The sequence below is a fragment of the Tinamus guttatus genome, unplaced genomic scaffold, assembly GCF_059628265.1.
Source record: "Tinamus guttatus ecotype Peru unplaced genomic scaffold, ASM5962826v1 Tinamus_guttatus_pri_ptg000815l, whole genome shotgun sequence".
NCBI classification, from domain to species: domain Eukaryota; kingdom Metazoa; phylum Chordata; class Aves; order Tinamiformes; family Tinamidae; genus Tinamus; species Tinamus guttatus.
Window position 1 is genome coordinate 264892 of NW_028289349.1, and position 70109 is coordinate 335000.

General features: G+C 42.6%; 1 protein-coding gene and 2 pseudogenes across 1 annotated transcript; 2 read left to right on the top strand and 1 right to left on the bottom strand.

Annotated features, from left to right (window-relative positions):
- Nucleotides 1-1622: 1622 nt before the first annotated feature.
- LOC148591445 (uncharacterized) lies at nucleotides 1623-7314 on the bottom strand (annotated as a pseudogene).
- Nucleotides 7315-28404: 21090 nt separating this feature from the next.
- LOC104578187 (heterogeneous nuclear ribonucleoprotein K) lies at nucleotides 28405-41321 on the top strand. Its single transcript, XM_088537574.1, is given in 16 exon segments — nucleotides 28405-28457; nucleotides 28568-28647; nucleotides 29495-29592; nucleotides 30980-31036; nucleotides 32491-32534; nucleotides 33465-33537; nucleotides 34090-34203; nucleotides 35255-35344; nucleotides 35346-35384; nucleotides 35881-36188; nucleotides 36702-36756; nucleotides 39389-39439; nucleotides 39786-39807; nucleotides 39888-39970; nucleotides 40336-40505; nucleotides 41270-41321. Coding segments are annotated over 15 exon segments (1287 nt in total). The 5' UTR covers nucleotides 28405-28457; nucleotides 28568-28598; the 3' UTR covers nucleotides 41304-41321.
- Nucleotides 41322-43085: 1764 nt separating this feature from the next.
- On the top strand, nucleotides 43086-45243 carry LOC148591446 (queuosine 5'-phosphate N-glycosylase/hydrolase-like; annotated as a pseudogene).
- The last annotated feature ends 24866 nt before the right edge of the window (nucleotides 45244-70109 follow it).

The window sequence follows — 70109 nt, forward strand, 5'->3', positions numbered from 1 at the left end:
ATGCCCACATGGGTGTTTTAATGTTACCCGTTCCATTGGTTGTCGTTTTGAGATGTCCATTGCCAGGTGTATTTCAGGGGTCCCGGTTGAGCCAAAACCCTGTTTCCCTCTGATTTTTGATTTAGATTTGGGAATGCATGCAAAAAACGGCACTAACTGTGCGATCTTCTCCCCAGCCGGAACATGAATCGGCGGACTGGGGGTCCAGACCATCACATGAATGGTACCTGTAAAGTCCGCATCGATCACGCCAGGCAATACAAAAAGGCCTTTGCGTGTAACCGATGAGCGACCTAACAGTAGTGCACTTGATTCTTTTCCCAGGGGGCGCAAAGTAGTGGATGGGACGCATTGTACACTGGAGTCGGTGAGCATTGCGTCTACTGCAAGGGCACTGTCCACTCTAGCACTCCCTGTTGTGGCGGTGGTGATGCTATCCAAGCTCCCCGGGATCTTACTTTCATCGGCTCGCGAGATCCCAGCGCGCTCGCCTTCCCGTTTCCCAACCTGGTTCCGTTTGCGTGTGCCTGGGAGCGGCACTCCTTCTCCCGGTGACCAAACCTCCCACATCTATTGCAACCTCCATTAAACGCATATCCGTCACCCCTTTTATCGAACTGGCACTGGGCTTTGAGATGACCGGGGCGTCCGCACTTAAAGCAGCACGGGTTGTTTTTGTTAACTAAAGGTCGTACGGCTGCTGCAAATGCACATGCCATGTAATTTGCCTTTTGCTCATCTGAGCCAATACGCTCACAAGCCTCCATCATTTGCGCGATCGAGGCATCCCATGGTAGTGCACTAAGCGCTCGCTTACACTCCACAGCAGCGTTCTCAACCGCTAAAGACATCAGCATGGCTTCTCTCGCTTCTGGAGTCAGAGGCACATTCTAGGGCCTCTCGCAAGTGCTCTAAGAAAGACATATACGACTCCCCGCTTGCTTGTTTTACCTTTGTGTAAGGTGGAATCGGTTTCCCATCCTCAGGTATAGATCACGAAGCTTCCCTGGCTAAGTCTGCCGACATGCGTAGCACCTCAGGAGGAAGTCGTGCTTGATCTGCAGGGTTAGCAAAATTTCCAGATCCCGTTAAGGCAGCAGGCCCTCCTAGGCGCAACGGATCCCTGTCATGCCATTCCATGTTATTGAGGCCTGCAATGTCACAGTCCTCTGTCCAGCGGGAGCGCCCCAGGACTTCTTGCATAGGGGTCAAAATTACCTGCATGAGCTGGCACAGGTCAAAAGGTGTCAGCAAGTGATTTGATAGAATTGAATTAACAATAGCCTGGGTGAAGGGACCATGTAAGCTGTATTGCTGCACCGATTTATGTGCCTCTTTCACTAAATCAAATGATTAAGGTGTCCACTGATTTGGCTGACTCTGAGGACCCGCTATTACAGGAAATGCTGACAACGCTCCTTGCCTCACTAATAACAGTCTCATCTTGTTAAGTCCGGTTCCCAATCCGCGAGCGAGAAAAGAGCAGAGAGGCCTGTATATGCAAGATCCAGCTTTATTACCAGCTAGCTGGGTTCCCCAGCTCACCCTCAAAGGGGGAATCTTGCACAAGGACCCCCCTGGTGCCGCGTGCAGGGTTTATATACCAGCAAGGGGTTGGGCAGTTACACAAAAACTAGGTATTTCCTTTTAAGGTCCGACCGCTCCAGATTCTCTTCGGATTGGTCGTAAGGAGTGTCTCTCCTCGAAATCTTCCCGCGCCACGGCGGCAGCTCCGCCTCCAGCAGCCACTCGGCCCTGCCCGGCAGCCAATGGCAGCGCCCCAGGCTCGGGGCAGCCTCGCACCGGATCCCACTGAGGCGCCCTCGGCCGCCATGAGCCCTGTGGGCCACTGTTTGCCGCAGGGCACCATGGGTGTGAGAGTTTTGCAGAAACATAATGTTCCGTTCTCACATTCCCCCCTTCTCCTTGTTCATTTTTGAGAATTCCTTCTCATCCTGGTCATCCACATCTAAATATTGTTGTCACATCACCATTAATTGTACAGTACCCACCCGATCCTTTACAAATTCTATTACACGATTTAGGATACAAGGTCCTAACGTCAGGGTCAGGAGTAGGATTATTATCGGCATTGATTGTACCAAGTTTCAAACCATCCTTGTTGGCTCTCTCGCTCTTTTTTTGCGCTTTTCAAGTCCCTCCCTAACCTTGACTGGTGAATCTCGGACCACCCCCGTGTGGTCTGCATAAAAATAACATTCCTCGCCCAAAGCTGCGCATAACCCTCCTTGCTGTAGGAACAAAAGGTCCAACCCTCGTCTGTTTTGCAAGACAACCTCTGACAGGGAGGTCAGTGACTTCTCTAAGTATGATATTGATTTTTCAATTTTCCTCATCTACAGCAGCTCGTAATGAGGCTAATTTTTGAGGTTGTAAAGTTAGGGACGCTGTTCCTGTTCCAGCCCCCGCTATTCCCAACCCTACTAAGGTTGCTATGGTAAGCGTGGTTATTGGTTCCCTTTTCATTATTCTTAACTTCCCCTGCCCCCAGTGAATGTACATACTCTCTTCCTGATGATACAATATGCGGGGAACTACTGAAACCTGTATACAATACTCCTTGCTCTCATTGAACACTGTTAAGGAGAGACAGGGTGTTAATCCTGTTTCAGAACATATCCACCATCCTTCTTCTTGAGGTATTACCCATTTCTCTCCTCCTATCCTGTTGATCACTTCCACTTCCACCCCGCAAAGCATCTTTCTATTGCGGGATACCTTTACCTTCCTGTCTTCCCATTCACACTGAGGAGGACTATCCAGAGTGCTGAGGTTGTAGGTAGTCCTAATCAATTTCCAGAGAGGGTCGTCACCGGTCCCCTCTTTCCCAAACCCAGGGACTTGGGTAGTGTCATCCCTTCGAGGGGAGGATACATAGCCCTCTGGGCTATGGGTAGTCAACCCCCCCTTTCCCTCTGGTTTCGTCTTTTTGTCCCTTAGACTCCTTCAATACCTTGTTCGGGCCTATAGGTCATTCTGACCTGACTTCTTCTTTCTGAATAAGGATTAAGCCTCCCCTATCTGTCCCTAGTTCCCAATATCTGACCCGCCATGTTTTCCCCAACCTCCACCCTGGATCCTCAGGGCTTGTAGCATTGAGGATTAGATATTTACAATTGCTATAGGGATACTTGATTCTCCCATGGGGACCATATCCTTGAGGCTTACAGCCCCTTGGTCCCCGTTCCACCCTTAAGTATTTATCAATCTGTGAAGGGTAGTCCCATGCTGAAATGGTCACACATTCCCAATATGACTGTTTGGGGCTATTACAATACTCCTTCCCCGGATTCGAACTAGGGCAGAAATAACACGCCTTTTGGTTCAGACACGGGCTAATAGGAGCTAGAGCACATAGATCAGCAGTGAAACTAGGGGAGCCTGCCGTTACCCTTGTCTGTATCACCTGTCCATCCTCCCACCTTGCCAGAGTCCATTTATAAGGTTGATGAGGGCTTCCCCGTTACCAGTCAAGTCGTCACCAGAACTAGGACCAGGAGATGCCGCACTCTGTCGTTTGACGCGGATCTTTAGGGGGTTCTCAGGATTCTGCTCAACTTCCCACTTCTCAGCTTCCTCTCGTTCTGGAGGGGATGCCCTTTGCACATGCAAGTGATGTACCCACAGGCCGATTCCGTCAACCTTTAGAGCAGTGGGGGTTACAAGAACCACAACATAAGGCCCTTTCCACTTTCCTTCTAATCACTTTCGGTGATGCCTTTTTACCCATACCCAGTCTCCCAGTTCAAGATCATGCATGGGTTCCATAGGCCCTTTCCCTTGATTATAGATCCTTATGTACTTGATACACAGCCTGGATTGCCTGAAGCATTATCTTTTGGTCCCGGTTCAATTCTCCTTTCCCCTTCTCTTAGTGGGTACACCAGAGGTGGAGTCCCATACATGATTTCGAAGGGGGTAAGATTCAGAACATAGGGCGTGTTTCGTACCTGGAAAATAGCAAAGGGAAGGAGTGTCACCCAGTCCCCGCCAGTCTCTGTTACCAACTTTGTTAAGGTCTCTTTTAAAGTTCAGTTACTCACAATGCAATTTCCACATAGTCCCCAAAATTTGGACTAAGTTCTGAATGGTACTTGCCACAAAAGCAGGTCCATTGTCCGATCCTATAACCTCCGGGACCCCATAGCGTGGGATTATTTCCTCTAACAACACCTTGGCTACCACCTGGGCAGTTTCACACTTAGTGGGAAAAGCTTCTACCCAACCCGAAAAGGTGCCTATCATAACCAACAAGTACCTATATCCGTATTTTCCTGGTTTGACTTCGGTGAAATCTACCTCCCATGGCCTTCCAGGTCTCCAACCCCTTTCCCTGACCCCCAGGTGTTGTCCTGCCCTTTTTCCAGGTTTCATCACCTGACACGCTATGCACTCCTCTATTATTCTACAACCTACCACCCCCTGGTTGTGGAACTGAAGTTTAGCCGTTTCCAAGAGTTTAGCTGCTTTTCTTTCTCCCAGATGGGTTGACTTGTGCAGCTGAGTTAATAATTGTTCTCCCAAAGTCTGTGGTAATAACAAGGTGGAATACAAACCTCGGTACCACCCATCTTCTCCTTTCTTTAAATTCTCATTGTGCCTTATCCACTGCAGATCTTCTTCAGAGTATACTGGAGTTGGCAGCAACTGGCCCATTCCCGGCAGAGGGAGGTTTAGCGTCATCGCATTACTTCTTTTCCAATGGGTTCATGCGCGGCCAGTTTTGCAGCCTCATCTGCCGCTTGATTCCCTCTGCTGATTTGGTCCCTCACTTTTTGATGCCCTGGGACATGGATCACGGCTATCGTTCTAGGTTTATGTATGGCTTCCAATAAGTGAAGTATCTCTTGCTTGTTCCGAATCTCTTTTCCCGACGATGTTACAAATCCCCTTTCCTTGTAAATGGCCCCATGTACATGCACAGTCCCATACGCATAGCGACTGTCCGTGTATACAGTCAATCTTTTCCCTTCTGCCATTTCTAGGGCTCGTTAGAGCAATGAATTCTGCTTTGCACTGGCTCTATATCCTAGCTGAGCCAGTTCCCTAACCGAATCTTCAGTGCCCCTTGCACGTTCCTCTTTGGTTGTTCCTGCCAGAAGTATGTCATCTACATACTGCAGCAGCATTAGTTCCTGGTGCCCATTCAAAAGCAAAAATGTATGAGGGGTTATATCCATCCTCGCTTCTTTTGTCATAGGATATTGCTGGACTCGGACCGGTTCCGCTCCTGGTTTCAGTTCCACAACTATCGGGGCTCTGTGACTAGCCACTCCTACTCCCACTGTTTCTGCCCATGCTTCTGGAATCTCCCGCACCCACCTTTCCATTTCTTTCGGTATTTTCCCCGTCCCCCTTTGCTGATATATCCGGTACTCGTCCTCTAATCGCATAGTCAGTACATGTAGTGGGTTTCCTTCCCCATCGCTAACCTTCACCCCTCCTTCCTCAAAGTATATTCTAGCCGGCAGCTTGGTCAATAGGTCCCTTCCCAACAGGGGTGCTGGGCATTCCGGTATATAGATGAAAGAGTGAGTAACCTGCTTAGTACCTAGATCCACCCGGCGGTTTGTGGTCTATTGATAAGATTTAACCCCATTCACCCCCTGCACCCAACTGGTTTTCTTTGTTAGCTTCCCCCTATCCTCGTTCAATACCGAGTGTTCCGCTCCCGTATCTACCATATATCCTACTGGTTTCCCTTCCACTTCTAACGTTACCCAAGACTCGGGGAAGGGGGCCGAGTCCCAACACCTTCAGTCACTTTCCCCCTCCCCCGCCAGTAATACCTGGGTTTGGGGTCTATAGTTAAAAGGCCCTGTCTTCCCACCGGCCCCTCCTCTTCTTCTCTTGGGGCACTCATTCTTCCAGTGGCCCCTCCCCTTACATATGGCACACCGGTCTCTTTCCAGCCTCCTTCTCTCTCCTCCCCCACCTTCCCGCACTTCTCTCCCTGCCTTTCCTCGGGCGTCTCTCGATTACTGTAAACCTTTCCTGCTATTTTCAATAGGTCCTGTATAGTCTGTTCCCCTAGTCGATCTACCTTTTGCAGTTTTCTCCTAATATCGGAGGCTGCCTGATTTACAAATGCCAGTATGACGGCTGCTTTGTTTTCCTCTGCCAAGGGGTCCATCAGAGTATATTGTCTAAAAACCTCTAATATTCGCTCCAGGAATGCCGCTGGACTCTCAGTCGGCTCCTGCCTTACCGCATTAACTTTAGCCAAGTTGGTGGGTTTGCGTGCTGCCACCCAGAGGCCGGCCATCAGAGTCTGGCGGTATACTCGGAAACGCTCCCTACCTTCCGCCTGATCAAAATCCCACAGGGGTCACGTTAACAGGAATCCTTCCTCTATCAGGGTCTGTTGGGTGGTAGGTCTCCCATCCACCCCCCGAACAAGATTCCATGCTTCCGAAAGGATCCGCTCCGTTCCTCTGTTGTGAATAGAACCTTTAACAGCTGCTAAAAGATCAATTAATGCTGAAAAAAGAAGGAGGGGTAGTTTGTCTTTGCCCCATTTCAAGCGATATTCGATTGAGGAAAACACAGACACGAAGCACATAAAGTGACAGACAACCATTCCACACACACAACACCCAAAATTTCTGTTACTTTTCCTTTTGCACGCATTCTTTTACCTTCCACCACAGGGTTTACCTTTCACCCCCGTTTGCCCTTTTACCACGGGGTTTACCTTTCACCCCCGTTTTCCTAATAACCACTGGGTAGTGGGGACGTCTCCCACACTACCCGGCTGGCCGCCCTGCGGTGCGTCCACCTAGGCATTCGCCAGCCTCCCCTCAGGCCCACTTATCCTGCTTACCTTAAGCTGTCCTGGGCGTCTCTGAGTCTTTGCCCACCGGCAGGGTGGAATCCCGGACAAGCCCCCAAAACAATAAGTCCGGTTCCCAACCTGTGAGCGAGAAAAGAGCAGAGAGGCCTGTATATGCAGGATCCAGCTTTATTACCAGCTAGCTGGGGTCCCCAGCTCACCCTCAAAGGGGGAATCTTGCACAAGGACCCCCCTGGTGCCGCGCGCAGGGTTTATATACCAGCAAGGGGTTGGGCAGTTACACAAAAACTAGGTATTTCCTTTTAAGGTCCGACCGCTCCAGATTCTCTTCGGATTGGTCGTAAGGAGTGTCTCTCCTCGAAATCTTCCTGCGCCGTGGCGGCGGCTCCGCCTCCAGCAGCCACTCGGCCCTGCCCAGCCGCCAATGGCAGCGCCCCGGGCTCGGGGCAGCCTCGCGCCAGATCCCGCATGAAGTCGCGCGAGGCGCCCTTGGCCGCCATGAGCCCTGTGGGCCGCCGTCCGCCGCGGGGTACCACGGGTGTAAGGGTTTTGCAGAAACATAATGTTCCGTTCTCACAATCTCCCTCCAGTGACTTTGGGGATCACAACCTGCTTTTCCCTGTACCACTGTCTCCTTGGTCTCATTCACTTTCCCTTCCCCGACCCACTTCTGTAAGTTTTCAAGGCGATCCAACAAGTCCTGGACCCAGCCGGGCCGTTCTTCAGGCTCTCCAGGGCGGGGGGGGGGCCGGAAGCGGGGGCACAGATGGCGCAGGTGCGGGCGCAAGCGCAGATGCGGGCGCAAGCGCGGGCGGGGACATGGGCGGGGACAGGGGCGGGAACGTGGGTACGGGCTGGGGGGCAGGCGGGGGCAGGGGCGTGGCCGCGGGCGTGGCCGCGCGCCGGGACGCTTGCAGGGACGCGGGCGCGGGGGTTGGCAATGGATCTCCAAACACCAGCAGTTTTCGGTGGCGTGACGGTCCCGTTCCTGAAATGCTCGCAAAGGCTGCCGTGACTCCGGCGGCCACTTTCTTCTCTGCTTTCATATCGGATAAGGTAGCTAGGACCAGCTGCCATGTAGTAGCAAGGTTCCTGGCCTGCTTATCCCCGTCAGCGATATGATCCCAGAGCTGCCGCCCTATGTTCTCCCACGTTTCCACATCGAATGCTAGGTGGGGCTCAGCTTTGAACCCATTCTCTCTGCACCAGATCAAAAGCTTGCAGAGGGTCTGTTCATCATACTTAATTCCTCTCTTAGAGAGAATATGCAGGAGGAGCTTAACAATTGCACATTCTTCCTTCGTTACTGACTGCCCCATCTCCTGCCCCGGCTGCCCACCTCCACCAGGTGACCGTTGCAACGAATCTTCAAATATTCACGGATTGCAACCCAGTCCGTCACGGACCTCGGTCCCATCAAGCCGTTCCCCAGCCAGGTGCTCCCGTTGGGGTGTCCCACTTCAAATGCGCTGAAATCGGCATCACGTCGGGGTCACCATCTGCAGGAGGCCAGACACAACTCCTGAAGGCTTCAATATGAGTCTAATAGAAATCACTTTATTCGCGTTACAGCACTCTATTTATCTACTACATTTCTGTTAAGTCATCTAGCCACGCATACACTTACATTGCGATTGGTTGCATACTACTGTCCACGCGTCTTCTACTGTACTAGGTTGGCTGTAGATATCGAGGCACACGTTTACATGATTGGCCCGCACACAGTCCTCTATCCTGCACTGATAAGCTTGTTTACATGTTCTTCCTCTCCTACTTCTGTGTTCTTGCAGCTGGTGACTTTCCCACAATCTTTTCGCCTTGGTCTTAGTCCGGCTCATTGTATCCATCTTCTATTGGGAAGCCTCCGTTACTTACATATGCTCCCACAAAGGGAGGCAGTGAGGAGGATGGTGCTGGCCTCTTTTCAGTGGTGGCCACCGACAGAACTAGAGGTAATGGCCACAAACTGAAGCACCAAAAGTTCCACAGGAACTTAAGGAAAAATTTCTTGACAGTGAGGGTGACAGAGCACTGGAACAGGCTGCCCAGAGAGGTTGTGGAATCTCCTTCTCTGGAGATCTTCAAAACCTGCTTGGATGCAGTCCTGTGCCACGTGCTTTAGGTGACCCTGCGTGTGCAGGGGGGTTGGACTAGATGACCTCTAGAGGTCCCTTCCAACCTTAAGCATTCTATGATTCTATGATTCTATATGCTTGACTCTGGCAGTATCGGATTCACGAACAGTCTGTGGACCGTAGGTCCGATCGCCTTCCTAGGAGCAAATCGAGTTCCCAAATAGTGTGATCAACTATAAGCTCGACTCTGGCAGTACTGGATTAACGAACAGTCTGTCAACTGTAGGTCCAATTGCCTTCCAAACAAGTAGTCGAGTTCACAAACAGTATGATTTATTCAAATGCAACATTTACAAAGCAGGTTTCAGATGTCAGTACAGGAAATTATCTACTACAGCGTGGGATTTTTAGCTAGCTCTGATGTACAAATGTGCAATCATCACTCACCCCAGAAGATGGGAGAGGGCTCTCAGTCTCGAGTCTCCTCAGGCGGCGTCCCAATCCGAGGGGAGGAAAGGGGGATCAGCGCGTCGAGTGATCCAGAATTTATGATGGATTCTTCCCTCTCACTTCTTTGTCTCCTCAGGCGGTGTTCCAGTCTGAGGGGAGGAAAGGGATTCAGCCTGTCGACTGACCCAAAAGTTATGATGGAATCTTTCCTCTAACTTCTTTCCTCCTTAGTTCACCTTTTATACTTTTTCTTTACATTCAGGTGGAGCTTGAGTGACTATAGTCATACTTAATATTGTTATTGATTGGTGACAAAGTTTCTCGCTTTCATTTAAAGGTACAGTCAATCGAAAATCTAGAGCGCATGCTCAGTGAGGAGTGGTCGTACCTCGGAGGCGGGTAGCTTTTGGGATGGAGGTGTGTTTTGGCATTACAATGAGCTTATAATGAGCAAAGTTCAAGCAAAGTTCATCCAAAAGGAGTGATTTGCCACCCTTGCTAGCTCAGCACCAGACATCTTATTGTATATCTCCCATTGGGCAGCTACTGTGTGGCTTAGCAGCAGCCCAGCACAGGGAGTGCAACAGAGTTTGGCCGCGGAGTCTTCACTCTGCTCCACCCTCCGTTACTCCTCTTTGCAGCTGCGAGGAGGGCAGATTGTGTTGCCTAGGGAACCGTGGTGCATACCAGCCATCCTGGAAGTGGCAATGGTGTCTCACCCTGTCACAGAACGAGTGGTGGTGGGGGCAAGTGACACTATGCACTTCACTCGTGGGAAAGAAATAGAAATAGGTTTTATTGGTAGTGACAATGGTTTCATGAGATTCTATGGCAATGTCAGTTATTAGTTACTGCATGGAGGTTCAAGATACACACAGAATTATCAAGGACACCCTCCCGTTGGGTCACGAGGTTCAGATTGGATTCCCTTGCTTTCCAAACTCCTTCTGAGAGGAGTCTGGGTGCAGCTGGATCCAGTCCTAGTCCCAGACCTGGTCAACGGTTTATGTTTAAGGGATTTGTGCACAGTTACAAAGTAAAGTTTACAAATTCAAAAAGAGAAAGGCGCACTATAGTCACTTACCACAAATCTGTAGTGGGAAGGATCTCTCAACCTCGAGGAGTATCCTTGAGAGGCATCCCTGCTCAAGGGGAGATCCTGGCAGGCAGCCCGCTGCCATGCAAGGAGAGCTCAATGGGCTCTTGGGCTGTCCCCGTATTTATAGGATAAGATGATTGACTGATAGTCATTCTTTCAATTCAGAAATGACTGTTGGCTGGTGTACTCACAGTTAGCCTCATCTCCCCATCAGGATGGAGACATCAGGACTGTTATTGATGGTTAATGTCTGGGTGGGGGAAGAAATCAGGGAGGCAACTACAAGGATCAGATAATGTGGTAGTTAACACCAGAACAGGGCTATGTGTGAGAAGTCAGGATGAGCTGGGGAAGGAGCATATCCGTCACACACCCCAAGCAAGCTTCTGTAATGCCAAAACTTCTGTTAGACCCTAGTTTTTCTCTAAGTTTCCTCTTTTCAAGCAATTCTTCCACACTGTCTCCTCCCTCTGGAGCTCTAGGCTGAGGCCTCTGAGGTATTTTATCTTCCATAGCTCAAAATATTAAAGTAGGGGGCAGTCAGTTCCAAAACTCAAAATATTTTACAAAAAAAAATAGCTGCTTCTTTGAGAGTCAAATGCATTGAAGGTAAAGTTCATCTGGCCTGCCTCATCATGGTATTATAGACCTTTTCCATTAATGCAGTATCTAATATTTCCAATATTATCTGCCCTCAGGTGTCTTAGGCAAAGTAGCCTTTTCTGGAATGCATCATGCTGTTTCTTTTCACAGTAACTATTCATTCATCATTCAGATGTTACCTGTTGCACACATGCTCCACTATTACAGTTTAAGTACCTAAACCCTGTTGGGGCCTTAGTAAGAATATATAGGAAAGTGGAGTTTGTGGGGAACTGGACCGACGCCTAGCAACCGAACACCTGGAGGAGAACCAATCAGCTGGGAGCCTGTAGCCAATGAGTGCTGCTCCTCAGCGCATGCCCACCTGCACCGGTATAAAGCCCTGCTACAGACAACAGCAGGGTGGAGTTGACTTCACTTCCCATAGAGGTGTTGTTCACTCTGGCTTGTGGAGAAGGCTTTGGCACTTGCCACAAGTTAAACCACCTTCATATTAAAGTCCTGCTCACTCTGATTTGTGGAGTGTGCCTCAACATTTGAGTGACCCTCGACAAACCCACACTGAGAATGACACCATATTGGAGGATTCTCATGACATATTAGGTCTTATTTGTTGTGATGATTTGCACTGATACTCACGTGGTCACATTCCAACCACTGTAGTTTCGTACTCTCATTAGCTAATCTCTAAAGTCTAAAGCCCAGTGCCTCATTCCATACTCCATTCAGTTTGCTGAGGGTTGGTTGATTTCTGGCACAGAGAATTCCTAAATATCTCCCTGTGAGAGGTACTGAACCTAAAATCTAAATTCCTAACAATTTAAAAACCTAAAAATAAACTCTGTAGGTATCTATGGTACCCCCATGTAGGTATTTCATTAGCACTGTACTTAATGCTAGTTACTTGAAGATTCATACTTCCCCTAAAATGAAGCATTTTCACAGCTGTGGAAACTGAGTGATCTCTCATGTCAAAATTATTATTTCATAATAAAACAGCAATAACTTTAAATGAATATTCAGCATTCTTTACCTTTTGCTGTCAACAGCAGTCAGAACTTCAGCATACAAACTAATTGAGATTTTGTTGATTTTTTTTTTTTAAATGCAAATCTTGTACACCTCCTTTCTATGTAATCTCTGTAAAATAATACTGTGGAGGACAGGGACATGGGGGTGTCCTTGACTGGGCTAAGTTGGCGGGAAATGAGAAAGTTACTCGTTATAAAAGACAACTTTGAGGAAGTACAGCTGCCTTGAGATGTCAGTGTGGCCATTGCGGTTAGGTGCTTGGATACGGCTTAGCAATCTATGATATCTTAGCACGTTAATGCTTGTAACCAATTACTGATGATCTACAGAGATGTTGCTATGCAAATTGCTATATATTGTGATACGTAATGCCAAATAAAGGAAGTCAGTTCCAGCTTCTATGAAGTTGATGTCTGGCATTCCTGACCCGCTCCAAGCTGCAACATAACACATTTTAATTTGCTAAGAATGTTTATGAACAACAGGGAATCAAAATGATTTTTAAAAAACTATTTAAAGTATTCCAGGCAGTATCCTTCTCACAAAGTATCAGCAATTGTGAGTAGTCAGAGAAGTTATATTGGGCCCATATTGGTAGAGAAAACCATAACAAGACCTTGAAGGACTAAATATAACCAGCATCTGAATGTTTTATCAAAAAAAAATCAGAAATTTCTGCTGCCTAGTCATCAATGGAAGCATTATTTACCTTCACTTGAGTATAAGAACAGCTCACAAAAATCAAAGCACAGAACTTTTATCAGAAAAGTATATTGACTTATTTATTTGGAGTATTATTTTCCTAAGAGTATATGCACTAATCTGCTGCTTCTCTTTTTCTCTGCAGGTGAGAAACTGGGAAATGTGATCCTTTCTGATCCCTACTTTGTTGGGGACTTGATTTTCCTGAACTCTGAAGTAATAGCATATTGCAGAACTTCACAGAATCATTGAATCATAGAATCATTAAGGTTGGAAAGACCTCTAGAGATCATCTAGTCCAACACCCCTGCACACGCAGGGTCACCTAGAGCATGTGGCCCAGGATTGCATCCAAGCGGGTTTTGAAGATCTCCAGAGAAGGAGATTCCACAACCTCTCTTGGCAACCTGTTCCAGTGCTCCATCACCTTCATTGTTAATTTTTTTTTTCCTTAAGTTCCTGTGGAACTTTTGGTGCTTCAGTTTGTGGCCATTACCTCTAGTTCTGTCAGTGGCCACCAGTGAAAAGAGACCAGCACCATCCTCTGCACTCCCTCCCTTGAGGTACTTATAGACACTGATTAGATCCCCTCTCAGCCTTCTCTTCTCTGGGCTGAACAGGCCCAGCTCCCTCAGCCTCTCCTCATAGGGCAGATGTTCCAGGCCCCTGATCATCCTCGTAGCCCTGCGCTGGACTCTCTCCAGCAGCTCCACATCCCTCTTGTACTGTGGAGCCCAGAACTGGACACAATACTCCAGATGTGGCCTCACCTCCCTCGACCTGCTGGAGACACTCTTCTTAATGCACCCCAGAAACCCATTGGCCTTCTTGGCCACAAGGGCACACTGCTGCCTCATGGTCAACTTGTTGTCCACCATGACACCCAGGTCCTTCTCTGCAGAGCTGCTCTCCAGAAGGTCAGTCCCCAGCCTGTACTGGTGTCTGGGGTTATTCCTCCCCAGGTGCAAGACCTTGCACTTGGCCTTATTGAATTTCATGTTTTTCACTGCCCAGTTGTCCAGTCTGTCCAGGTCCCTCTGGATGGTAGCGCAGCCCTCTGGGGTATCAGCTACTCCTCCCAGTTTTGTATCATCAGCAAACTTGCTGAGGGAGCATTCTGTGCCTTCATCCAGGTCATTGATGAATAAATTGAACAGGACTGGAACAAGGACTGACCCCTGGGGGACACCGCTAACCACAGGCCTCCAACTAGAGTCTGCACTGCTGATCACCACTCTCTGGGCCCTGCCATCCAGCCAGTTCCTAATCCACCTCAGCGTCCACTCATCTATCCCACACTTCTGGAGCTTGCCCAGGAGGATGTTGTGAGGGACGGTGTTAAAAGCCTTGCTGAAGTCCAGGTAGATAACATCCACCGCTCTCCCCTCATCTACCCAGCCGGTCATTCCATCATAGAAGGCTATCAGGTTAGTCAAGCATGATTTCCCCTTGGTGAATCCATGCTGACTACTCCTGAGCATCTTGGCCATAGAAAAGATCTTATATTGGTTTCAAGCATATTATATTGAAATGCATGAAAAAAAAAAAAAAAGATTTTCTTAACTACGTGTTATTAAGCTAAGATTGTGGTTGAGGTCTCTATGAAGGAAAAAATGCCACCCTTCCCAGAGGTTGATAATCACATATTAACGAACAGGTAAATAATTTAGTGCAATAGCTCTCTTCTTTTTCTAGACCAATTTAAGAAATATGTACACATCTGCATTTATATACAGATGTACACACCAATATATCTTCATGTTTTTACATATATAGATCCGCACTTATGTACTGATAAATATGGTGGCAATCAAGCTTACCCTATATCTCTATCTAATGTGAATTTCAAGAGATCTAGTAATATTCTTTAAAGTTCACATTATACTGGCACTAAGTTCTATTTTCACATACTCACCTATCTCCTTGTCTTGAGCTAGCTCATAATAAACAGGTCCAGTATAACATAGACTGCGTTCTTCTACTCTGCTGCCAGTAATCCTAATACTGTTCTATTCCTTATATTCCAAATTATGTGTAAACTCCAGGCAACCCTTTGTCTGCACTCATCAACACTATCCTGTCCCAAATATTTTTGAAAAATCCTTTCTCTCAGTCATAGGCAATATGGTAACCTATTTGGAACTGCATGTGCACTAATCAAAGGACAACAAAACAATATATCTCACCTGATGTTTGTGACCCAAATTTAGAGTTTGTAATACAATCAAATATCCTGAGAACTTTTAAAAACCATCATTAGAATAATCAGCCTACAAAGCTTTTTCCTGGAGTTCTGGAAAATTCTCTGACCACAGCCAGTATTTGGGAATTCTCTAAAGCACTAATGGCAACTTGTACCAGTATGAGATTTGAGATCTCCAGAGATTAGAATCTGTTTGGTTTTTTTTTTGTTTGTTTGTTTTTTTCCCCAAGCCAGGTTTCACTGTCTGTGAAGATAAATTTGGAGGTGTATACAAATTCCTGTTACTGTTCCAGGACACCTTCACCTAAAAAGACTAATTCACCATGAAGTTCTATTCTAATCAGAAATCTGCTCTATAAAAATTTCAGCATAGTTTTTTTTCTTGATTGGGTCTCTCAGACTTCCAGCCTGTAATCCTTATAAATTCAACCTGGAAGCTATGATTTTTTTTTTTAATTTTCTCTGACTTGCATGCTGTTGTCAAAAAACAAACCCTGCAACTGAAATGTGAATTTTGGTTGCCTCTATTGATTTACAAGGCAGAATGGAACCTGTTTGCTTCCTCACTCCTCAGTTCTCCAGCGCCAAGAACACAATAACCTACTGTAGTCATTAAAGTCCACGCATATAATTTGACAAATGTTATACAGAATAATTGTATTAAAGTACTTATTTTGCAATTACAGAGGACAGCTAACTTACCTTAATAGACTTTTAAATTTTAAATATTTTATTGCTTACTAATAGGAATTTTATGACATTATGAAATGATTTATTTGTTGTGTAACTGTTCTCAGCAAAAATTAAAAATGGATATGGAAGCCATAGATGAATTGCCTTAGATTATACCTTTTTATGAGAATGTGTACAGATACATCAGAAACAGAATATTCTTTCTTTTAATCATTGATCAGTAAATCTGGTTGCACCACTTTCAAAATACGTTTTTATGAAAACATCCTGTTTGTCCAAGCTGAAGCATATGAAAGAGACTTACTGAGTTGTACAGAGTTTTTTATTAGAAGGTTTTGTAGCATCCCAGGCCACATAGTTATTCCAAATTAGAAAGAATAAAATTGAAAACCTGATTATTTTATCTAGAAATAGATATTTCAATGTAATTTTACTCGTGAAAATGTTTTAAAGGTTTTGTTTTTACCTCAATGCAGAACAAAAACTTCAAAAGCTTGAATGTTAAAATCAAATTGTCATCTCTAACCAGTTTTAATAATCAATAATATTGCTTTGCATTACAGTTTTGCTTTCCAGAGGATTAGAACATTGGACTCAAATTATCCATTCATATAATAGTACTTTCTAGAGTTTCTTTCGTCCCAAGATCTCAAATATAACTAATTAAGCCTTGCAATATTTCAGTCATGAACATTATGCCTAACATATTACAAAAATGCAGCTATAGGTTAAATACTTTCCTATTGTTGTACTAGTAGACCAGTCCTATCATCTGATCATGATGATTCTGTCAACTTCATACAATCATAGAATCATTGAATGCTTAAGGTTGGAAGGGACCTCTAGAGGTCATCTAGTCCAACCCCCCTGCACACGCAGGGTCACCTAGAGCATGTGGCACAGGACTGCATCCAAGCGGGTTTTGAAGATCTCCAGAGAAGGACACTCCACAACCTCTCTGGGCAGCCTGTTCCAGTGCTCTGGCACCCTCACTGTTAAAAAAAAAAAATCCTTAAGTTCCTGTGGAACTTTTGGTGCTTCAGTTTGTGGCCATTACCTCTAGTTCTGTCGGTGGCCACCACTGAAAAGAGACCAGCACCATCCTCTTCACTCCCTCCCTTGAGGAACTTATAGATACTGATTAGATCCCCTCTCAGCCTTCTCTTCTCCAGGCTGAACAGGCCCAGCTCCCTCAGCCTCTCTTCATAGGGCAGATGTTCCAGGCCCCTGATCATCCTTGTGGCCCTGCACTGGACTCTCTCCAGCAGCTCCACATCTCTCTTGTACTATGGAGCCCGGAACTGGACACAATACTCCAGATGCGGCCTCACCAGGGCTGAGTAGAGGGGCAGGAGTAGAGGGGGAGGAGGCAGGAGTAGAGGGGGAGGAACCTCCCTTGACCTGCTGGAGATGCTCTTCTTAATGCACCCCAGGATCCCATTGACCTTCTTGGCCACAAGAGCACACTGCTGCCTCATGGTCAACTTGTCGTCCACCATGACACCCAGGTCTTTCTCCACAGAGCTGCTCTCCAGAAGGTCAGTCCCCAGCCTGTACTGGTGTCTGGGGTTATTCCTCCCCAGGTGCAGGACCTTGCACTTGGCCTTGTTGAATTGCATGAGGTTTTTCACCGCCCAGTTGTCCAGTCTGTCCAGGTCCCTCTGGATGGCAGTGCAGCCCTCTGGGGGTATCGGCTACTCCTCCCAGTTTGGTATCATCAGCAAACTTGCTGAGGGAGCACTCTGTGCCGTCATCCATGTCATTGATGAATAAATTGAACAGGACTGGACCAAGGACTGACCCCTGGGGGACCCCGCTAGCTACAGGCCTCCAACTAGACTCTGCACCACTGATCACCACCCTCTGAGCTCTGCCGTCCAGCCAGTTCCTAATCCACTTCACTGTGCACTCATCTATCCCACACTTCCGGAGCTTGCACAGGAAATATTTACTATCATTAAGGCACAATCCAAAATATTATTGTCCACAAAAGAAAAAGTCACACTGTAGGTCTCAAAGGAGACAAATGTTAAAGAGGAGTCAAGCTTTTATTAATAAGTGACTTACTATTTGTTGACAAGGAAAGTTCAAAAAAATTTATTTTCTTTTTTTTTTTTTTCAAAAAAGAGCTATTTTAGTATTATGGTCATCAAGTGATGCATCATTCATTTATTAAATGAGAGCACTATTACATATGAAATATGGACTAATTATTGTAAAAGCATTAATCAGTTTGTTAAGAACTCTTCAGTAATAATGTAGTCTCTTTGTTGCTACCACAGTAAGATTTATCTCACATAAGCATAATCTGCTTATTGATACAAATACCATCTCCTTTTAGTTAATTTCAGGAAAACATATTAGAAGTACTCTAGACTGAAAGGGATGATAAATAATTTTCAGAATGAAAGTTGAAGTGGATTGGTTAGGAGCAATTTTTTACATTTTACACAATAAAAAGATGAACTACATGGTTCGCCGAGACAATTTGCAGAGCAAACTCATCTCTGATGCTAGACTATTGTAGAAGCACACTTCTAGGAATCAGAGATCCATTTGCCCAACCATGTCATTTAAGTAGTGAACACAAGTAGTGGATTTTTCCATTACCTTTCATATTAGCCTTGCTACATTCCACCTGTAACCCTCATTTTAATAGGGCAATGCTCTTTCATACAATTTTGTAACTATAACAAAGGTCCACTTCAAAATTTTTCAAAGTAGACTAAGGACATTTAAAAAACAAAAAAAAACCCACCACCAACAACAACATAACTAGGGACATAACTAATTTCACAAATTTCTGGTAATGCATTGTAAAAACAAATTATTTGCTAAGAGGTCTAATAAATCCCCATCTTCAGGAGTAGAAAAGAACATTTCCTCTATTTCCTATAGCAAGAGAATCTGGTGACTGTTCTCTTCTGACTACTCACTCTGTGGTTGCCTCAGCTGCTGCGAAATTTATTTTAGGAAGCTTTTTTTTTTTTGCAACAGGAAATTGACAAGCTGAAATGGACAGATCTTATTTAAATCAAGAAAATGTTTTTAGTACTTTTCACGTGAAAATAGATAACATTATGTAGCAAGGAAAAAAAAAGAAAAAAAGGGTATACTTTTAGCTTCACCAATTATAGCAAGTCAGAGTATATGGATTGAAACAATTACCTATATGTTCTAGACTTCTTCTTTAAGGACTGTTTTTATTAATTGCAGCAGCTGCATTTAAAAGAATGATATGAGGAAAAACTACCCTTGAGCAGAAGTTGGTTCTGTGCAATGCTTCAAAGTTCCTTTATTGAAATAAGAACATTTTTAAAGTTAAATCCATAAATAACTAGGAAGAAATGTAAACATGCTTGAAGAAAGTATTTTTGGTCATTTCAAAACAAAAACAAACAACAATACTCACAGTGCCAGATTATAAAGAGTTTTCTAATAAATTTAATTATTTTTACATGTCTTTTTCTGGCATTCTGATGAAATGTATTAAGTGCAAGTGTTGTGACGCTCAAGATATTTTATGCTGTACCAAAACTAAATTAGAGGCTTGATTCAGAAAGAACTGCTCTACTTCTGCATTGCACACACAAGGACATACAAATCTGAAAAACTGCTTTTGTTGCAGCATAAATAGGATCTGTACAGAGAAAATGTAAGAGCTGGAAATGCTGGCTTAGTTTTTTAATGACAGCAGCATTACTTGTAACACTTTAATACAGCTAACAGCATTCTCATTGATGAAATGCTCTGCTTTAAAACATGGTTAGAGAAACCTGCCTCTTCCTGAAAACTGTATTAACATTATTAACTGCAATAATTCAATGTAAATAGTAAATATCTGCTGCTTGTCTAAATACTGATTTGAATGTATTATTTAGATGCCATAACAGCAAGGCCAACATGGATACATTTACTCTGTAATATTTACTGGATTTCAGCAATTATTTTTATTATAATTATTTATACTATATTTATAGACCTCACACTAACCTGGTTGGGACAGTTGTGTGTGTGTGGGGGTGTTAGGTAACACTTTTTTCTTTCCCTTTTTTTTCCACAAAGACATTATTTTAATAAACATATTATATATACTAATATGGACAGAACGAAACAGTTTTAAAAGGATTAGTATCTTGAAAAAGAGTCATGAGTTATGGTCTGCCTATTGCATGTGCTAGTAATCCCTGTACAAATGCAGGACTCAGTGAAGGTTTAGATAAAATTGAGCTAGGTAATCCAATCTTAGAAAGAATATGACTTCTCCAAACCTAGAACAGCTAGGACACAGCTCTGACCTATTCCAGTGAAATCAGGAAAGGAGTGACAAATAGAGTGTCATATATAGTCCTGTTCAGTCTAACAGCAAATTCAGTAATGCTGTAGCTCCGGAGGAGCACATTGCAGAACCAATGATCTTAGACACTGTAGCTACACATAATAATAATAATAATAAAGTGTTAAAAATCCGAATGGTCTTACAGTTTAAGTAAACAAAACCTGCAAAGTATAGCAGAAAAAAAAGTATTAGCAGTGTACACAAGAAGAAAGTGAGAAACTGGAAGACAAGATTAAGTTCTTGGCAAGGTTGTCTGCATTGAGGTACTGTTTTTAGTAATATAACTATTTCTGTGTTTGGTTTTTTTTTTAATCTAACAAAGATTTTTTATAAAATGGTATTCTCCACCATCATTGAATTTATCAGTTCTCAAAAAGATCTTTCAACGTAATACCATCATTATTTTATTTAGTATTGCTATGAATTCTGTATCTAAACAAGTATTATTCATATTATTATAATTAATATTAGTTATAAGCATTCAGTTAGTGGGTTAAATTAGGTGGTTTTACTGCTTGGACAGATTAGCTTATTTTTGTATGTGCTTTTTTTTCCAAGACTTAAGAAAAAATTTATACATGGGAACATGAATAAATTATGGCATTAACTGCACTTCTATTAATGATTGTGAACATATTATCTCTTTTAAACCAGAGAGCATCCTGAATAAAGTCTATGTTGCATTAGAAAGATAGCTCCTCTACTAGAGTTGCAGCATAAAGTGACAAAATAGATGTTCTGCAAATACAACTTTAGCAATCCCTGAATAAAAGATGGTTTCTAATCATCACATTTTTAGCCAACATTTTATATTGACAAAACCTTCTCATGCAAGTCTAGACCTATTTTTGCTTTTCCTTAATTTATTTTGGGGACTATTGAGTACAAAGGCACTATCTCTAGCATAGGGAGCTTTTGAACCAGAAACTGCTGAAAGAATATATCAGGGAAATAGTATTATATATTCCTATGCTACTCAAGACACCCACTGTAGCCATTTTCAGGGACATAATGCTGAACTATGTGGACTGTTGGTCTTACCCTATACAGGCTTCTTATATTTTTTGTTTATAAAACAAAGATTCATTAAAAAAGTACTTGCCCTAGTAGTGTAAGATCAGTTAATATGTATTTTTTGTATATTAGTTTATTTTGTTTACAAATGTATTCTGAGAACTCATTAGGATGGTTGGTAAAATCTCTTTTTAAGTAGAATAAACAACCCGAAAAATTAATTAGAATTCTTGGCTGCCTTTGATTATGAGGTTATTTGATAATTACTCAGCAGATCCTAGGTATTTATTAATGTAGAAGTGACAGTACATGATACTGCTGAATTATAACTGCACAGCTGGAGAACATACTTAGAAAAATGAAGAACAGATAAATGTACCATTTAAAAAGCATTAGGGGAAAACTCATCATTGAGCAGAATCCTTTTCCCCCCTCTAGTTACTATTCACAGTTGTAAAATTCAGCCTGGTTGTCTATTTTCTATGGCTCAAGGAGCCTGCCTAATAGAACCAGTTGGGTCTTCACATATGCAACTTACAGGAATTAGGATATTAGTAAGTCGAAGGAAAGCATACTCCTAACTAACAGAGAAATAGGGAAACTATTACAATTGGGCCTGTATTCCTTGATTTGAATTTAGCATTTCATATATTTATACTTCACAGCAAGTCACTCTTCTCTCCCTGCAGAGAAAAGAGAATTTTTCACAGAAGTATCGATTCACAATAACACTTTCACACTTGAACACTCTTTAGGAAATCCTTTATCCTTTAATATTTCTAACTAGTATTTTAAGATGACATTATTACAACTAGCTGTTGCTTCCTTAAAATGCTGTCTTCATTCAACAAGAAAGAAGCTGCTGGATTAGAAACACAGGAATAGCTGTGGCCAAATTCGTATCTAGTAGGATTAGATGACTCCTCAAACTGTTCTCAACATCTTTGTTTATTTGGAATCCTTCCACATTCTTTGCTCTAGCCCCTGCCTTGCTCTATATTCTGAGTGTGAATACCCTTAATGGAAGCAGGGCACAGCTAAGTTGCTCACAGAATTTTCTTCCTTCTACTACCTTGCCTTAGTGACAGGAGTTTTAAACGAGATCTTCTGATGAAGATAACTGTCAGAGCAAAAACCAATTTATTGCTTTTGGCTTCTGTAACAGCTGAAAAAGGCAACAAGAACAAACTTTCACCATTTATATAAATAATATCCAAGACTTCATGTCACAACATTGTAGGTTTCATGCTCTAGAAGTGAATTAGGTAGAAATTTCCATTGTGACCAGTAATGAAAAAATGCAATTCTTTTTCCATTAATGTGAAAACGTTCCTGAAGAACACAGCTTCTGATTTTGAAAAGACAGAAATACTACAGATGTGGAAGTCTACTTGACAGGTGAAAAAAAAAATGTGAGCAAAAAAAGTGGATGTGTGAAATAACATGAAGAAGGGAAGAGCAGGAACTGCTTTCTGGTAGGAGGGCTACACGCAACTCGGCTGCCACTGCAATTGGCTTCAGCAGCTTACACAGGAACTGTTGCACTCCCTAGCAGATGCACGGACATATCTTTGTTTTGATCATTTCCAGAATCTGTGAAAGATGCAGCTTGTTCCCTGAATTTGGCCCATAATAAAAACTTATGATTATTTGAAAGACTGAGACATGCCTAGCACATAGAAGCAATAGGCATACACACAGAGCAAAACTGTTAAGACTAGTAATAGAGTTCTTGGTTCTGAGAGCTAATAAAGTGAATTAAGCATGAAATGAGGACTTGAATTTGGTACACACAATCACATATGGCATTTACTGTTTGACATGATGCCCTTAACTGGGCACATGTTCTCAAAATTGCTTCCTTCCTTTCTTTCTTGTCTGAAAATTACAAAACTATGTAATACTACTTGATTCTGTAAGCTTAAATACAAACATGAAATAATTATATGCCAGAAAAATACATTGAAATATTACAGTGCAAAGTCAAGCAGTAAACAGCTAGACAGTATTGAGATTTAGGCTGCTTGTACTTGAAAACATACACAGCAGTAGCCTTCCAGGAAGAAGTGGAATACTAACTTCCTGTTAAAGAGATTACATGAGATGAACCTTGATCAGTCCCTTAAGTTTTTTTTTTTTTTTCCTCTGAAATATTAATCAAAGATCCAGCAACACAGGTTTCACAAAAACAAAAAAAACAGCCTATGTTGTTATTGTTCTAAATGATTATGATCACCAAGAGCCTCTCAGAAAATAAGAGCCCAAAAAAGGGGCTTCTTATCAATGTGTATAAGTTTCTGAAGTGAAGGTATCAAAAGGATGGTGCCAGGCTATTTTCAATAGTGCCCAGTGACAGGACAAAGAGGCAATGGCCACCAACTGAAGCACAGTCATAGAATCATAGAATGCTTAAGGTTGGAAGGAACCTTTAGAGGTCATCTAGTCTAACCCCCCTGCACACGCAGGGTCACCTAGAGCACGTGGCACAGGACTGCATCCAAGCGGGTTTTGAAGATCTCCAGAGAAGGAGACTCCACAACCTCTCTGGGCAGCCTGTTCCAGTGCTCCGTCACCCTCACTGTTAAAAAATTTTTCCTTAAGTTCCTGTGGAACTTTTGATGCTTCAGTTTCCGGCCATTTCCTCTAGTTCTGTCGGTGGCCACCAGTGAAAAGAGACCAGCACCATCCTCCTCACTGCCTCCCTTGAGGTACTTATAGACACTGATCAGATCCCCTCTCAGCCTTCTCTTCTCCAGGCTGAACAGGCCCAGCTCCCTCAGCCTCTCCTCATAGGGCAGATGTTCCAGGCCCCTGATGATCCTTGTGGCCCGGAGCTCAGCACTGCCCGCACGGGGGCGGGGGGGTCGGCGCTGGGGCTGCCTCTCACTGTCTATGCTTTCTTGTTCGTTGGCCGCAGTTGTTTGCCTCTAGACAAGGTGCTCCGGCACTAGCGTCTGCTTCAGAGCTCTTCCCTTCGAGATCTGTCCCATCTGAACATGCAGAAAAACTTTTTTTTCAAAAAAATGAAGGGGGAGGGGGGAGAGAGAGAGGGCAATCAATTTCTGATACTCTATACACATCATAAGATGTATATTTTCCTTTGAAAGTGACTAAAGAGATTCCCTCAAAAAGTTTTCATTTAAATTTTAATTGGCTTTTAAAAACATTCTACAAGCAGAAATTAGAAAAAAAAGGTATACAACATAAGTATACATGCATAACATATATGGAGCACAAGTATACAACTACACTGTGAAGTGATTAGACTAGTAAATACTAGAAAGGTTGGCTGTGGGTTCAAAACTATTAGTAATGATTAACAAGATAAAAATAGATTCTCCATGTTATGATCACTCTTTCTGTTAATAAAGGATTTTAAAATATTTTGATTTTTTTAAGTACATAGATTTTTATCCCATTTAAGTATACACTGTTTTTTTTCCCTCACTTGAATATTTAGAGTAAGATTTCATTTTGAGTTCTTGCACACTAATTATGCATATAAATTTTCACGTTGGCATAGTCAGAAGTAACTTTGCATCTAAACAATAATTCTTTAATTGCTTTCCTCTGAGAAGAGGCTGACAGTCTCCACTAATTACCTTATAAAAATCAGGTTAGTAATAATCCTTTTAAGTATAAGAATGAGCTAATCTTCTCTTTATTAACCATTTCCTAACAAAATCTGCTACTCCAGATCACCAGTCAGGAACACAGAGGATTTTGCAGAAAGAAAGTGATACATGAATTTCTTAGGTCAGACATGTTTGTTTAAATACGATCACCATAAGAAACAAATTCCTAAATTCCTCCTGTCCCTGCCCCCAGAAATATGCTGGTTGGCTAATATCAACTAGATAATCAATCTGTATCGAGTAGAAGACAGACAATTCTCCTTTGGGAGCATCCAAGATCCAAAGAGGTAAAATGGGATATTCCAAATCTCTTAGATCTGTAAGAAATAATTGCTCGAATACCTGTCTTTTAATCTAAGTTTTACTTAAGTTACTACTGCTATTTTCTTCCTGGATCCAATTAATACATGCTTCCAGCTATGTCAAAGGAACTTTAACATGTCATGTGGATGAAAACCAAGTTTCTACTCTCGCTGCAATGTTAGATGCAGACATTTTCTGTTAAAAGGAAAAAAAGTTAAAAGGAAAAAAAAAATCCAAAAAGACATACTTACTCTTCTGACATTTGCTCAAGCTGTGACATGTCTCTCATTAGTGTTATATAGAAATTTGACATCAAATCAGTCATTTTAAGTGTGATGATGTAGAAGCAATTCATAGAACTGGAATGTTAAAAATAAACATGCATTTCAAACATTTAAATAAGTAAACTCTGATCAGCATAAACAGCCTACGTAGCTTTCTCATCATGGAGTATCAAGAAAGTACTTATACTTCTACAAGCAGCCCTTATTGGTAGCTTATCTTTTCTTTTGATTTAATTGGAAGCATTGAAGGAAAATAATTTTGCTGTGTTTGGAAAGAGAGAGGACAAAAAATATTTCTCCTCTTGATTTTTTTTTTTGTTCCTGTAGGTCTGCTAGCAGTAAGTCTACTTTAGAAATTGACTTTATAACTTATTGTCCTATCTCATTAGCACTGCTATGAATAGTGTGAGGTGTTATTTACAATACAAACAAGATGCGAGCATTTATAGCACAGAAGTGATTTTTACACTGTAACTGGATGAAAGCTTTAGGACTGACAAGAGAATGCTAGTCTGAAATATCAGTGTTATCTGGAAACCAAACCCAGACTGACAGCAGTACTACAAAATTTTGACTGCCATTGTCTCAGGAACATCAGTGGTTAATGAACTCTGGCCCATTATTAGCTTTTGAAGTGACTGTGAACACTTAAGTTGTATAACTGTGCTTGAAACCTGTTTACCACCCTTAAGATGAAGGGCCAAAAATAAAATAAAATAAAATAAAAACTTCAGCAAACAATTTCTCCACAGAACTACATCACAAAGAAAACAAAACAAAACTGTAAGTACACAAGACTTGCCTTCTGCCATTAAAACCTGCAGGGGAATTAAAAACAACAACAAGTCTCCTTAAATTTCTCCTTTTCCTAGGTGAAGTAACACATCTTTTTACTCATCCATAGGCCTAAGAGTCTCTTGTCGGGTAGGAGGCTGCGTATTCTGCCTTTCCCGATGCGGTTTCCATCGAGGATGCTAGGGGCGCAAGTAGCCACCCCTCACGTAGCGCAGCCACTGCGTAACGAATCCTCGGGAGTGGCTAGGTCGAACACCATCCTACAGACACTAACAAAGCCACCCACCTCAAACAGAGAGGCTCTCCCCAGGTAAGCCACGCGCTTCCCCCCCTCCAAAAAAAAAAAAAAAAAAAAAAAAAAAAAAAAAAAAAAAAAAAAAAAAGCGTTCCAGGAACCAATCAGAGGTGTAGGACAACGCGCGCCTTTAAGTCTCGCGAGGGCTCTGCCTTGTTGGCGGTAGGTGATGAGTAGAAGGCGGAGTTTTTGGAGGCGCCATTTTCTCATTTTCTCGTCTCACAATTGAGATCGTTCTTGTTTCCATTTTTCGCTGCTGTTCTCCTCACAGTCCCTACTTAACAGGTAAATAAACAAATAAATATCTGAATGGGTCACGGTGGTGTGAGATGTATTATGTAGCGCTGCTCTCTTGCTTGGCTTGTCATTTGTCATGGCTCGCATGGAGGGTGGATTAAAGGGGCATCTGCTCCCTGCTTTGATAGGCATCTTTTTCGACCAACAGGGCCGTGGCGGGCCCGCGCGGAGGGGAGACGGATGGACTAATGGCTGAATGGTGGTTGTGCCTGCGTTGGGGATGAGGAAGGGGGGAATGGTGTGTTTTCCTTTCTCTCATATGTGCTGTGGGGCCAGCAACGGGTATAGGTAAGTAGGGCCTATGTGGCTGTGGGGAGACGCAGCTGGCGGAGGTGAAGAAAGGGGCGTTCTGAAGGGGGCTAAAGGGGGATCTGGGTCATGCCATGCTATGATGGGGCTAGGGGAGCTGATATCGCGCTCTCTTTGGTGTTGCTGGGTGATATGGTGGGTCTGTTCGGCCCTTACTGCTGGGAGCTCCTGCGGGAACAGCCACAGGACCGAACTTTTCTGTGGCCGTGGTAAAATCGGGTAGTGGGCTGGCACCGCTGCGTGGAGTGGATAGAGGTCAGGGTGCTACTTTCTTAGGTACTGTGGAGCGACTTGGGGTAGCCTTAGTGCTGGAGGAACGTTGCCCGTGCTGGGGGAAGGGCGGGCCGCTGGTGTGGGTATGGCAGCATGGGTGGCGTGGTGGAGGCTGACAGCGCTACCGTTTGTACGCGTTAGGCTGGGGAGCGGCCGTCGCCTTCGTGAGTCCACCCTGGTAACTATGTCTGGACGTAGTTGTGGAAAGTTATGGCTGGGGGAGAGTAGGGAGGGCGCTCTGGGCTGCGGTCTCTATGGAGGCGAGTGTGGGAGGCGCCGCGGTGGTGCCCACTTTCTTCGAGGGCGATTGCGACGGCGGAGCCGTTCCGTTCGGCCGGCCCCACTGGGGCTCCCGGGAGAGGGCCACTGATGCCTTCTTTCAGGGCAGAGGGGGGTAAATCTCATTGCCACCGCATGGTGGTGGCGGCTTTTCCGCTCCCGGCTCCGCCCAGCAGCGGGCAGACGCCATTACAGCTGTCGCCATTTCTGCTGATTCCCGCCGCCGGGAAACTGAGGCTCTCCTGCGGGTTATGTAATGCTGTTTTTCCCAGTGCCCGCAGCGGGCTGGGCTGCGGGACTCCGCCGAGCAGTTGCTGCCTGGGGGTTGTGGCGGGAGGCGGCCCGTGGCGTGGCTTCTGGAGGGGGAGGTGGCTCAGACGGGTGAGAAGGGCCGCCGCAGCCCTGAGGGAGTAGAGAGGAACGCGCTGGCATTTACTGGCCTTTTTCTGTTTGTGGACACTGGTGTTGCGTTACTTCTTCCATGTCTGCTTTAGCCTTTCGGGGTTTCTAAAACCATTGTGTTAGCCCCTCAAACTCAATTTACACAGCGGAGTGTAGTAACTAATGGAGAGCACCTTCAATACACATGTCTAAAGGGGATTTGAAGGGGATGTAAGCCTGGTACAGTATATTATGTTTCTTCCTCTGCAGCTTTAAGCATATCAGGATGTTTGTAAACAAAATAACTGTGGTTAGTCATTTGAACCTGTAAGTTTGCAGTCTTGATGGATATTTCTCCTCTTAGTGACATATTTGATTTTGTTACATTTTCTTTTATAAAGGAAAGCTTTGCAGCAGAAGCTCAGGGCAAACTCTTATTTTCTGCTGTAGTGAGAATTAGAGCTGTAAGTGAACAGAGCCACAACTGATGTATGCTGTTTTCATAGGCTCCTGAAGCAATAGATTGGGTTTTGCTCCTGCTCAGAACACTTGAGTTTTGTCCTGCAAGGGTATATAGTACTAGTAAGTTCTAGAAGCAGGCATTTCTTTTTGCTTTTTCCCATTACTACAATGTACAGATTGATTATTTTTTCCCATAAAATAGATGTACTAGCTCTTTTATTTTGCAACAGGTTTTATCTTCCCACCTAAGAGTAAAAGGTAATGGAGACTGAACAACAGGAAGAGACCTTTACCAACACAGAGACAAATGGTAAATTTAAGGGACTCCTTTTTTCTGGAAATTGCCATTCTAGATTTTTAATGCTTTAACTGTATCATATGTTTATATTTGCAATAGTTCTGCATTTTGCATTTAATTTTGTAATTTTTAATTATCCCGTGTGGGTGTGTGTGGTACGGCTTTTTTTTTTTTTGGGTGCGTGTTTTTTTTTTTTTTTTTTTTTTTTTTTTTTTTTTTTGAGGGGGGAATATTTTTAGATGTGTCATAAGTAGCTGAAAGTTACAGCTAAGGATTTGAAATTACTTCCTCACTAATCAGGCCTCAAAAGTTTTGAAATTTAGTATTTAGAGATATTTCACATATGTACTCTTGCAGCAATAACTCCAAAAAAAAGATACCATAATAGATAAGCTTGACAGTATTTTTCCCCCATGACACTGTCCAGACAAGCACCAAGTATTTAGCTACCAAGTAAAGGCATCTGTGTTAAGCTGACTTGTGCCAGTCTTTCAAAACAGTATTTGAGATGATGCTTTACTGTTATTCCATCATTACTTCAGTATTGGGCAGTATTCAGTATATATTCAGTATTCAGTATTGCCTTGACTAAATGTGAAAAATCATCAAACTAGTTCATGTTTTTTGTTGTTTTTAATGAGTTTTTAGTAATTATTTGATTTGTGGGCTGATGAAATAACCTGTTTCTGTGCTATCGAATCTCGGAGTAGATGTCAAAATAACATGCTAATAGAAAAGAATGCTTTATTAGGAACACAGTGCATAAGCTTGATGTGAATTCTATTTTATTATGATTTAAAAAGTTAAATAAATGTTTGTCATTCCCCCCCCCCCCCCCCCCCCATGGACCTGTCTACAGGCAAACGTCCTGCAGAAGATATGGAAGAAGAACAGGCCTTCAAAAGATCTCGAAATACAGATGAGATGGTTGAACTACGCATTCTACTTCAGAGCAAAGTATGCTTTTTTCAGTATCATTCTGCTACTGCTTATGGCCTTCTTTAATATTAAAGACGGGGATGACAAAAGCATGTTTTGAGGATGTATGTTTAGGTTACATTAAGCACATGCTTTTTCTATTAGGATTATTTGTATGTGTGTTATGGTAGAAGTGTCTTGAAGTGGTATTACCTAGTTAAAATCTTTAATGCACTATGGAACTTTTGGATTTAAATCTTGTTTGGGGGGAAAAAATTAAAACAATAGAGACTATAAACTGTTGCTCTTATGTTAGAGTAGAAGGTTGCTGCTTTAAGGGGAAAAATGTGTAGGGTTGTGGCTGTGTGGGTTTTATTTTTTTTTCCCTGGCAAGCAAATATTTTAGAGAATGATCAGCTAATGATTGTAAATTGAATGTGAGAGTTAAGATGAGGACTTTTTCAGGATCTTACTAATTCTTCCTGACCCATTTAGTGAATTGTTGGTAAGTATCAACTGAAAGAGAAGTGGGAGCAATGCTTAAGGGATTGCAATAGCTTCATAGACTAGTTTAAATTATCACAATAAAGTAGCTATTTACGAATCTGCTCTGGTGTTTCTAGTTGTTACTTTTTTTTTTGTGCGCTAAAGTAATTTGGTCTTTTGTGTTGGCATGGGGGAGCATTACCTTAACTGTGTCGTATTTCTGGCCAATAGTCAAGTTACATGGAGTGCTGCAAAATGTTCACGTGCTGTTAGAATCATTTATGAACTGCGTAATAAAAGTCATACCTTAGCATGTCTTTGGAATAACCTGGTAAAAATTTAGTTTTGCAATTAATGTTCTTGAATATCTGCTAGTTTGTTCCTGTTGATTTTGTAAACTTGAGATTACTGTCTGTTTATATTGGCCTTAACTTTTTTCAGACTGTACTGGTGTGTGAGGTCACTTGAGTTGCATAGATATAAACCATAAGCAGTGCTTGAAATTATCAACAAACATTGAGTGGGGAAAGTGAAGTTTGCAATTTTTTTTTTTTGTGTGTGTGATAAATTAGGGAAACTATTGGCCTACATAATGTGTGGAATCCCTTAAGAATATGACTCTAAGTATGAGATTATTTTGACACAGGCAGAATTGCCTAGCAACTTATAAGCAGCAAAATTGAATATATTTAAATTATTTCAACTCAGTTTCTTTCCTATATTTGGTGACAATAGCTGCTTTGGCTTCTTATCTTCATGAACAGACTATGTCAGTTTATAATTTAATGTGAACCTTTCAAAAGCAAAATGTTCTCTCTCCTTTCTGCAATACATTCTGCTGGGGGTAATGCAAAAATAGATGCATCATTCCTAGTCTTCAATTCAGAAACATAGACTGTGCTCTGTTGGCATAATGTAACTTCTGAAAACTATGTTTCAGAATGCTGGAGCAGTGATTGGAAAAGGCGGCAAAAATATTAAGGCACTTCGTACAGACGTAAGTATATATGAGTTTGAACTAATTTAACGCCAATTCTTTCAGAGCACTGTGTTGAAAAATCTTATCATGTGTGTTTCTGGAAATTGAGGAATTCAACTCTAGACATCAATAGTCATAAGCCGTTTGTAGTGATTGTTAGAGTAGATAATTTAGTTTTTCAGCTTGTATTGTGATCAAAACCCATCTTGAGTTACATGGGAGGAGAGGTTTATATTAAACCTCTTTTGCTTTCTAAAAGAATTCCACTAAATTTTAGAAGTATGTTAACAACTTAAATGTTGGCAAAGCTTAATACCCTTAACTGCACCATTTCCCATATGTGTGAATCAATTATAGTACTACTGAAATCTTTGCAGGTGGCTGGCTTAACCCAGAGATAGAGGATTTTTTTTTTTTTTTTTTTTTTTTTTAGGAATCTAAAAAGTCCATTAGTTCTTTAACAGCTTGCACATGAAGCACAGAAACCTCATTGTTAAGATTACATGACTTAAATATGAGCATAGAACAACAAAGAAACATTTAAAAATGCTTCCCAATAAGAGAATAAAATGGTTGTGATTTTTAATTGCTTACTGACGTTTCATAGTGGGATGACTCTTGTGATTAGACACCTGTTTAGTGTTAATGTTATGTATTTAAGCATTACAAAGTTTTATGTATGTTTTGTTTACACTCCAGTACTTAACATCAGCTACAACTTCAATAATTTTACAAGCAAGACTCTTCAACACAATATTTGGTAACATATCATTAAACAATGAGTTCCAACTAAGTTCATAAACTATAGCAACTAGAATTGAGGGATAAGTTGAAAGGGTCAGGAATCATAAATATGCACATCAACTGTTAGCTAGAATTTTCATGTTTAGTAAATAAGTCCAGATATTTTAGACTTGTCTGTAACTGTCCTAATTTGACCAAGGTTTTAGTCATACATTTTGACAAGTTTCCTCTACCTTCATGAGCCAGTCTACTAATAAAGCATCTATGTTAAAAGTTAGTAGTAGTTTGGTTGGATCAATTAACTCGTTTCTAAGGTCCATAAGCCACAGTTGATGTAGCCAACTATTATTGTGTTGGTCTCCAGAACAACTTAAGCTTGTTTCATTAATTGAGAGTAATGAGTATAGCTTGTATTAAAATTTATTGCTTTTTCCCCCTCTTCCCTCTCCTTGTGTGGTTTTTTTTGTTTTTGTTTGTGTTTTTTTTTTTTTGTTTGTTTGTTTGTTTGTTTTGTTTGGCCATATATCTCCGTTGCCCATGTACTGGATCGACTTGCCCTGCGTTGCCCACCATGACGTTGGCCCATCCGCCCCTGAACGCCCATGTGAAAACCCTGGTTGGCTATGCCCAAAAATGTGCTCATTGCCAAACGGGTGCCATACTTGACAACTTCTGATTGAATACCCATGCCCAATGCCAACATCCACGAACGCCAATGACCAATGCAGTACAATGCCAGTGTTTCAGTCCCAGACAGCAGTGGCCCTGAGCGGTATGTCCCAACAGTTTATGCCTCACTGCCTGATTAGAAAGAAAGAAATGTATTGTATTACCTGCCTTTTACATAATTAAGTAGTATCCCCTTATCAACGATGTATTATTTTTTCCCCCAAGTTTTCTGTCTTATTTTCCCCATTAAGTCTTTTTGTCACTGAACTCATGTGAATTGCCCACCCAAACAATCCACTCCTTTTATTTCAATGGAAGGAGCACAGCTTCAAGTGTTGCATATTCACTGCATTGTAGATCAAATGGCTTCAAAGTAGACTCCTACTCTGTGTTTGTGCCCACCTTGCTGCTCTCCTTCCCCCCCCCCCCCATTGCCTATTCATAACTATTTCTGACTTCTCATTTCTGGTGGGTGGGGAGGTGTGTGTGTGTGTAGTGGTGGGGTGTGTGTGTGTGGTTTTTTTTTTTTTGTTTGTTTGTTTTTACTTTTTTTGCATTTGTCTTCTTGTAGAGCTTATCAATAATTTTTAACTGGTCATGTAACCTTACTCAAAATATAATGTTCACCACTTTCATATCTCTGCTTCTTCTATGAGAAGGCTATGGCAATTTTACCAATGTAACAGGATATCCTAAACTAGTGGTGGTCAGGAACATGAATATTCACTACTTCTGTCAGTTCTGCATCAATTTCTTGCTCTTTAATCTGATCCCTTCCAAAAGCATGTATGCTCACTCTCCTGCGCTTCTCATACCTGCCTAAATCTTATCATGCATATATATGTTGGGATAAACAAAAATGCATGTTGTCAATTCAGTTTACAGACTTACTTTGAATGGGGTATATAATTGTATTTTTTTTCTGTGTAGTAAGTCTTGTTAGAATTTTGTGCGTGATTATGAATACAAAACTTATTTCTGCTGCTTCTTTTCCATCTTCTCCATGTTATCTGGCACTTGTGGCCTTTGACAGCATCTTGAGTATAAGTGCAGATATTGAGACAATTGGAGAAATCCTGAAGAAGATTATCCCTACTTTAGAAGAGGTATGTCTCTAGGTTTGTTTCTTCAGAGGTACAAATTTAGCCTTTAAAATGTTTCTAAATAGTTCTGTGCTATTTTGTTGTGTTATATCAGAAAATAAAAACAGTGCACTCAAATTGTGTTTGTATTCTGTTTTTTTTTTTTTTCTTTTGTGGAGGAGGAAGACAGTCTCTGCTTATTAAATTAATGATTACAATGGTCTCCTCCCCTTCAAAACTGTCTCCTGACTTATTCAGTATGATGTAGCTGTACTGTAATTTGTATTCTGCCTTGGCTTTATAAGGAAGTGTGGTGCACTGTTTGATATCCTTTTAAATTTGTATACAAATTTATGTAGTGTAATGAAAGAAATAAGGAAAACTAATTTTTTACATCATATTTAAGTAAGGACCCCTGTGTAGTTGTGATTGTCATGGCTATTCTGTGATAGAATACTATCACAGAATTGCAGTTTAGCAATAAATTACATCATAGCATGTGGTTGGGGGAGTAATACAGAATTATTATTTTAAATATTTTCTGGAATTATATTTTATTCCTTATTAATTTTACAGTATCAACACTACAAATGCAGTGACTTTGACTGTGAATTAAGACTTCTAATTCACCAAAGTTTGGCAGGAGGAATTATTGGTGTCAAGGGTGCTAAAATCAAAGAACTCAGAGAGGTATTGTGTTCTAGTCTTTTTAGTTTTGGCTTTTGTTGTTTAAACAACTTGGTGTTTTGTGTTCATAAGCAGTGAGTATCTGTATCTTCTGTGCAATAATTCCTTCAGAACATACTTCATGCATGCTTTCTGTGTATGGGGATCAACATGTGTGTTGCTTATTGCAACTTTCTTGCAAGCCCTCAGAAATAAAGTGAGTGCTGATAGAGCTTAGGACTTCTTATCAACCTTTTAAGCACATTAGCAGTAGTGCAATCTATATAAAGAAATGGTTTTTTGTTGTTGTTGTTTTTTTTTTTTTTTTAATTCATTTAATTAAAACAACATAACAGCTTTCATTCTCTTTGAAATGAACTACTGGATGGACTTAAGTTTATTGCTGTGGATGACATGCAAAGGAGTTTAGGGTGGACATATTTCTATGAACTCTTAAGATTTACTAGATGTTTGAACTTTTCTATGAAAGTATTGTGGTGTGTGCTTTTTGGGGGAGAGGGAGTCCAGCTATTTTGAAGACTGTTTTCTTTTAGTGGAGGAATAATCTTATGTTCTAAAAAGCCAGTGGTCCTCTGAATCTAGAGAGCTGTTTTTCTGTTTCTTCCCTGGTGTTGTGTGAAAAGCAATTTCAGGACAGGTGAGGTGTATCTGTGGGTTAAGGGAAGTAAGATGACTTGATTTAATCCTAGAAACGTTGCCGTTTTGCATCCGATGCTCTTATAACCTGTAAGCTCACAATGAATATTAACCTTCACATGTCATATGTGGTTCCTCTGCTAATAGTTAATTGAATGGTGATGTAAAATGAGCTGTAATGGGGAAGATCAGAAATTTAATTTTTTTCATTTCACTAGCATCTCATATAAAACAATATCATTGCAGATTTTGAAAAGATAATCTACTACTAAAATTAATATGCTCAATAGTCTAGGCTATTTAAATGTTTATAATGTCTGTTACCCTTTTTGGTTTTAGTAAGTTTATAAAGTTATTTAAAATACTTCTTTTTGGAAGATTTATGGCTCCTGTGTATGTGTGTCTGGTGTTTTAACAGAACACACAGACCACCATTAAGCTCTTCCAAGAGTGTTGTCCTCATTCCACTGACAGAGTGGTGCTTATTGGTGGAAAACCGGATAGAGTTTGTGGAATGTATCAAGATTATCCTGGATCTTATCTCTGAGGTAATGTGTTTTAAATTGATTCTATTCTTTCATTGGCCTTCATAGAAGGTAAGGGATTATTTGGATGGAAAAATCTTTCTATTTTTGAATTCATTACCTCTTCTGTATAACAAAGGTGTTGAACTGTTAGCAGCCTTTGCAATTTTTCCTGTTTTTAGACTTGAGTTGCACATTATGTGAGAAGGAAGCTATTTTTGGTACAAATGCACAATTTTGTGCTTTGCATATCATTAAGATAAGAAATTAAAAGTGGAGAGGAAGGGATGTAAAGTTAAACACCATTGATCAGTAACAGCAATTTCTCTATCCTAGTGAAAATCATAGGAAGGCTGTCCATAATCTGTGGATAAAATGACAGGTTTTAAAAAATAGCACTAAATTAGGATTATAAAATGTTTGGAATGTATAAAATTCATATTTATACACTTAATATATTCAATAAATATGCTAACTATAACAGTGCTAACCCAGAGTTGTTTACTTTTTATTGTTTTAGTCTCCAATTAAAGGACGGGCCCAGCCTTATGATCCCAATTTCTATGATGAAACATATGACTATGGTGGCTTTACAATGATGTTTGATGATAGAAGAGGACGCCCAGTAGGCTTTCCTATGCGTGGAAGAGGAGGTTTTGATCGAATGCCTCCTGGTCGTGGTGGACGACCTATGCCTCCATCAAGAAGAGACTATGATGATATGAGCCCTCGCAGAGGACCTCCACCACCTCCCCCAGGTCGCGGGGGCAGAGGTGGCAGCAGAGCTCGTAATCTTCCTCTTCCTCCACCACCGCCTCCTCGTGGTGGGTGAGTCATTGCATAAATGTATTGTACAAAATTTGAATAGAATTTGTTGAATTGTGTTTCCAGGACTTGTTTCACACTTCCATGTTGGTAGTGGTTATGCAGGATCAAGAGTTTATTGCACCAGCCTATTTTGAGAAGTAGTCAAGCGATATGCTGTACTATAGTGTTCTAGCATTCTACCAGAACTATAATACTATAGTTGATAGTTTTTTAGCTTTTTGTTTGTTTTTGTGTGCCTCTTTTGGGGAGGGAGGTGTGTGGGGGTGGGGGTGTGTTTTTTTTTTTTTTTTTTTTTTTTTTTTTTTTTGGGGGGGGGGATTGGTGGTCTTGTGTTGTGGGGGGTGGGTTTTGTGTGTTTTTTGGAAGGGAGGTTGGGGGTGCTTTTGTAATGTTTTGTAGAACTTGGCTAAAGCAGTCAGAATTTTGGAGCTTTGTGTAAATCATGAATGTGAAAATGATTTTAGTATAAAAACTAGTTTATAACACAATGTGCTGCTGCTTTTCTCATTTTAGAGATCTTATGTCTTATGATCGAAGGGGCAGACCTGGAGACCGTTATGATGGAATGGTAGGAATTTTAAATTCATATTGTTCTCTAAATAAAACACATTTAAAACTTTGAATATCTGAAGAAACTTGTGACCATATATTTAAATTAGGCATGTGTTCTGATTTAATTTTGATTATTATAAAAATGCTTTGCCTGTTGAGGGGGGGAAAAAAAAAAGTCCTTCCTGATGCTGAGGAATGCTTGGGGTGTGGAGAGTCATTTGGGGTGTAAAGAGTATCTGGGTTGTGACCTTCCCCAGTGTCTGCCTCTTCTTCCTGTCATCAGCAATGGTAATGGAAGTTGGACTCTGCTCTACCCTGAAGACTTAATTGCACTGACCTTTTAGAAATGTGAGTGAATTTTTGTGGCTTATGTCAGACATGGGCATTGGGAGGCTTTTTGTATCAAGAAAACGCATCAGGACAGTCTTCTCTTAACTTCTACTATACCAAGACTTTGATTCAGGCAAGCATTCTTAATGTATCTGTTGGAAAACTTGAATAGTGTCTTTGTAGATCCTCAGTTGGTCTAACAGATTATTGCTTGTTTGAAGCAGTTCTTGCCTGTTCCTGCCCATTTCTACATTTACAAAGAGTCTATTGTGATTCCAAATGTTTTGGAGACAGGGCCCCTGATAAGTTGATGAAATTAGATGTGTTCAATTATGTTAATGCTAACTGTTGCTGAGGAAAAGAATTTTGTAATATACGGAAGCTTAAAAAGGCTTAACAGTGCTCTTCCATTGCATATTCTGAAATGCATTTTTTGCATTCAGAATGATTTGCAATTCATTTTTAAAGACTTTTTTTTTTGCACTTTAAGAATTTCATATGTGCCTCTGCTAATCTGGATCTTCAGAAACTGGATGAATCAAAAAATGCACTTCCAGGATTCCTATTTGTAGTCACATGTTCTGCAAGCTTAGTTTGTGTTTTGATGTGTCCAGCTGCTAAAGCTGGTATTAGGACATGTAAACAGAGCGCCTTGACTTTCCATGAGTATCTGGCTGAGCAGACTCTTCAGCTTGGGCTGAAGTGTGTTCTAGCTTTGAATAGAAAATCCTTTTGGACTCTGACTTTTATTGGGTTGATCTTGGCTTTATTGGGTTGATCTTGGCTTTTTTGGCATGAATTTTCACAAGGGGAATCATCATTTCTAATTTTCTATGTTCCAATAAACAATTTACACGTTATAGTGAAGTTGCCCATGGCTTGGGATGTGTTATACCAGAGTTTAATAGCCTGCCTAAACTGAGGACTGCTTACTGATGGTTTGTATTTAATTTTTAATTTTAGTTAAACACAAGCCCAGTATCCCTACTTATATAAGCAGATGAGTAGTTCTTGGGGGGGATTATGAGACTGAAGCAGCAATTGCCATGCTAGTAATACAAAGATGCTGCCATTTATTGCATCTAGAAAATGTTCTCTAGCAAAACACATAATGTATGGGGGAAAGGATGGTTTTAAAGAGCAGGAGCACTATTTTATAATATATCTACATAAAACAAGAAAAGATCAGGCCAAGATCTAGGTCTTAAATGTTGAATGTACAAAAATCCTCATTTTCTACTAGCTCTACTTTCTGCTAGAAGCAGAAAGATTCAGCAGTTCAAGACTGGATGCTGATTCTTGAATTTTCTGGAATTTGACATATGGCAATTATTTGACTTGTAAACTTTAAGCATGTAAGGAATTAGTAATGGGGGGAAAAAAAAGACAACTCTCGTATTGGTTTAAATATGAGGAGAAATTAACAAAATTCCCCTCATTCTTGAGACACTAGTCTAGAAGAATGCAAGTTATAACTAGAACTTCCTTCCATCAGTTAGGATGGTATGCATTAGATATGAAAGTAACTATAATTTGTCTTATCCTATCCAGCTGGTATTTCATTTGGTTTCCACTTCAGTGCCAGTAGGTAGCCACTATAAGTCTGTAGAGGATCAATGAGCTCTTATTTATTAGTGTACTATTCATGTTCTATTCTGTGTTTATTTTTAATCCTGCAAAGGCTTTTGCCTTACTAGTAACTTAAAATAGATTAGACAATTATAAAAATATAATTTGTAGACTCTTTTATTTTTTTCAGCATTTGTTTTAGAGTTGTGAAGGAAGTTTTTTTTATATATTGCTCTTCTAATGTAATTAGATTGTTAATATAATTAGATGTAGATTGTTAACCAGTTCTTGGTTATATGGGGTATATAGCCTCTAATGCTTTGTCAGCTCATTTCTATGTCCTTCCTATTTGACCTGCTGTTGACATAATGACTTTTTAGTCTTTCTGAGTGTTCTTATTTACTTTTAAACACAAAAAATAAAAGGTTTTCATGCCTAAGGGTGTAATACCTTCTGGTAAATGGTACAGCTGTAGTATTGGGGAGGGGACTGTGCTGTTTGCAAGAGGAAAATCTGTCTATCTCCTAGAAAGAGGGAAGAAAATAAGGTGACCATTACAGTCAAAGGGAGCAAATCTTGTCACTGGTCTATATTAAGCACTTCTGAGTCTCTCTAGTAGATTAGATATTACAAAAAATATTTATCCGTATCAGTCTGTATGTGTTTGCTTGCAATGCAAAGTTACTTGTAAGCCTCCTTGAGATGGACTTAATTTGGGTTTTCTCTTCATGCTATGTTGTACCTGAAAGATGATGCAGTGTCATGTGGATGCCTGTGATGACATGCAACCGCCAGAGTTGGTGAGTGTATTCATCCTTTTATTTGACTGGTTTAATGGTTGATTTTTGAGAGAATAACTTACTTGATTTAGAAACAACTGGAATTACTCAAGCTTGATTTTACTGAGTGGCAGCTTGCCACTACTAAAAACTCAAAAGCTGTCCTGATTCAGAGTATCAGCAGTTTGCCCTAAGTTTTTGTGTGCGCGCGCCCACCCCCCCGCTTCTTTCCATATTTATGGGAGTTTGAGCCTATTTTAGGTAAATATTCAAATCTCCAAAGTTAAGTGTGGCAGTTATAATGGAAGCATGTTATTGAAGTATGGCTATTCACTATTTAAGCTTTTTTTGTGTCTTTCTCTCATAGTTTGAGGGTGGCTCTGGATATGGTAAGGTTTTCTTAATATAAATTTTTATATGCCCTTTGTTACTTAGCCATTAAAGGACTTGATGCATATGTTTAAATCAGATTATTCTTATGCAGGTGGGCGTGGTTCATATGGTGATCTTGGTGGACCCATCATCACAACACAAGTAACAATTCCCAAAGATGTAAGTCAAGTTGATTTGTGCTTTTAATCAGCCTTTTCTCAGGCTACATAAGTATTTGGGATCCTTGACAAGTACTTTTTAATATTAAACAAGTATTTCTAAATTTTTAAAAGCCTATTCCTCAGGATGTTTATTTTGTGACTGTTGTGACACACTGAACAATTGCCTTAATTGTTAGCAGCCTTTTTGGGTGCTTTTGGTTTTTATATATATAAAAAAAATTCAGCAGCTGGTTCTCCCAGCTTTATACCACCTGTGTCTATACAATAAATACTGCAGAGGCTGTTTGGAGTAAGCTCCCACTGAAGCTTTTAAATTCATTGAGTACTGTTGTGGAGAAAACTATTTATTTATTTTTTCCCTAGTTGGCTGGATCTATTATTGGGAAGGGAGGTCAGAGAATCAAACAAATACGTCATGAGTCAGGAGCTTCGATCAAAATTGACGAACCATTAGAAGGTTCAGAAGACCGGATAATAACTATTACAGGAACACAAGACCAGATACAAAATGCACAGTATTTACTGCAGAACAGGCAAGTTGAAGCTTAATGCTGCTGTTTGTCAATTTTAAACTGACTCTTTTTTTCCTATTATGTTCTAAAGCTCTTCTGTGACATAGCTTCTAAAAGGCAGGTTTTAAACAACTATGACCTTAACTTTTCCAGTGGGTAGTTCTGCCTTGATTCTTTTTTGTTCTCTATTCTAACTAAAATGAAGATGCCCTCTAATCTTGCTGGAAGATGCCTTAATCAAGCAGTCCTCTCATTTCTCTGGTGAAAACTACTGCAAAAATTAATTGTAATTATATATATATCCTGTAGAAAACATAGAAGATTTCAGTGGATGTTGGTCTAGTTCTGTGTGGAAGACTAGTGATTTTGTTGTTTTTAAATAACTAAACTGACAACAAATCACAGTCTGCCATGTGGCACAGGCCATGCCTCTACAGATAAGTTGAAAGCAATTGGTGCTGTTAATGCAGCATTTCACACCTTGTTGGCATTACTTTTGCCTTTTTTTGCCAAATGATAACAACTTTAGAATGAATTTGCTTAATTTTGCTTTAACATGTTTATCATAGCTATTTTTAATGCTTAACTTGAATGTTTGGCTTTAGACTAATATTTAAATGTGCTTAAAATCATCATAAACCTATAATTATTAGCTGTTATTTAAATTAAAACACTTAGAAGTATTTTTTTTTTTTTTGTAATCTTTAAGAGTGTCATTGTGAATATTGATGCAAGATGTATGGTCAATCATTCTAATACATGCTTTTTTTCTTTTTCTTTTATAGTGTGAAGCAGTATGCAGATGTTGAAGGATTCTAATGCAAGATTATTTTTTCTTTTTTATAGTGTGAAGCAGTATTCTGGAAAGTTTTTCTAAGACTAGTGAAGAACTGAAGGAGTCCTGCACCCTTTTTTTTTTTTTTTTAATTATTATTACTTTAATATCTGCTTATGTTTAAAAAGCCAACATTCCTCTGCTTTATAGGTCTTCTGCATTTGAGGGGTAGTGGAATCTTTGCTGTCCACCAGATGTAATGTTTTAGTTCCTTACAGATACTTGGAGGGAGGAAAAGGGTGTGCAAGTCTAACATTGAAATTTTGAAACAGCAGCAGTATGTGGAATTTATTTTTGTTAACTGTTGGTGGTAAATTGTAATGTTTTCTGTAACTATTTTGAACACCCTGCTTTTATGTACACTTTTATTTCTCTTTTTTTTTTTTTTTTTTTTTTTTTTTTTTTTTTTTTTTTTTTTTGAGAGAGGAGAATGCTTGTAGTCCATGTGTCCCTGGCCTCCTTCGAGAGCAGAGTGCAGAATGTAATGCTCTTCTTGTAAGAAGAAATGTTTTATGATTTTTAAATAAATTTAGTGAACCTATTTTTGGCGGTCATTATTTTTGAGATATGCATATGGTAACATCTAAAATGGATACTCCCTGAAGATGTGTAAATGAAAGTTGCTGTTAAGTTTGCTCTTATGCTTTTTTGATATAGATGGACTTAAGTGTTCTTAGCAAACTAAAAGAAAAAAGGGTGTGAAAACAATGGCTCACCATTGCTATTTGGGGAAAAATATGCAAAAAAACCTATGCAAATGCTGTAGAAGATGTTTTTGCAACAGTTTGGCCCTCTTTGTAATCCATACACTAGTGGCAATCTATAAATGAAATATTGTGATGTCCCTGAGTTACAGGGGTAAAGTATGCCTAATTTTAGACAGCTTCATGCAAATAATGTTATTAATGGTATGTCAACTGCCATCTCTAACAGATGAATTCTAGTTTTCAGGGTCTTCATTTGTAGCAGGAAGAAATCTTTATGAATTGGCCAAGTGGCAGTATCTAACTGTAAGTCATTTTTCATTATATTCCTCTGAAAACTAATTAGAAGTGAGAAATTAAAAGTACCTCCTAGCTGTCTCATGTAATACCTGGACATTTGTATTATAGTTTATAAGTTTTAATTTCAATTGAAAAACAATTAAAAATATAAAGGAAAAAACACTTGCCCAGTTGTGTGTACTAGCTTTAGAGTCAGTGGTTTCCTTTTTATTAGGCCTAGAGTTTACCTTGTAAAGGGGAAAGGAGATGTAAGAAAAGTTAAAACAATTAATTATTAAAGGAGAGAAGAGGAGGGGGGGAAACGTGTGCACAGACACACAGAAAACTGCTTTTGGCTAGGGTACTGCCTAGGGAGCATCTGCACTGAGGTTACTAAGAGCTCAGGGCTTCCTCTAGGCCTTAATGACACCTGGAGCTGCATGAATTGCGACATAGGAGGGGAGGGAGGGAGTAAGAGCAGGTGTGTTTCAGCAGCCCTGTGTGGCTAACTTTCCCTGCCTGGTGTGTGGGCAGCATGGGCTGCTCAGGTGCTTTCCTCACCTGCTTGGCCCCATGGTACTTGTGCAGCACACTGAGGGGAGTAGTGGCTATGCCCTTGGTAGCAGCTCCCTGTACTGGTGAGTGAGTGGGATGGGATAAGGGCTGTAGTGCTTCATGCTGTGATGACACTGCTGATGTGAGGGGCTGGGCAGCAATGAAGGGCTGCTTGGTGGGCACAAAGGGGAGGGTGACTCTGAAAAATGCATATCCCAGAGAACAAGGATGGAGGTGTTTCTTTTGCTTCTGCAGTTAGCCAAGTTTATCATGAAGAACAGCAAAGATAGCCCTTCTCCTCCATGAAGGCATCAGAAGAGTAACAGACTCTTAGTGGAGTTCAGCCTGGTGGGCCTGCCTCCACTAGCTCAACCTACAGGTGGTAAGTGAAGAGAGAATGAGCTGGGTGTTTCTGGTAGATGCTTTCAACTTCTTTTGGTCCCAATGGGAGGCCCACAAGTGCCTGGTGAAGTACAAGGGCAAAACCTACAGTGGCTACTGGTCCCTCAACAGAGTGCTTGATGAGGTGTCAGTGCTGCTGCTGGTTAGTCTGTCCCAGTCACTGCTTGTCTGTGATGGCAGGAGTGTTAGGAATACAGCAATAAGTATGCAATAAAGTCATAAATTCCAAAACAGGAACCCTTTTTGTACATGTTTATTATTTTGATAAGTAGGTGTGCAGTTTCTTTCAGTTTGGGCAAGGTAAGTGGAAATGCTTTGGTAATATCTGTGAACAAAAGAATTATTTGTGACTAATTAGGTGCACTCCATAATAGGGGAGAGAACTATCCTTAAGCCAAGAATCTTAAAGGATTCTTTGCATTGATCTAGTACCAAAGCAGCTCCAATAGAAGGGCATGACTTTTCAGATTTAAAAGTAAGTCTAGCATTCACTCTTATTACTGCTGTCTTTTCATCAGTACTAATTAGTGCCTGAAAAAACTATTTGTAGGTACAGATGGTATTTTTAATTAAATTCCTATAAGTTTGTATGCAAGCTAAGGGGAGGTTTGTATGAAGATACTTTTTGTAAATGCAAAATGATTAGCAGCTATATGCTGGGTATATATTTGCCTGGTATGCTATGAAAATACCATCCTAAGCTGTAAGGACTAAGTAGATGGGAGGAAATTGCATATTAAAAGCAAAAAAAAAAAAAAAAAAAAAAAAAAAAGTACTGTGGTTACAGTTGTTATCTATAGATGGGAATGCTATGTGCAAACACATACCTAGTTTGAAGCAACAATTTGAATGTAATCGTTACTTGGTGGATCTTAAGAGTTGATGTGCTTTTTAAATCTTTGTTGCAGTATAAATGCTCTCATCTGTAGTTTTTCAGACTACAGCTTCATATTAGTTTTTCAGACATGGTATGGTAGTCTTAAAGATCTTATTTTTTTACTTTTCTGAAAGAATACCTATTACCAGTGCCTCATATTATGCCACCATGATAATTGAGCAAGTTAGGTATATATTTCACTCTGACACAGAATGCCCAATGCCTTTGAAGAGAGGCATCGTGTGCAGAATGAAAGCAAACAGTTCTGTTAGAGAAGTTGGGAAGCTCTTTCCTCAATTGTGTTTAAAATTAGTGGAAAAAGTGCTCAAACTATTATGTTTAGTAATGGAAAATTTTCCTTCTTACAAAGATGAAGTTATATTTGAAGTTGGTTCTAGCATTGATTTTTTTTATCATAAAAACTTATTTCTTAGTGATTGTGGCTTTAAAATATGGCTGTTAAGTTGTTCATGAAAATTCATCTGAAAGGGTAGTCAGTTCAAAATTGTTCTAAAATTTGTGAATTATTGAGATTTTTTTTTTACCTAGGAAAACAGGAGATGAACAGAAACATTTCTGTGGAAGCTAGTATATTCAAAAATAAAATTCAAGAGAAATAAGAAAAACTATCATTATTTTAGCGTTTTACCACAAATCAATAGATTGGTCTATGTAATGAAAAGAAAAACAGTCTTTGAAGTTGTTAATATATGTTGCTATTAATAATAAAGATGAGAGAAGGGTGGGGGGGGGTGGTTTTTTTTTTTTTTTTTTTTTTTTTTTTTTTTTTTTTTGATAATACGCTTGGACCAAAGTATATTCTCTTTTGTTAAGATGGGGGGGGGGGAAATCTAGATTTCATTTCTCTGATGTTTTTATCTCTTAAAAACAAAATCACACAATTTATTAACAAAGAATTTTGCTTAATTTCTTGAAATACACTTTGGTATTTCTTATGAGTCCGTGTTTTTCCAGAAAAAGCTGCTTTTTTTTTTTTCTCTCCCCTCCATGTGCTGTCTATTTTCATCATTCTGTTGCTGTTGTGATATATTTTGATACTGTCCAATTTCCCAGTTGGATCAGGAACATGTTGTACCCATTGCATAAACATAATATTTGAGGTAATTTTTGCCCCAAAGTCAGAATTGGCTTCTAGTCCTTCCCCTTTCTCTTCAGCTAAAGAAGGAAAGGAGATCCTACTAGAATTGTGAAAATGTACAACTATGAGGAATCCAGACTATTGTTCATGCAATCTCTGAATCAACATGTCTAGACTGGAATTAAGCCATACTCTCATCAGGGTTGACAGTACACTGAAGCTTTTTGAAAGTTTCCCCGAAAGAAGAAAGCTGCTGAGGAATAGTGTGTGTTTATTATCTTTCATGGCTTTGTCTATACAGACATGTTCTTTATTAAGCATGAGTGATAGGTCTAGCTACCCTTCTGTCCAGTCCCATCCATGACAGTATTCACATTCTTTTAGTGATAGTATATCCTGTACTAATAACTCCCTGGAACACAGATCACTAGGGCTTTAAACAAATGGCACTTAAAACTTCACAGAATCACAGAATGGTTGAGCTTAGAAGGGACCTCTAGAGATCATCTAGTCCAACCCCCCTGCTCCAATAGGGACACCTAGAGCATGTGGCAGAGGGTGATGTCTAGGTTGGTTTTGAAGATCTCCTGAGAAGGAGACTCCACAGCCTCTCTGGGCAGTCTATTCCCTGGCTCTGTCACCCTCACAGGAAAGAAGTTCTTCCTACCATGGAGATGAAACTTCCTGTGTTTCAACTTGTACCCCCTTCCCCTTGTCCTTTTGCTGGCCACCACCGAGAAGAGTTTGGCCCCATCCTCTTTACATTCTCCCCTCAGGTATTTGTACATGTTGATAAGCTATAAGCTCTGCTCTCAATCTTCTCTTCTCCAGGCTAAACAGGCCCAGTTTGCTTAGTCTTTCCTCAGAGGATAGATGCTTCAGTCCCTTAACCATCTTTGTTGCTCTACACTGAATCCTCTCTAGAAGCTCCGTGTCCCTCTTGTGCTGGAGAGCCTGGACCTGCACACAGTATTTTAGGTGCAGCCTCACCAGAGCTGAGGAGAGAGGCAGGATCACCTCCCTCTACCTGCTTGCAACACTCCTCCTGATGCAGGCCAGGATCCCATGGGTGGTCTTGGCCCTGAGGGCACACTGCTGGCTCATGGTTAACTTGTCAACCAGGACTCCCAAATCCCTCTCTGTGGAGCTGCTTTCTGGCAGGTCAACCCTTAATCTGTCCTGGTGCTATTCCTCTCCAGGTGCAGGACCCTGTGCTGGTCCTTGTTGAACCTCATGAGGTTCCTCTCTGCCCAACTCTCCATCCTGTCTAGGTCTCTCTGAATGGCAGCACAGCCTTCGGGAGCGTCAGCCTCACCACCCAGTTTGGTATTGTCTGCAGATTTGCTGAGGATGTGCTCTGTCCCCTCATCCAAGTCATTGATGAACAGCTCTGAGCACAGTGCTGACTCTTGTGGAACACCACTGGCCACAGGCCTCCAAGTAGACTCGGCCCCATTTATCACAACCCTCTGAGCACTGCCATCCAGCCAGTTCTGACTCTACCTCACTGTCCACTCATCTAACTCACCCTTCCAGAGCTTTCCTATGAGGGTGTTATAGGAGACAGTGTCAAAAGCCTTGCTGAAGTCAAGGTAGGCAACATCCACAACTTTCCCCTTGTCCATCCAGTCATCTCATTGTCGAAGGCTATCAGAGTGGTCAAACGTGACTTTCTCTTAGTGAATCCATGATGACTCCTCCTGATCACCTTCTTTTCCTTGACATGCCTAGGGATCTTCTCTAGGATGAGCTGCTCCATCACCTTTCCTGGGACAGAGGTGAGGCTGACTGGTCTGTACTTTCCTGGGTCCTCCCTCTTACCCTTTTTGAAGACTGGAGTGATGTCCCACTCATTAGCCAAAGAATGTGGGGGAGCCTCCCTTATTTGTAAAGACACAAATTTGTGTGTTCTGCTCAAGCTCCAGGGTCTGATTACTATTTGAATGTGGTCACCTGAGGGAGTGAGGTGGGCCTGGAAAGGGTTCTCCTGTCACCTCAAACAGGGACCTGTTTCCGTTCTTGTTCATCGTTTAGTTCTGCTCCTTCCACCCTATGACAAGAGGGTAGGTGATCCTCAGGTCAATTTGGGGGTTTCTGTGGGTGCACTTCCTGGGATGATTGCAAAGCGTGGCTCCACCAGTCTCTTTCTTTCTCACACTCCCTGATGCTCTTCAGCCTTTCTACCTCCTCCTTCAGTTTTACCACCAGGTTAAGTAGTTCATCCACCTGCTCACACCTGAGGCAGGTGTTGTTTCTGCTACTCCCTAGTAACATGGAGAGGCTCAGACACTCCCCCACAGCTGGAGACCTGGACCATCTATATGTGGCAGTTCAGTCTGTGTCATCAGTCTTCCTGGTGCTGGCTTTCTATGGAGTAGAGACCATGGCTCTGGCTGATTTCTTGCTGAGGGAAAAGACTGTGGGGAAGAGTGCTCTTCCTGAGCCGGAAGGAGAGTCCCTGTACTCTGCCTGCACCCCCTGCCTGTGCAAACTGCTACTCTAACTGCCGTGCCACACTACACCCTGACACGCTATGCTCTGTTTGCCCTCTACTGCCATGCTGCACCTCTGGTCACTCACGCTCTCTGGGAGCTGCTCTTGTAGGTGCAGGGCTTGAGCTATCTTCCCTGCTGGCTCTGCCCGCACTGCCTCAGAGCTGCCTCTGGTCAGGGGCTTGGCCCTGCCCGCGTGGGGCTGGGGCTGCCTCTCACTCCCTGCGCTTTCTTGCTTCACGGTTTTGTTTCTCTAGGCAAGGTTCCCCCAGCCTCAAAAACTAACAGAATGGGGACACTTGTGCCTATTCCCCACTATGATGAGCCAGTATCAATAGACTTAACTAATTCTGACCTATTGATATGAAGAGAAAGGAGGAGTACTGGATTGGTAAAAGATTAAAAAAGAGCTAGCATACCTAGTGCTGAGGAACACACAAGTTTGTGTTTTTACAAATAAGGGAGTTCCCCCGCATTCTTTGACTGATGACCGAGACAAAGGAATATATGCAGGGGGGAGGACTGAGCAGAGCCATGAGTGAGTGAGACAAAAGAGCATATGCCAAGAGTTGGGTGCCTTTACAAATAAAGGAATTCTTCCATGTTCTTTGGCTGATGAGCTGGACCAAGGGGGGGGTGGAGGCTGAGCGGAGCCATGAGTGAGTAGGACCAAAGAGCATATGCCAAGAAGGCAAATGCTTCCCCTTCTTTGGCAGGGGGGACAAAGGAGTCAGGTGACCTCAGTTGAGAACAGATGAAAGGAGGTAGGATGTTTGGTGTAGGCAGGCCGGGAAGGCTGTAACTTCTGAGTACCTTGGCCAATGGGGAAAAGGAGAGGGTGGACCTTGGTCAGGAAATTAGGATAAAAGGGGGGCTGCATCCTCCAGCACTTTGAGAGACCCCACAGGGATACGCCCTATGGACTCTCAATTTATTTGAATAAAGTTTTAGGACTCCTCTGTCTCCTTTTTGGGACATTCAGTTCTTGACAGTGAGATTTTCCACACACCTTAAATAAAGGTGATTCCTAGTTTCTTATAGTTGTTACAGCATTAACTTATTTTTAAAAAGCTACTTTGAAAGTGCCGTCCATCTCCTTAAAAGAACTTCCAAATCTGCCTGTTAAAACTCTACTTAATTTCTTCTTCTTCTAGCATCTTCAAAAGCTGTGTATTTATTGCTTTTACTTCCTTATACTTTACCTAGTATTAAAGATATTGAGTTATTACATATGTCCTGTAAAAGAAGTATTCTATGAAGTGAACATGACTAAAATGTTTCAGAGTTGAAAATTATATTTTCTGCAGAGAATTTGTTGTTTATTTCTCAATTAAATCACAACCAACGTAATGAATGTACCACAGGAGGAATGGATTAATTGGCTAAGAGTCTAGAAATTAAGGCAAGCGCAATAAGGCTTACAGTAAGTTAAAATAAGAAGTTATGTCAGTGCATTGGCAGTGAAGAACCACCACTCAGGTCTGACTAAAGTATATAGGCCTATTTGCATCAAGGGCTTTAGAATTTCTCCCCTGAAAAAATATTCAGATAACACACAATTATAATGCACTTTCCAGATCCTGTGTTAGTATAAATGGTTTGTAATATTACTTAGCAACCAGGATAAGTCCTCTACACCTCTACAGATTATTTTATTAGAGTCACAGCTATTAAAGTTAGTTAGTTTCTTTTCAATTCCAACAGTCTTCTACTCGTAAACCTATTTTCACCCCGTTTTTTTTTTTCAACCTATCTGCTGACTACATACTTTCCTCATAGGGCAGCCTTTTCCTTAATTGACCACCAATGTGAATTTTATCCATGTATCTTAATACTTATTTTTCTTGTCACAAGTCTCTCTATGTGCATTTTGCTCTTGTTGGATCTTGAAAAAGTTCACATTAGGATAAACTTTTTTGTTTGTTTTTGTAATAAAGAAGCTGCCACCTTCCACTTACACTATCATCCCAGTCCTTGAGAATAATTTGATCTTTCTCCATGCAGAAAGTTAAACAGTTATTGCATACTCTCCAATCCCCTGTAAACAGGAAAAGGCTATAGTATATAGTGTATATATATAGTGTATGTATCAGTGGCATGTCCAGTTTCTTTATGTTATGGAACCGTGCACACATGTACACGCATACAACACTACTTCCCCCTTTGAAAAAACAATCTTTAATAGAGGAACTTTTCAGCTCTAGCATACCCAAACACTGTATAACGCTTCATCACTGCCACAAACAATAAATGGTAATAAATAGAGGAACGAGAGGGAAATGAAAGGGCATTTTAATAGATGCAGTATTTAATACTTTAAAGACTTGCATTTAAGCACAGTCTTTGATGGTGTTCCAGCTAAAATCTTATATGCACACAGCAGAGCACCTCCTATCTGACCGGCATGTTCCAGTCAGACCGAGTTCTTAGTACTCTCAGTCTCTACAAACGACGGGTTACTGGACCTGAACATCCTCCTGAGCTGGCAGATCAGAGAGAGAGAGTTGCTGACCGGCTCCCACGGAGACAGCGTAGGCCTCAGGGTTTGGAGTTTCTCCCCCTGCCTCTCTCCTCACTGTCCTCTCTATGCCCCGTGCATCCTGGCATGTAGGGTCAGTCCGACCCAGGAGGCAGGCCGGGGGGGTGGATGAAGTCCGCCTTCAGTTGCGCAACTCTCCTCCCTGGTTGCGTAGGTGCGCATACCAGTCAGGGGTCCCAGCCTTCAATTCGAGGGTCCTGCTTTCCTCATCTTCTTCCTCCTTCCCGGGTGTTTGACTTTCAAAACTAGTTTAGAGGATATCTGCAGATAAATTGGCTACAAGCCTGGTCGAGCAGCCGCCTCCAACTGGTTTTGGAGGAGATGGGCTGTGAACCTGGCTGAGCAGTCACCTCCGTGCCCCTTATCACTCAGCCCAGGCAGGCAAACATCTTCTTTCTGAAGGTCTGGCCTCTGCTTCTCACAGGAGATTTTTATGACTCTACAGATCATAGAAATGTCCATCTCCAATACATGCCACCCCGTGATCTGTAGAGGTCATAAATAATCATAATGATTCCCACCTCCTATACACACCACCCCGTGATCTGAAGAGGTCAATCTATCGGAGCGAAGCACCCGAACAGATAACGTTTTCATAGCAGTCTCAACCATGCCTCGTGTCAGCATCATTATGCAAGGGATACAGCAAATAATAATATTGCAAATAGAAATAATAGCGCTAATAACGGTTCCTGTAGCCATGGCTAACCCCACGTCCATTGTCCGAATGGAGTCCAATCACCATCCACTCTCAATTGATGAGTCAGGTCCTGTAACGTCCGGACCTGGGCATGCATAGACGTAGCGTGGTCACTTAGAGTCATGCAGGACATGCCCCCTGCCTCCTCACACCTGTGGCCGTGCATAAGCAGAAGCATATCTATTTCAGTGAGATTGTATGCCGAGCCGAGTCTACATCTACCAACAATGATGGCAAAGCTGTCGTTGTAGCATTGCTGGATCTTGCTAGCCAGCATCCATGGCCATCCATGGCCATTATGGCCATCAAAGGTACAGGTGCCCAGGTAGTATTCTCCTCTATTCTGCCAACGAGGGGAATGGACTCAAGGAGGAGAAGGCGAATATGGCAGCTTAACAACTGGCTGCGCCGCTGGGCTTGGCAACAGGGTTTTGGCTTCTATGACCATGAGACTCTGTTTGATGACCACCAGCTAGTGGGGAATGATGGGACCCATCTTAGCAAGAGGGGCACACGTCTCTTTGCCAAAAGGCTGGCCAACCTGGTTAGGAGGGCTTTAAACTAGGCAAGAAGGGGGAAGGGGAGTGGCACACTGATACGGCAAGCAGTACTGCACAGCCCAGGTCAGATGGCGTCCAGCGGGAGTATGCTAGTGGGGAAGTGAGGATAGGAAATGATCACGGAGGGTCCTCTTTCACCCCTCCTGGGAAACCTGTGGCCTCTGTTGCTTCCCTGAAATGCCTGTATACCAATGCGCGAAGCATGGGGAATAAGCAGGATGAACTGGAGATCTGTGTGCGGTCCCAGCATCATGATCTCATTGGAATCACAGAGACGTGGTGGGATAGCTCGCACGACTGGAGCGCTGCCATGGAAGGCTATGTGCTCTTTAGGAAGGACAGGCTGGGAAGGCGAGGTGGTGGAGTTGCTCTTTATGTGAGAGAGCAACTGGAATGCATGGAGCTCAATCTGGGAGTGGAGGATGAGCGAGTTGAGAGCTTGTGGGTAAGGATTAGAGGGCAGGCTAATGTGGGAGACACTGTGGTGGGTGTCTGCTACAGGCCACCTGACCAAGACAAGGAGGTTGATGAGGCCTTCTATAGTCAGCTGGATATTGCCTCACAGTCACAGGCCCTGGTTCTCATGGGGGACTTCAACTACCCCGACATCAACTGGAAGGACAACACAGCCAGGCACAAGCAGTCCTGGAGGTTCCTGCAGAGCGTCGACGATAACTTTTTGACGCAGGTTGTGGAGAAGCCGACGAGGAGAGGTGGGCTACTGGACCTCGTGCTATCAAATAGGGAGGGCCTAGTAGGAGATGTGAAGGTGGGGGGTAGCCTCGGCTGCAGTGACCATGAGTTGGTGGAGTTCAGGATTCAACGAGGAAGAGGCAGGGCTGTAAGTAGCCTTGCGACGATGGACTTCAGGAGGGCCAACTTTAGTCTCTTCAGAGACCTCCTCGGTAGAATCCCATGGGCTAGTGCTCTAGAAGGCAGGGGGGCCCAAGAGAGCTGGTTAGTTTTCAAGCAGCACTTCCTCCACGCCCAGCAGCAATGCATCCCTGTGTGTAGGAAGGCAGGCAGAGGGGGCAGGCGACCTGCGTGGATGAGCCGGGAGCTTGTGGCAATGCTCAAGCAGAAGGCAGCAGTATACAAAAGGTGGAAAAAAGGACAGGTCCCCTGGGAGAAATACAGGAACGTAGTCAGGGAATGCAGAGATGCGACAAGGAAAGCTAAGGCACGTCTGGAAGGCAAGCTGGCAAGGGACGTTAAAAATAACAAAAAAAATTCTTCAAATACATTAACAGCAAAAGGAAGATCAGGGAAAACGTCGGTCCGCTGGCGGACGGGATGGGCACCCTGGATACAAATAACACAGAAAAAGCAGAGTTGCTCAATGCCTTCTTTGCTTCGGTGTTTCCCAAGGGCAGCCCTTTAGAGCCCCAGGCCCTAGAGACAAGAGAAGAAGCGGGTGGAGAGGAAGACTTGCCCTGGGTAGAGGAAGATTGGGTCAGAGAGCACCTAAGGAAACTCGATACCCACAAATCCATGGGCCCTGATGGGATGCACCCCAGAGTGCTGCGTGAGCTGGCAGATGCCATAGCTATGCCACTCTCCATCATCTTTGAAAGATCCTGGAGAACGGGGGAGGTGCCGGAAGACTGGAAGAAGGCCAATGTCACGCCAGTCTTCAAAAAAGGCAAGAAGGAGGACCCAGGCAACTACAGGCCAGTCAGCCTCACCTCCGTCCCCGGAAAAGTGATGGAACGGCTCATGCTGGCCGTTGTCTCCAGGCACATGGAGGACAAGAAGGTGCTCAAGAGTAGTCAGCATGGATTCACCAAGGGGAAATCTTGCCTGACTAACCTGATAGCCTTCTATGATGAAATGACCGGCTGGATAGATGAGGGGAGAGCGGTGGATGTCGTCTATCTCGACTTCACCAAGGCTTTTGACACCGTCCCTCACAACATCCTCCTGGGCAAGCTCCGGAAGTGTGGGATAGATGAGTGGACAGTGAGGTGGATTAGGAACTGGCTGGATGGCAGGGCCCAGAGAGTGGTGATCAGCGGTGCAGAGTCTAGTTGGAGGCCTGTAGCTAGCGGGGTCCCCCAGGTGTCAGTCCTTGGTCCAGTCCTGTTCAATTTATTCATCAATGACCTGGATGAAGGCAAAGAGTGCTCCCTCAGCAAGTTTGCTGATGACACGAAACTGGGAGGAGTAGCCGATACCCCAGAGGGCTGCGCTGCCATCCAGAGGGACCTGGACAGACTGGACAACTGGGCGGTGAAAAACCTCATGCAATTCAACAAGGCCAAGTGCAAGGTCCTGCACCTGGGGAGGAATAACCCCAGACACCAGTACAGGCTGGGGACCGACCTTCTGGAGAGCAGCTCTGCGGAGAAAGACCTGGGTGTCATGGTGGATGACAAGTTGACCATGAGGCAGCAGTGTGCCCTCGTGGCCAAGAAGGCCAATGGAATCCTGGGCTGCATTAAGAAGAGCATCTCCAGAAGAGCAGTCCTGTGCCACGTGCTTTAGGTGTTCCTGCGTATGCAGGGGGGTTGGACTAGATGATCTCTAGAGGTCCCTTCCAACCCTAAGCATTCTATGATTCTATGATTCTATGATTCTATGATTCTATGATCCCAGTCTCCATAGCATGGTCAATCCTTGCGTGGCAGCGATCCCTGGAGCCAATGCCTTCGAGCAATGACATTCTTGCATCTCTCGCGCTCTCTCTCTCTCTCTTTTTTTTTTTTTTTTTTGAACCTGGTCTGTAAAATGGTAAGTCGCCCTACCATGCAGGGTGGCATAAGCAGTCCAGCGGGCCTACATGTGAGTTAGCAGAGTTAGCAGGGTTAGCATAAGCAATTTTCAGGCAAGTTCTGTGTACTTAGTCACAACTTAATTACGCTGTCATTCATGCCAGCAGCAGGCCGCGTGGCCTACATTCGCCTCCTAGATGGCCCTCAGAGAGAGAGGTGGCCATCACTCACATCAAGGTCTGGCATGGCATGTGTCCCCACCGCTCAATGCCTAATGGGTTGCAGCCAACAGCAGAGCTCGAGGTTCTTCTTGGTGGCAAACACAGAGGCCAAGGAGGCACTTAGACTTTTCAGCTGGTTATCAAGGTAGTGTCTCACTTGCCTCATGCAGTAGTAAGCCGCTATTACACACACACAGATTCTCATTAAACATGGGTAACATATATAAAATCAAAGCCTCTAATAACAACTACATTGTGAGCACACGTATTAGAGTCATTAAACACAGTCTGGTTATAACTTTCATTACTTAGCACGTATTTACATGTTGTTCTAGAACACACGCATCCTTTCCCTACATAAGCTAATACGGTTTTATTATTATTCTGCGGATTGATCCCAAAATGTCACACGCTCTCTTTGGTATCAAAGGAAACATTGCTTGCCTTAAGGGCATCATCTTTGGGGGTGGGGGTGGGTAGAGCACAGATAAACCTTCTCAATGGTGATATCCGCCAGGGTCAGTACATAGGTGATGACTGCGTGGAGGCCCTGGTCATGGGTGAAGTTCGCAGGTCTCCATCACGCTTGAAGCTTTCGCTCTTTCTCTGTGCTTGCGTCCCACACGATTTTTTCAGAACTCGGTGGGGAGGACTCCGTTGTCTCCATCTCTCAATATACCTGCAATGACACTCTGCACCCATGTCTGGGTGCAACTAAGAGCAAGGAACACATTATTATGTTTAATTCTCAGTGCTTGCAGCACACCTAATGATCTCTACATGGGGTCGCTGGCCCTTCTGTGCCCCTCATACTGGAGCTTGGCTGTCGCTTCATTCTTGTATTCTATGCTGAAGTTATGTCCCTAGTCTCTCTGCAAGGATACAAATAAGAGTACGGTTCTCAATCCTCCTCCTCCCCCGGAACATCTGGTCCTCTTGTGGGGGAAGGGGGGCGGGGTGGGGAGGGTGGATGGGGAGGGAGGGCGGGTTGCCTTAGTTTTCGGGAAATCCTGTTTTCACCATCTCGGAATTATTTTGATTCATGGCCCCTCTGTTTCAACACCGTCTCCCAATCCTCCTACTCCCCCGGAACATCTGATCTGCTTGCGGTGGAGGGGCGGGAAATGAATGGGGGGGTGGGAAGGAGTGGGGGGGGGGCCTTAATTTTTGAGAAATCCTCCCCCGGGGTCCCATTTAAGTATTCCTTTATGGTTTAATACCAACCCTTCCCTAGCAGGGAAAATACTAGAGTTCGCTCCAGATTCATATGCACAGTCGAGATAGATACCGCACAATTCACACGGGATATCCCTCTCATCAGGGTAAGGGACGTCCGCTCTTTGGTCAACCCTCTATTGTTGAGCACTCTGATTGATTGGATCACCTGGACCTTCCCTGGTCGCAGCACCCCAGCAGCTTCAAGAGTCCAGTGTATGGCTTGATGGCAGTCAGTCACAAGTTTCCCCTTGACAGGCTGGTCACTCAAACCCCAAACAGGGATTACTTCACCTCTGCGCTTTTCTGGGTTCCCGTGCACTATTGTGACCTCCGCTCCCGTGTCCACCAAGGCAAGAACTGTTTGTCTATTTTGTTCCGAACAATAAATGGCACGTGTAACAAACGGTCGATCATCTCAGCGAGCGATGTTACATTGGAACCCTTCAGACACTGGAGCTTGGCCACCCTCCTATTCTTGTTTTGGGCGTCTGAGCCCCTCCTGAGGGGGAAAAACTGGTTCCAGTTCTTCCTTCGATCTGAATCGTAGCACCATCCGCCCTACATCCTCCCGTGGGTTCAAAACCTGTGATCTATCAGCCTTGGACATTATTCTTGAGCGTTGCTTGGCCACCTGGACCGCACGGACATTATATCGGCGTGCCAGCTGGCGTAATACTTCTGTTGGTTTCCCATCAATTTCCTGTCTATCAACGCCCTTCTGTAAAAGCAGACGGAAGAGCCGAGCTTGCTCCCTGGATTCCAACCCCACGTTCCCACTCGACCCTCTTTTCTCACTGCCACCTTTTCCATCCACCCCTAGCACCAATCCTGGAAGGTCCCCTATCTGTTGCAATATTTCAACTACATTCTCAATATGGTTTCTTTGTTCTGACATCAGAACTGGAATTAGATAGGGGCGCCACGCTCCTGGGCATCCCCCCAACAACTTATTTCGCATCCGGGGTAACAACAGCTGTTGTAAAAAAAAGCTCCGGACTTCCCAATCCTATAGCAATCTTCATGGCCTCTGCCTTAAGCATCTGTCATTCTTGTCTTATAGTTACCCAGGAGGAGCTGGATGGGGGCCAATCGCCATCATTAATGTGGTGGTAAGTGAGACCCTTGGCTACCACAGTAATAAGACTTTTTCCGCTTCCGTCCACTCTTTGCAGGGCGGACTGTACAAACATGTCATTAGTTAACCCCCAAAACCTCGAGGCATCGACATTGTCAGTTATCACCGAATCGGCCCCTTCTTCCATTAATCTTACCATCCAGGACTGTGGTTTTTCCCCGAGTTGTTTATATTTCGCTAGCAGATTCTTAATATCTTTGGGGGTAAAATCTGTTAGTTCATCCTGTCGCACCACTTGTCCTGGCCCTGGCAGCACAGCTTTCCTTTGTATTACCGGGGCGGCTCGCCTTTTTGGTTTGTCCTGCGATGGGCCCTTCTCTGCTGGTATGGGGCCTTCCTCGTCTGATTCCCCAATATCCCCATCCCAAGTTTCCGGGTCCCAGGCAGGGTCGGTGATAATAGTCCGCACTCGGCTCCCCTTCTGCCCGGTTTTCTCCCTCACCTGTTCTTTACCACTCGTATCTCATATTGTGTCACCAATTTAGCACATTTCTCCTCCAGGAGCTCCCTCTGATCATTCACCTCCAGCAGAGCCTGCCTCTGCACCACCTGGGTGGCTCAGACTGCCTGTACCTGCTCTTGGAGGAGCTGATTCCTCTCCTGTTCCTCCTTTAGCTGCCCCACTAAAATCTTATATGCACACAGAGCACCTCCCATCCGACCGGCATATTCCAGTCAGACCGAGTTCTTAGTACGGTCAGTCTCTACAAACTGACCCCAATACTGTAACACTGCCATGGGGTCCTTCTGGGTCCATGGTTCTGGAGATACCCGGGTGCAGGTCTTCCATCGGTCCCATAGAGTATTCCATGGTTCTGGCCCCCATTCAGAGCGCTCCCTCAGAGGCGCAGCCTCCCTACAGTTGCCAGTGCTGCCTGTAGCTCTCCCGAAAAAGAACCACCGCATGTCGCGCACACAATAAGGACCACAAACACAAACAGCACGAACACGATTTCTATCCAGTGGCATGACCTCATGTAGCTGTGCACTCGCCTTAGTGAGTTCCACTGTTTCAATAGCACAAACAATTTCTATTCAGTGGCACAACCTCACCTAGCTATGCACTCCACTAGTGAGTTCCACCGTTGCAGAATCCCATCCTCGTCACCAATTATGTTCCGGATGGGCTCGGGATTCGGCAATAATCACGCCAGAATGAGGTGACTACATCGAACATTTTTTCAGGTGAAAACACATAAAAGATGCAAAGTATGGATAACTACTCACGAGGTGATACCTGCCGGCGGGATACTGGACCCAAACATCCCCTCGAGCTGGCAGATCAGTGAGAGAGAGTTGCTGACCGGCTCCCACGGAGACAGTGTAGGCCTCAGGGTTAGAAGTTTCTCCCCCTGCCTCTCTCCTCTCTGTCCTCTCTATGCCTGGTGCATCCTGGCACGTAGGGTCAGTACGACCCAGGAGGCAGGCCGGGGGGGCGGATGAAGTCCGCCTTCAGTTGTGCAACTCTCATCCCTGGGCGCGCATACCAGTCAGGGGTCCCAGCCTTCAATTCGAGGGTCCTGCCTTCCTCCTCCTCTTCCTCCTTTCCGGGTGTTTGACCTCCAAAGGTAGTTTGGAGGACGTCTGCGGATAAGTTGGCTACAAGCCCGATCGAGCGGCCACCTTCAATGCGTTTCCGGAGGGGGCTGCCTGTGCACCGGGCTGAGCAGCTGCATCTGTGCTTCTTATCGCTCAACCTAGGCAGGCAAACATCTTCTTTCCCAAGGTCTGGCCTCTGCTTCTCACAGGAGATTTTTATGACTCTACAGATCATAGAAATTTCCATCTCCAATACAGATGGCCTCTTAAAACTATATTAGGCTCTCTGGACATGTTTAGAACCCGAAACAGCTATACGATTGTGCGAAAAAATCTCGCTGTCAAGAACTGAATGTCCAAAAAGGAGACAGAGGAGTCCTAAAACTTTATTCGAATAAAGGAAGAGTCCACTGGGCATATCCCTGTGGGGGTCTCTCCAATTGCTGGAGGACGCAGCCCCCCTTTTATCCTAATTTCCTGACCGAGGGACGCCCTCTCCTTTTCCCCATTGGCCAAGGTACTCAGAAGTTACAGCCTTCCTGGCCCGCCTATACCAAACTCCCTGCCTCCCTCCATCTGTTCTCACCTGAGGTCACCTGACTCCTTTGTCCCCCTTGCTGAAGAATGTGGGGGAATTCCCTTATTTCCTTTATTTGTAAAGGCCCCCAACTCTTGGCAGATGTTCTTTTGTCCCATTCACTCATGGCTCCGCTCAGTCTCCCCCCTCCCTTTGTCCTGCTCTTCAGCCAGACTGTGGGGGAATCCCCTTATTTGTGAATACACAAACTTGAGCATTCCGCTCATGATCACCCCTTTCACCAATATCCTTATGCACTGCATTTATTCTGTCAAATGCAATCAAGTGCTAATAGTGACAAATATGAATGGCTTTATATTTCAGAAAAAAAAATGAATTTGGGGAGTCCAACTCTAGTACACAGTGAAGACAGCTGTTAACAATGTTCATGTCTTCACTACTACAAGCAAAAGTCCTTATTTAAAGTATCAGAAAACTTTCAGTCAAAGTGTTTAGATTACCTTAAATAAGGAATAAAGATCATAATGAAATCAATTAAAGTAATTCCATGTTGATTTATTACATTTTCTTTATAATGCTTAGTTCCTCATGGAATTGTTACCATTTTTGCTCTAGATAATATCCAGACAATGCTAACAAGGACTGGAAACAGGGAGGCAACTAAAGAAATGTTCCCAAACTAGTCTGGTATACAGCAATATTGTGATAATTAATAACAAGAAAATCATTTTCCTGGTATATTAGCATATGGTGAATCTCATTTCAAACTTTGTTTTTATGTAATAGGAAAAGATACAACAGAATACAGGACACCATTATTGTTATGACTCCCCTTAAATCTGACAAAGTATGCACTGCTCTCTTCAAACACTTCATAGAGCATATTAAATGTGCATCACCACCCCACCCCTCAGCAATATATAGTTCTTAAATACCCCCAAAGCTTTTTAGACTCTTAGAAAAAATAGGTTGGAGAAGACCCACGGAGATCCACCTTAGTATTCAAAGCAGAGCTAACTTGAAAGACAGATCATGTTTCTCAAGGTTTTGACTAGCCTTAGGCTTTTTCTGATAGCAAATAACAACACTAAGAAACAACTAATGGTTAGATATGCCAGATACAAAATTTATTCCTAGGTGTTTTGTCTTGACACTTTAATTATTTTAGATATGTAACTTATTTATGAAGAAAGACCACATCATGTGGTACTGGAAGAATAACATTGCTCTGGAAAAGACATAATCTGTGGCCATTCTTACAGATTAGTCACATTTTATTGCATACTTTGCTTCGAATGTATAAAAATGTTAAATTTTGTTCAGTACTTTAAGCTATTATCAGCTACATATCTCCCACTGAGCCGTTATAATTTTCAATTGCTGAATTTGGGAAAGCAGTTCTGTGGAGAGGGATTTGGGAGTCCTGGTTGACAACAAGTTAACCATGAGCCAGCAGTGTGCCCTCAGGGCCAAGACCACCAATGGGATCCTGGCCTGCATCAGGAGGAGTGTTGCCAGCAGGTAGAGGGAGGTGATCCTCCCCCTCTCCTCAGTTCTGGTGAGGCCACACCTAGAATACTGTGTGCAGTTCTGGGCTCCCCAGGACAAGAGGGACATGGAGCTTCTAGAGAGGGTTCAGTGTAGAGCAACAAAGATGGTTAAGGGACTGGAGCATCTATCATATGAGGAAAGACTAAGCGAGCTGGGCCTGTTTAGCCTAGAGAAGAGAAGATTGAGAGCGGAGCTTATCAACATGTACAAATACCTGAGGGGAGAATGTAAAGAGGATGGGGCCAAACTCTTCTCGGTGGTGGCCAGCAACAGGACAAGGGGTAATGGGTACAAGTTGAAACACAGGAAATTCCATCTCCATATGAGGGAGAACTTCTTTACTGAGGGTGAAGGTGACAGAGCCTTGGAACAGGCTGCCCAGAGAGGTTGTGGAGTCTCCTTCTCTGGAGATCTTCAAAACCCGCCTGGATGCCACCCTCTGCCACGTGCTCTTGGTGTCCCTGCTTGAGCAGGGGGGTTGGACTAGATGATCTCTAGAGGTCCCTTCTAACCCCAACCATTCTGTGATTCTGTGATTTCTGTATCTTTCAAGTTTGAGCTTCAGTCATTCTGTTTTTCCATCTTTCAAAACACCTTCCTATAAGCAAGCAAAGATCATTTTTTAATCTCAGTCATGTGGATTCTATTCTTGCAAAAGGAAACTTATTCCTGTTTATTATTTTTAAAGTTTTTGATTTAAATTAAATGCATATAAGTTCACTTAGATGCACAGATACAAAAGAGATGAATAAGAAATGCAGTAATAAGCATTGCCCTGTTGTGTGGAGAAAAAAAAATCAACCAACAGGAATGTTTTCCTGAAATAAACCAAAGGAACTTAAAGTGCGCTTCAGGTATAAAAGAATACAGTTTTAAAAATGTTCTTTTACAATTATCATTCTTTTGATTTGCACTTTCTTCTAATCAGGTGCTCTCTTCTAATCATTAGAGAAGTTTCATTAGGCAAACTTCTTCACTTCAGTGACTGCTACTGTATATGCCCAGTTGTGTTCATGAGATGTACAGTTCCATTGTAGTCAGTGAGCTGGTCTCTCCTTTTCTCTCATTTAAGTAAGTATTTTGTGAACATCATCTTCCAGTCTATTGAAAAATCACAGAATCACAGAGTGGTTGAGGCAACGTCTTGGCAACGTCATCGCTACCAACCTGGAAAAGCAAGAGTGGGTAGTAGTCAGAAGGCTGCACAGGACTTGTGAGCCTTTTTGTGATGTCCCTTACCCAGGCCCCAAGGAGGCAATAGACCTCCCTATGGGAAGGGTCCCGTTGCCTCCTATTCCTCTCAGAAGGGATTCACGAGCTGGGCTTCCTGTCGGAGAGACTTCACAAGAGAAAGTCTTCTGGCCACATATTGCTTTAAATATATATCACTTATCTCCACCTCCCTTCCAGGTTGAGTGTTAGCAGGGTAGGGAATCCCAAACATTATTTCAAAGGGGGCAGTTGAATGTCTCCCCTAGGTTTTGCTCTTATTCTTGCTAAAGCTAATGGTAGAAGTCGTGTCCGCGGCATCTTAGTTTCTAACACCAATTTCAAAAGATGCTTTTTAATGTTCCCATTCATCCTTTCCACTCTACCAGAGCTCTGGGGATGCCAAGGGGTATGCAAGTCCCATTGAATCCCCAGGGCAGTCATGATGTTATGAAAAACCCCAGAAGAGAATGCACTCAAGGACATGTTTTTGCTGCTGTTGCCAGAAAATACAGACAAAACAGCAGATGCTCCTGGGACATCATGAGAGGATATGGATAAAAACAGCAAAGAGCGGTTGAAGACGAAGATAAGGACCACTGCATCTTCAAAGAACTGTCTGGAATTGGGCAGTAGGACCAAAACAGGACCTCTGAGCCAGAATGGGGCCATATATGGAAGTGAGTTCCGGGTTGTCATCGAGTGGACACTACTCGAAAAGATGACCACCAGGGGGTCTCAAAAGACCACCAGAGACCACCAAAGGGACAGAGGGCGCACACGCACGTGAGGGCGGGGTATATTATAATTAGTTCCGGGAAATAGAATGAATATGTATGATCAGGCCTAGAGTTTAATGCATATGTAGATAATTTAGAAATAAAGGCTTTAGCAAACACACCTTAGGGTGTGCACGATAGGTGGAGCTATCCCCCGTGCATCCAGCACTGCAATAATGTGAATGCCTGCTTCTTAATAGTAAATTGGTGTTAAGAGGTTTATTTCCAGTTTTCAATGACAGTTTCTGGCAACCCAGATGGGACACTGCTTCTGAATCTCGATGGATCCGTGGGATCGCAGGACCTCCAGCCAACACTGAGGGATTCTTTGGGAGAACCTCCAATCCCCGGACCGAAGAGCTCTGAGCAAGACCCCTGGGAAGGTAAAGGCATTCCTTTCTTTATAAAAGTATCCTTAAAAAAGGTGGCCTGCCCGTAAGACAGGGCGAAAGCTTTGCAGGGTTGGGCAAAGGTCCGTACCTAAGGAAAGGGACAGGTTCGGTCGAAGGGGTCAGTCGAAAAGCTCACCCATCAGACGAAGCGAATGCTTCACAGGGAGGGCTTCAGGGTAGCTGCAGCATAAAGGGTAAAGGTTGAAATCAGGATCCTCTGTGTTAAAGTTCCATCAAAGGGTTAAAATCAGGCCTGTATTGATGGATAACTGTGATGTTGAAACTTGGAACGGTATCAGGTTTCCTCATCTGGATCTTGTATTCGGTGATTGATTAATTGTGATGTTTTAAAACTCAGAGTGGCATCGGTATTCTCATTGTTGGTTGTTCGTGTCTGAACTTTGCATTTGGTGACTGTTATAAGAAAAAGGTGGGGGGGGGGCACACCCATAACGCATCAACACAATGGGTAATATTTGTTCCCCAGAAGGAGAGGGAAAAAAAGATCTTGAAAAGATCTCCTCTGGGATACATGTTTAAACATTGGGAAATAGTAGGGGGAGGTCCCATTACTTGAAAACAACTTGTGGAGTATTGTAATCATTGGTGGCCGCTATACACTCTGGAAGATCAAAAAAGGGGCCAAAGAATGGAAATTTAAGATGTAACACATTTTTATAACCTGCTGTTTTGCAGGAGGGAAGATTTATTGTTTTTTTTTTCTCTGAGAAATGATCATGAAACAAGAAAGAAATTTAAGTTGTTGATATCTGATTTGAAGCTGATTTGAATGTATCGATGATGATGGAGGACAAAAAGAAGGGAATGTCAGCTTTGTTTGGTTTGCAGTACTGAGAAAAATGTTTGAAAGACTTTGTAAGTGGATGATGGTCTGGGGATGTGCAATCGATGGTCCGAGGATGTGTAATTGCTGGTCTCTTGGGAAAGGGGGGATTGATGATAAAGGAAGTAAGGGATGGAATCCAGTTGCAGGCAAAGCAGGGTTTGATGATGAAGAAAGTGAAGGATGGAGTTTGTAGGCAGGACCTGAGCACAGCAGAACCACAGACTATGGGGGAATCCCCTTGTTTGTGAATGCACAAACCTGAGCATTTGGCTCACATTATACCAGGGACCCACCATGCAGGAGCCTTTGATAACATGTAGGGTGAGTCCGGACTGAGAGGAAGTGTGTTTCTGGATAGACACAGGGGCCTCTTGTTCCATTTTGAACTTTATGCCAAAAGGAGGGCAATTGTCAAAAGGCTCCTTGGTTATCCAAGGGGTAAGTGGAAAAGACGAGCAGGTGCGTCTTATCCAGATGCTATTAGTGGATGTGGGTAATAAATTTAACAAAAGTATGCAATTTTTTTTCAAGTTGCTCTGTGAGGGTCAGCCTAAGGTCAGTAACAAAGAATGTCTCATCGACAGATGGGGGGCTGAGCAGGAGAGGTGGGGAGCTGCGGCCACATGGCCAGCTCATGATCAGGAAGCTCATTGGATGGCCTCGCGCATGATCAGCGTGTGATCATCTGATTGATTGGGTGGTTGGGTTGCTGGGCATCACGTGCTGACCTGGCAGGGCGGGGGCTGCTCCGGGGTTGGAAGCCATATAAGTGATGTTTATCTCTAAATAAACGTTTTTGGTTTCACCACACCGAGGACCGTGTACTTCATATGCTACATTGTTCATTCATACTATTTTAGTATGGAAAATAACTGTAGATATAAAGTGCCAGTATATTAGCTAAACATTTATTTTAATTCTCTCTTACAGGATGGGGAAAAAAGGAACTCAGAATCTTACCAGTGCAGGTGATCTCTTCTGCTACCAGATTCAAAGCAAAAAACATCCAAACTTTCTTCAGGGTTTTGCAAAAAATATATATATATTTGTTGTACAGCTGCTCAACTATGCATTTTTCAAAGAGAAATTAACAATTACTAGTTTGACTAACATTCTGAATAACTGATTAGTTGTACTTTCTCCTGAAGAAAAAATAGAAAACTAGTATTGCAGCAGAGCTCAAACTTTAATTGTAATGCCATAATTGGTTTTTCATCATTCAATAAAACTTACTCTTCCATTTGTATGTTTCAATTCTTGCTTTCTTAATTAAGAAGACCTCATTTAATGACTATCAGGATGCAAATGCACCAGCATACAAATGGTGAAAGTTTCACCGAAGCAAAACAAAAAATGGGGCAGCTTATGCAAAGCCATTTCCTTGTGGTTGAGTTTGAATATGTAGTTAACAGTCATTATTTCCTCTCCTTGCATAGGACATCTGTATCCTTTTATCTCCATTGTGAATATGTGTGAGTTTCTACATGAAGATGCAGAAGCTAGCATGTGCAGCTACCATGTAAAAAGCTTTCCTTTCAGCTCTGGAAATTAGCTTGTATCTTGCTTCACAACATGCTCAGTAATAAAACAGTTCATCTTGTGCTAAGAGACAAAGTTCAAACTTTTTCTTTTTTCTCCCTGCCTGAACTGTCAACAGATGTGAGATGGCTATGAAAATTCAGAATTGTTTGTGCAGCATTGAATGTAGTATTAAATCTTGGGATCTTATCTATATTGGAATAGCTGTTTGAGTGGAGTACTACAGAGCAGAAATAGCATCTGGCTGACATAAAACAAATTAGAAAATTGCTGTAGCTACCTGGGCAGTCAGCAGAGAACACAGAAGTTAGGAGGAAAGAACTAGGGAAGGGAATGCAATGAAACACTGAGCAATTTGCAAAGCAAAGTGTATATATATGAAGATGGAAATTCATTGGGAAGCAGAAGAGGAAAGCAGGAATAAGGCCTTTATCAATTCATGGCATCAAAGTCTCAATACCATGAATCTGCAAAACTTATGGTTATCAGTGGCCTTTAAAAATAATAACATGGAGGTGCTAACAGTGGAATAAGACTTTTTAAGAAATCAGGCCTTGTAACTATTAATCCAGATTATTCTAATTTCATACTACTGAAGTTTTACTGTAGCTTCACTGATTTATTTGTTGGGGGTGGAAACAGGGGTGTTTTTTTTTGTTCTGACCAGCTCTTTGAAGTTCACTTCTAAATACCACTACTTGGGACTGATACCATTTTTCAATATTGGTGTACTTTTTTTTTTGTTAATCAAATCAGTGGTGCCTATAATTTTAAGATGTAACATTTGAAACATTAGGAAGCCTTTCAAAAAGCTAAACCAAATATGGGTGGGTTAAAAACAAACAAGCTATATTGCTTCAGTTGTATAGAAGTCAAAAAGAACTAACTTGTGTTTTTTCTTGTCTTATTGAATTTAACATAAATGAAAATTATTTTGTATAATGCTTGTTGATTAGCAGCAGAACAAATTATATTAAAAGGAGAAATAAAAGATAAAAGTTATGTATGACTCTTGGGGGGGGCACTATTTTTCCATATCTTGTTGCTTTTACATTTGTAATAACTGCATGTTCATAAAGATGAAAGCTTTTCTTCATAGTTGTTGCAGCATGTTTCAGAGGAGAGAGACTCCTAGTATGCTTTCTCCTGAAAATTCAACAATCCATTTGCTATTACTTTCCCATAATCTGAGTGATTTTAGATTGTGAGTATATATAACTTACTAATAGCCAGCTTTGCCACTTTTGGAGATACATACTGTAAAGCAGAGTAGTATTCTAGTAGCTTTGAAATAAGATGTAAATTATATATGTAGTGACATATATAGGAAGACTCATCAAACAAAGATTGTGCCTTAAAAAAAGAAAAAAATATCAGCACCTGAGAACCAAAGGTGAGATGACAGAAAGCCAGAACAGAGGAAGGGAAGAAAGAAAATTATTGTGAGCAGGAAGAGTTTATACTGTATGGGTATTGTACTGCTTTAAAGTAGGTAGTTAAAATGGTAGCACAGATCCTAATTTCAGCATGGGAAACTTGTAATACTAATTAATTTTGGGAAAAGAATCTGAAGTGAGGAGAAATGAAGTATCTTTGAGCAAAGGCAAGAGAAGCTGCGCAAAATAGAGGTTAGGGAAAGAAAGTGCCCATTGGAAAGACCAAAACACAGTGGTATACAGTGGAGCTGGAGGAAAAAAAAATGCAGAGATGGACAGGACTAAATATAACTACAAAACTTTACATACCAGAAGAGACCACAGTCAATCAAAACAATAACAAAAACTAGAGTTAGGACTACACCATAGAGTCTAATAGAAAACTGCCTGTTTACTGCTCAGTGTAATAAAATTGATATTTTTTTCCTACACTTTGAGTGATTCCAGCTTAGAACTAGCACTCATAAATCAGAAGCTCGAGGCTGAGTTCATATGTAATGCTACTTTTATGAAGTTCTTTAATGTCTTCTAGAGAGTAATGCTGAATCCCACTCAAGGTAAGAAAACTGCATTTCATTTATTGGTATTACTGATGAGCTGACAAGGATGTCTCACTTCTTTGGTTCAGATCTAGTAAAGCATTATGCTCATTTACTATATTAAAGGCAGAGCATTGTTCAGAAAGAAGTAACTTGTAAAGTAACAAAATTTGGGTCTGCTTCAGTGAAGCCAGGATTATTAGATTGACTAATTAGATTAGACATCCTTTATCAGACGCTACTTAGGTATCTCTGGATTTTTAGAAAGGAGCAGACAAAACTTGGAATCCCCTTCAGCCAGTTTTAAAAACTATTAACAGATTTTAAATTAGTTTGGTAGAAATGTTTTAGATGGCTGGAGCCTACCATGCTGTATTACACTCCACTGATTTAACATCAACTGAGGCATTTTCCCTATAGTGGACCAAGCTGGCAAATCATCTGATGAGGCAGGCTAATGTGGCAAAAGGTAATTCTGGGATAATTTAAAGTATAAGGAGGAAAAAGCATTTGCCTCTAGCATTCAAAGCCATCCATGCATTTGATAATAAAAAATGGTTAGGAAGTTGGCACTAAAAATCCCTGGTGTTTAGGGCCTAACTTGGTGATTTGAGGTTACTTATTTGGTACTCAATTTTATTACTGATTTAACTTTTATTTGGTCCAGGTTTCATTACAGTTGTGTAATTCTACTTTTAAAATAATAAATTATTGTTTTTGAGATATTCAGTTTACATTTAAATTGATGCTAAATAACTTAAAAGCCAAAGGCAGTTCATGATCTTCATCTAAGTTCAGAAGCTGTATAGAGCCAGTATTCTCCCTCCTTTATCAGACAAAATCTTTACAATTCCCAATGTGTCTTTATTTCCTACAAAACCACCATACATTACAGTGCACGTAACGCCTCTCCCTCACTGACGACTGTAGTTGGTGCTAGTACAGCGCACAGCCTACCCAGCCTGCACAGACCAAGTATCACCTGCTCCGCCCCTGGCACGGCCAACCCGCGCATGCGCGCAGCAGGGAAAGCATATAGAACCGCCACCTGGGGAGAAAGCTCCCCCTTTTTAGTAACTTCCCTAAGGAGGCACGTCATCAGCATGCGCCGTGGCCGAGCTGGGTAGTTTCCGTTTAGCGTTACAGGAGTGAGTATTGCGGGGGTGTAAGATTGTGGTGCATAGGGCCTGTTTGTAGCCGTGCGGTCTGAGCTAGCCAGTTGGGCCGTCCAGCCGCCTGCCAGCCAGCCATGTCGGAGAGCGTAGGGAGCTCTGCAGGGGGCTGTAGTCCCTCGGACTTCCCCACCCAGGGCACCTCTGAGCCGCGGATCATCAAAGTCATGGTAAAGACCCCGAAGGAGAAAGCAGAATTCGCCGTGTCTGAGACTAGCAGCATTCGGCAGGTGAGGGGGCTGCGGTGGCGGGCGGGAAGTGGGTGGGGCCCTGCCAACATTGAGGGGGCAGAACTCCCTGACGGCTGCACGGCCCTGTTCCAGATGGGCTCAGGATTTGGTAATAATCACGCAAAACGAGGCGACTACATCGAGCATTTATTCAGGTGAAAACACATAAAAGAAGCAAAGTATAGATAATTACTCACGAGGCAAGACCTGCCAGCAGAATACTGTAACTGAACATCCTCTCGAGCTGGCAGATTAGAGAGAGGGAGTTGCTGAGCAGCTCCTGCGAAGACAGCATAGACCTCAGTGTTTGGAGTTTCTCCCCCCCCGCATCGCTTCACACTGTCCTCTCTATGCCCGGTACATCCTGGAACATAGGGTCAGTATCACCCAAGAGGCAGCCCGGGGGGCGGACAAACTCCACCTTTAGTTGCGAAACTCTCCCTTCTGGGCGCGCAGGGGCGCATACCAGTCAGGGGTCCCAGCCTTCAATTCAAGGGTCCTGCCTTCCTCATCTTCTTCCTCCTTCCTGGCTGTTTGACCTTCAAAACTAGTTTAGAGGATGTCTGCAGTTAAGTTGGCTACAAGCCTGGTCAAGCAGCCACCTCCGACTGGTTTTGGAGGACATTGGCTGTGAACCTGGCTGAGCAGTCACCTCCGTGCCCCTTATCACTCAGCTCAGGCAGGCAAACATCTTCTTTCTCAAGGTCTAGATTCTGTTTCACACAGGATATTTTTATGACCTTACAGATCATAAAAATTTCCACCTCCTATACAGGCCCAGCTGAAGTTCCCGCTTCTCACGCTGCAGGGCGAGGGCCCTGCCCGGTGACAAAGCAGCTCCTGCTCAAGTGAGCTGATCTCAGGGGAACCACAGGGCCAGCCCCATCCCCACAGAGGGCCACTGCCATCCGAGGCTAGTGGTAGGTGGTGAAGAAACCCTCTGCATTGTTTCTTCCGCACCTTCTCCCCTCCCTGTTGTGATGCTGCAAGTGGGGTCGGGAGATGGATGAAGCTTATTTTCTGAGTTCTCCTTTCAAGCTGAGGCAGTCTGGCAGCAGCAGACTCGCTGGCTGACTATTGCGACTATGGAAAACATATGTTTTTCTGCACAGCAGTGCTACAGTGCTAGTAATTCTCTTGATTTAAAACTGGCCTTATAAAGACGGAGTAGGCTACGGTGAGTGATGTCTAAATTTTTGAGGAGCCATGTTTTTAGTTTGTGTTTGTAAAGTTTGTAATACCTATAAAGTGCATTTTCTGCCGCTCTTTGGTGTGCTGCTTATTGATGTGGTAGTTAACATCATGGTTATTACTGGAGAACGCTGAGTTGTCAGAGTCTTTCTTCTGCGTTCTTATGAAAGTCAGTGTCCTGCACTCGCCTTTGGCTCAACAGAAACAGTGACACCTACAGAATCATCAAAACCTATTTCCTGCAATGCCTTTTACTTGGAGGCCTTCCATGCAAATATTGATTGGACTTTCATTTCAATTTGGTAGCAAGAAATAATAATAAAGACAGAGTATAAA